At 34.0% G+C, this 72,089-nt stretch overlaps 1 pseudogene; it reads left to right on the top strand.

Annotated features, from left to right (window-relative positions):
- The first annotated feature begins 27,845 nt into the window (after window positions 1-27,845).
- LOC139868343 (UDP-glycosyltransferase 85C2-like) lies at window positions 27,846-57,156 on the top strand (annotated as a pseudogene).
- Window positions 57,157-72,089: the final 14,933 nt, after the last annotated feature.

Here is a 72,089-nt window from a genome sequence, read left to right as displayed (position 1 = left end):
TTAAAAGATTTGATACATTCATCTGAAAAGATGAATGGAGCATCCTTTTCTAGGAGTTTATTCATAGGAGTGGCAATTTTAGAAAAATCTTTTATAAAACGTCGGTAAAAACCGGCATGCCCTAGAAAACTCCTAACTCCTCTAACATTGGTGGGATGTGGAAGTTTAGCAATTACATCTACTTTAGCTCTATCCACTTCAATTCCTTCCTTTGAGATTTTATGACCAAGAACGATGCCTTCTTTAACCATGAAATGGCATTTCTCCCAATTAAGAACTAGATTTGATTGTTCGCATCTAATAAGCATTCGTTCAAGACTAACTAAACATGTTTCAAATGTATCACCGAAGACTGAAAAGTCATCCATGAAAACTTCCATGCATTCTTCTATCATGTAGTGAAAAATCGCCATCATGCACCTTTGAAAGGTTGCAGGGGCGTTGCAAAGTCCAAATGGCATGCGTTTGTAAGCAAAAGTACCATAAGGGCACGTGAATGTGGTTTTCTCTTGGTCTTCGGGTGCTATTGGAATTTGAAAATATCCGAAAAAACCATCAAGAAAACAATAGTAACTGTTTCCGGCTAATCTTTCCAACATTTGATCAATAAAAGGTAAGGGAAAGTGATCTTTTCTGGTGGCGTCATTTAATTTTCTATAATCAATACATACACGCCATCCTGTTACGGTCCTAGTAGGAATAAGCTCATTTTTCTCATTTGTGATGACAGTCATGCCACCCTTCTTAGGTACGCATTGAACTGGGCTTACCCATGGACTATCAGAAATTGAATAAATTAAACCTGCATCTAGCAGTTTAATAATTTCTTTCTTAACAACATATTGCATATTAGGATTTAGTCTTCGTTGGCGTTGCACATACGTTTTATGACCTTCTTCCATAAGGATTTTATGTGTGCAATAGGAAGGACTTATTCCTTTAATATCATGAATTTTCCATGCAATAGCTGGTTTATGAGCTTTTAGCACAGAAATGAGTTGTGATTTCTCATTTTCAGTAAGAGAAGACGATATTATTACAGGTAATTCAGATTCACCATGTAAATAAGCATATTCCAAATGGTTTGAAAGTGGCTTTAACTCTAATGTTGGTGGTTCTTCTATCGATGATTTATATCGATATCTGTCTTCTTCTTTTAGCATTTGAATTTCTTCTGTTGTTGGTTCATATCCATTAGCCATTAGTGTAGCTAACATTTCAGTTTCATCAATTGGTTCAGTTCCTTCTCCTAAAGAACATTCTCCTATTCCTTGTAATTCTGGAAATTCTCCTAACAATTCTGCATGTGATTCTATAGTTTGAATATAATAGCATGTATCATCTGCAGATTGCGGTTGTTGCATTGCTCTATCAATTGAAAAAGTAACACTCTCGCCCTCTATACTTAGGGTCAATTTCTTACCAAACACGTCTATCATTGCTTTAGCCGTGTTTAAGAATGGTCTTCCTAATATGAGAGGAACTTGAGAATCTTCTTCCATGTCCAGAACAAAAAAATCTACTGGAAATACTAAAGTACCAACTTTAACTAGCATGTTCTCCATTATCCCTCTAGGATATTTTATTGATCGATCGGCTAGTTGTATACTTATTCTTGTTGGTTTTAATTCTCCAAGGTCTAGTTTAGTGTATAGTGAATATGGCATTAAATTTATACTAGCACCTAAGTCTGTCAATGCTTCTATTAAACTAAGACTACCCAGAAAATATGGAATTGTGAAACTTCCTGGATCAGATAATTTTTCTGGTATCTTATTCAACAGCACTGCTGAACAATTAGCATTCATAGTAACGACCGAGAGTTCTTCTATTTTCTTTCTATTCGAGATTAGATCTTTCAGAAATTTAGCATATCTAGGCATTCCTGAAATCACATCAATGAAAGGAAGATTTACATTTATCTGTTTAAACATATCCAAGAATTTGGATTGCTCGGCTTCAAGTTTCTCTTTTTTTCATTTTACTCGGGTAAGGAAGTGGTGGTTGGTATGGTTTAACATAAGGTTTAGCCTTAACTGTGTTATCTTCATTAACCTTTTCAACTACCGGTTCTTTTTCCTTATCTTGTTCAGGTTGTGGTTCTTGTGGAGTAGGAATAGCTTCATCAGAAATTTCAGGTGTTTCAGGTGGTTTAAGTGTAATACCACTTCTTGTGGTAATGGCTTTAGCTGTTTCATTCCGGGGGTTAGCATTTGTATCACTAGGTAAACTTCCCGATTTTCTTTCACCTATTAACCTTGCTAGGTTACTTATTTCTTGTTCCAAATTTTGAATAGAAGCTTGTTGATTTCTAAATGCTTGAGCATTTTGTTCATTGGTTTGTTTCTGAGATGTGAAAAACTGCGTTTGAGTTTCAACTAGCTTCGTCATCATATCTTCTAAATTCGGCTTTTTATCATCGGTTTGTGGTGGTTTGTTTTGAAAATTAGGTCTTTGCTGATTGTAAGTATTATTAGATACTTGTTGATTACTAGGACTGTCACACCCCCAAATTAGGGCCTAGGGTATTTGTGACTAATTATATCAAATCACAGTTGTATAAACGAGAACGACTCTATATGAGACGTTTTGAATAAAACATTTATTAATAAAACAGCGGAAGCATTAAAAGTTTTACATCAAATTTAAACTGAAATAATAATAATAGTCTTAATGCAAAGTAAATGTAATGAAATGAAGACTCCATGTAGCAGCATTCAATTCATCAGGTAGCAATCATGGCAATCATCTTATTCGTCACCTGAGACAAAACATGCTTAAAGTGTCAACCAAAAAGGTTGGTGAGTTCATTAGTTTATCAAAATCAATCATTTCCGTTATAATAATAGGCCACAAGATTTCAGTTTCATAAATATCCGTACACTAGCAAGTGTATAAAAGCATTCTATAAGTTGTAGGCACCCAGTAACAAGCCTTAACATTCATGTTTTACCCTCTGAAGTACACCAGATCAGGTGTGTTTAAAATAACCTCGAAGTACTAAAGCATCCCATAGTCAGGATGGGGTTTGCCAGACCCAATAGATCTATCTTTAGGATTCGCGCCTACCGTACATAGACAAGTAGTTTAATGTTACCAAGCTAAGGGTATATTTCTGGTTTAAACCCACATAGAATTAGTTTTAGTACTTGTGCCTATTTCGTAAAACATTTATAAATCAGCGCATGTATTCTCAGCCCAAAAATATATATATAAAAAGGGAGCAAATGAAACTCACCTTAAATAGCAGTTGAAGTATTCCACGCAAGAAAGGAAAGTAAAGCAAGTAAGTGACCGAGATATCAACTAGAAGTAGTTCTTTAAGAGAGAAATGAGAGATTAAGGTGTAAGTTTGAAATGAGAAATGTATGTGGTATTTATAGTTGAAAATGTTAGGTAAAAAAAATTAAAATAAAATAAGTAAATCTTAAAAGTTAAAATAAGAAAAATTATTTTGTATTTTTATTAAAAGTAAATCTTAAAAGTTAAAATAAGAAAAATTAGTTTGTATTTTTATTAAAAGTAAATCTTAAAATAAAAGTAGTTTGTATTTTTATTAAAAGTAAATCTTAAAAGAAAAAGTAGTTTGTATTTTTGTATTTATTTATTAAAAGTAGATATAGTTTTGATTTTTTTTTTATAAAATTCTAAAAAAAAAATTTGTTTAATATATTTCTAAGAACATTTAACATTTTATTTCTATATTTGTTTAATTATTAAATATGAATTTTATATAAAAATTATTATTATATTTAGTTTTTATAAAAATTAAAATTTATGATTATTAATTTATAGTTTTTATTAGTTTTATAAATGTTATAATATTATGTATTATTTAGTTAATTATATATTCTATTAACTAAATAACAAAAGTAATATAAATATTATATATATATTCATTGATGTAATTATGTTATATTATATATCATAATCTTATTTATAATATTTATAATTATATTATTTATTTTAAGCGTACGTTTATTCGGTCAACGTTAAATTTATTCGTATATAACAACTGTAGGTATTTTAGTAAAATCGGAAGTCGAAAAGTGAGGGTTGTTATAGTACCTACCCGTTAAAAGAAATTTCGTCCCGAAATTTAGTTTTTGCCATCAATCAGCGTTGTTCGTACCTAAACGAGGATATTTACGTTTTATCTGGTCTTCACGTTCCCAGGTAGGTTCGGGGCCTTTCGTGAATTCCAACGGATAGAATATTGTTCTGTTTCATGCATTTAAATAATACGAACCCTAATTTCTTACAGGTTCTTCTATAAAGTGCATTTTATCATTAATGCGGAGGTTATCTAAAGGATTAATAAGAGTGTCATTTGACTAGGTTATCCTCAAAAGGGATGATGGTGTTATACGAGCATTTTAGTAAACTGAACACATGAAATGTGTTATGAATAGTATTGAGCTTATTTAAAACTTTGAATGTTTATGTCACAATATTAGGGTAGACAAAACAGAGAGTAGTTCATGAAAATTATAGTCATGAAGTTTGATAGAGATCATCATTGTTTACAACAAGAATATTGTAATGATGAATATAAGTTGAAAAAATAAAGTTTTATCACTACTGAATAATATGGATAAAACGATTTGATTATAGGAAGCGTATAAACGAAGCTATTGTAAAAGAGTGAATGAGAAATTAAATGTTCGCCTTAACTTTTGACGTAGTCACGATTGATTTTTGGAATTCAAGGGATTAAAGGAAATCTTCGTAATCCATAAGATTTGATTCTCCGATAATTAAGGAATTTGAAATTTTCTTTGATTAAATGAGGTGAATTGCTTCAATTGCTGTGTTTGGAATTTTGCTATAAATTAGCTTCTTCCGTTTCATTATCTTCACCACTTCTATACTTTCTTCCTCAATTCATACTTCCAAAGATTGTGAGAAAGCTCCATCCAGTTCTTATCCTGGATATTTTTCTGACTATCATTTTAGTCATTCTTCTTTTTTCATTTACCACTAGAGGAATTTGTTTTCTTCTACTATTACCTTGGGGTTATAGTGTTTTAAATTCTCCCATGTCTTTACGTTGCAATACGTATTGATATACACGGTTTGTAATTTCGGTATCGTTATCGGGCTACATATTTTCCCTTATATGTCGGAGCTCTTTGCCTTTTTATTCTCCTCTCGACTCTAAGTAAAGTGAGTAATGGTCCAGAATTTGTAGGTATGAAGTTTCGAATGGACCTACTGTTCTAAGCGTAATATCACGATTTGATTTGGTAAATTACCAGAATTACTGAGGATAGAACTATCAAGAATATATTTGCTTGATATGTTCAGAGATTAAGTAGAATGTAAGAGTCGTGTAACATGGCAAATGATGATTATAAAGTCTATGAATCATCATCTTCCATTAAAAATTTAGCATGACTTACTGTAATATAATCATGTTGGCCTGACGTCATTATATTATACTAACTCATGCTTCAATTCTCAACACTACTTCAAATCATTCAAAATTTGAATTTAAATTTTACAGAATATAGAAACTTAAACAGTTTTCCTTTATGATGTAATAAATATATTGCAAAGAGATAATTAATTGCGGACAAGAATCGTTATGAAGATATCTTTAGAAATATCGAGGATATTTATAACGAAAGATATGATGATATTTTAGAATTTCTAAAATCGATGGATAATGAAGAAATTCTTCTGTAAGGATTTAGAATGCGTAAAAAGATCTTCTGTGATTTTCTTCAGAAATCGAATTATCTAGATTATTTGGTTATAGGTTTAGTCCTTGGGATTTGTCCTTGGTCTTCTTCATGTTTTGCTCAATCCGTCTTTCAATACCAGATATTCTTTTGAGCTTTTCCAACACACAATTCTTTATTATCAAGCTTCTGGTCATTAAGGCCATCTACAGCTTTTGCTGCTTCATCAGCATTCTCAAGGTTAACTGATCTGAATCATTGATTATCAATCTGATATGTTTTCAAGGATTTTGAAGAATGTACAATGTAATATATTAATGTGAATGTTAGATATTTCTCGGGTATTACCTACCCGTTAAAATATTTTCACAATTAACAGTTTGTACAAAAGAATTTTTAAATACAATCTTTATGAAAATATACATACATATATATTTTCTTCAGATGTAATTATGGATTTAATAAGTTAATATAATATTAAACTCATTTGATTTACGGTTGAAACGAGAATAAATAATCTCCAAAACTTTAGAGATTAAATAATCGTTGCGGAATATTTCTTTAATGAAGTTATGAATCAATACTTCATCGTTCATTGTTATTAATATACCTCAGTAAATGATGTTGATGCTCGTGGATTTCTTGTGAAATTCATAAGGCACAAATGATGTTTTCGAGAAATTTTCGAGTACATCGAAAAATAGGAGTGTAAAATCACACATGCATTTGAATAATACACTTAGTTTATTATGAAATGGAGTTTATTGTACTGAAGCAGTGATTAATGATTGTTAAGTCATTAACGAAGGATGTACATCATAGCGTATTAGTGATATGAATTAACCAAGTAGTACATACTAGTTAAGATTCACACGTAATAGTTTAGTACGAAAAGATTTATTATTGTTCCAAACCATATATATATAAAGTATACATATATAATTCTTCAGGAAGAATGAGTCAATACATCTTAACTCATTATTACTAATATTCCTTAGTATCTATGGGCGTATGATGTCGATGTTTGAGGTACCGATTATGATGTTGAGACGTGGGACGCTGATGTTGTTGTTGGTGAAGCTGATGCTGTTGGTGGTGATGCTGATAGTACTGGTGGTGCTGGTGTTGCTGTTGGTGCTGCTTGTAGTACTTGGATAGTAAGTGTGAGCCTAGCTACCAAATCGCGCACTATTTCCTCCAGGGTTTCTACTTTACGCTCGAGTCTATGGATTTGTTCTACCCATTCCTCTGTAAGGTTTGTCAATTCTTAATATTTAGTTCGAAGTCTTCTAACTTCTTCTAATAACCCTTTCTGGTTAGAATTCGAGAGTAGAGGACGAATATTGTCGTTGGTTACATCGAGTCGACCTTCGAGGCGGAAAATCCTTGCGAAAAGAGTGAAAACGGTATTGCGAACAGGTTCGCCAGTAAGAGGATCGAGTACTCCGACGTTTGGTGGTAAGTTTGGCTCGTGATAAGGAGTACCTTCTTCATTTCTCCATAGGGTGAGTATTTCGCGAACCCATCCCCATTTTCTAAAGAAATCACGGTAATTGATCGGTGGGTGTGCTCCTGTCACGCTATCTTTGGAGCTAGAAGAACTTGAGGAATTAGGTGAGAAATCCATATTATGTGTTTGGAATAGGGTTTGATATGAAATGGGTGTTGAATATTGAATGATATATTCATCTCCTTGAATACGTATATATAGCAGAAAGATTTCCGTAATTTACGGAGGAAATTTAGGAAAAGTGTTAGACAAGGTCTATTGGGAATAGATATGCTAAGATATGATTTGTCTATACTCTAATAATGGCAGTATGACGTGTCGAGATTATAAAATGATAAGTATGTAATCTAATAATCTTTCGATTAAAGACTTTCAATTCGTATACTGTGATAACCCAATGACATTTTTCGGTTCGCAAACCGATGCATAAAGGCATAAGGCATATAGGTTCGTGATATAACAGGGAGTTATATACGTTTGAGTATGAATTATAGGAGTTTCAAAAATCTTGGATAATATTTCATGTAATACATATGTAATACACAAAACCAGGATAGATGACTAGGTGAGTTGTTCTTAATAAGTTCACCACTTATTAAGTGCGTAAGTGACTAAGTGTTGTATGATCACTATAGTCAGGTTTGATATTGTGCACCATACCCAAACATCTATGCCACCGCCGAGTCACTTGAATGATCAATTGTTACCGGTTGGCCCAGGAATTCTCGACCAAAATCTAAGTTTGGCATTCGAAATCCACAAGCGTCCCATAGTGGTACCAAGGATCACCCTAGGCCTTAAGTAGCGTTGACGTTCGAGTAAATTCACATTATCGTGTATGTTATAATCTTAAGATTTAAGTATAGTTTCTAAGGTATAGTGTAGCATTTATCAATTAAAGGCAACAATTAAAGGCACTATGGTCAAGGAAAGTTGTAGTCCTACATTGCTAAGGTACCTAATTGTATAAGGCACACATAAAATGCAATCCTGGTTCTCTACAACAACCTGCTCTGATACCAATCTGTCACACCCCCAAATTAGGGCCTAGGGTATTTGTGACTAATTATATCAAATCACAGTTGTATAAACGAGAACGACTCTATATGAGACGTTTTGAATAAAACATTTATTAATAAAACAGCGGAAGCATTAAAAGTTTTACATCAAATTTAAACTGAAATAATAATAATAGTCTTAATGCAAAGTAAATGTAATGAAATGAAGACTCCATGTAGCAGCATTCAATTCATCAGGTAGCAATCATGGCAATCATCTTATTCGTCACCTGAGACAAAACATGCTTAAAGTGTCAACCAAAAAGGTTGGTGAGTTCATTAGTTTATCAAAATCAATCATTTTCGTTATAATAATAGGCCACAAGATTTCAGTTTCATAAATATCCGTACACTAGCAAGTGTATAAAAGCATTCTATAAGTTGTAGGCACCCGGTAACAAGCCTTAACATTCATGTTTTACCCTCTGAAGTACACCAGATCAGGTGTGTTTAAAATAACCTCGAAGTACTAAAGCATCCCATAGTCAGGATGGGGTTTGCCAGACCCAATAGATCTATCTTTAGGATTCGCGCCTACCGTACATAGACAAGTAGTTTAATGTTACCAAGCTAAGGGTATATTTCTGGTTTAAACCCACATAGAATTAGTTTTAGTACTTGTGCCTATTTCGTAAAACATTTATAAATCAGCGCATGTATTCTCAGCCCAAAAATATATATATAAAAAGGGAGCAAATGAAACTCACCTTAAATAGCAGTTGAAGTATTCCACGCAAGAAAGGAAAGTAAAGCAAGTAAGTGACCGAGATATCAACTAGAAGTAGTTCTTTAAGAGAGAAATGAGAGATTAAGGTGTAAGTTTGAAATGAGAAATGTATGTGGTATTTATAGTTGAAAATGTTAGGTAAAAAAAAAATTAAAATAAAATAAGTAAATCTTAAAAGTTAAAATAAGAAAAATTATTTTGTATTTTTATTAAAAGTAAATCTTAAAAGTTAAAATAAGAAAAATTAGTTTGTATTTTTATTAAAAGTAAATCTTAAAATAAAAGTAGTTTGTATTTTTATTAAAAGTAAATCTTAAAAGAAAAAGTAGTTTGTATTTTTGTATTTATTTATTAAAAGTAGATATAGTTTTGATTTTTTTTTTTATAAAATTCTAAAAAAAAAATTTGTTTAATATATTTCTAAGAACATTTAACATTTTATTTCTATATTTGTTTAATTATTAAATATGAATTTTATATAAAAATTATTATTATATTTAGTTTTTATAAAAATTAAAATTTATGATTATTAATTTATAGTTTTTATTAGTTTTATAAATGTTATAATATTATGTATTATTTAGTTAATTATATATTCTATTAACTAAATAACAAAAGTAATATAAATATTATATATATATTCATTGATGTAATTATGTTATATTATATATCATAATCTTATTTATAATATTTATAATTATATTATTTATTTTAAGCGTACGTTTATTCGGTCACGATTGACGTAGTCACGATTGATTTTTGGAATTCAAGGGATTAAAGGAAATCTTCGTAATCCATAAGATTTGATTCTCCGATAATTAAGGAATTTGAAATTTTCTTTGATTAAATGAGGTGAATTGCTTCAATTGCTGTGTTTGGAATTTTGCTATAAATTAGCTTCTTCCGTTTCATTATCTTCACCACTTCTATACTTTCTTCCTCAATTCATACTTCCAAAGATTGTGAGAAAGCTCCATCCAGTTCTTATCCTGGATATTTTTCTGACTATCATTTTAGTCATTCTTCTTTTTCATTTACCACTAGAGGAATTTGTTTTCTTCTACTATTACCTTGGGGTTATAGTGTTTTTAATTCTCCCATGTCTTTACGTTGCAATACGTATTGATATACACGGTTTGTAATTTCGGTATCGTTATCGGGCTACATATTTTCCCTTATATGTCGGAGCTCTTTGCCTTTTTATTCTCCTCTCGACTCTAAGTAAAGTGAGTAATGGTCCAGAATTTGTAGGTATGAAGTTTCGAATGGACCTACTGTTCTAAGCGTAATATCACGATTTGATTTGGTAAATTACCATAATTACTGAGGATAGAACTATCAAGAATATATTTGCTTGATATGTTCAGAGATTAAGTAGAATGTAAGAGTCGTGTAACATGGCAAATGATGATTATAAAGTCTATGAATCATCATCTTCCATTAAAAATTTAGCATGACTTACTGTAATATAATCATGTTGGCCTGACGTCATTATATTATACTAACTCATGCTTCAATTCTCAACACTACTTCAAATCATTCAAAATTTGAATTTAAATTTTACGGAATATAGAAACTTAAACAGTTTTCCTTTATGATGTAATAAAGATATTGCAAAGAGATAATTAATTGCGGACAAGAATCGTTATGAAGATATCTTTAGAAATATCGAGGATATTTATAACGAAAGATATGATGATATTTTAGAATTTCTAAAATCGATGGATAATGAAGAAATTCTTCTGTAAGGATTTAGAATGCGTAAAAAGATCTTCTGTGATTTTCTTCAGAAATCGAATTATCTAGATTCTTTGGTTATAGGTTTAGTCCTTGGGATTTGTCCTTGGTCTTCTTCATGTTTTGCTCAATCCGTCTTTCAATACCAGATATTCTTTTGAGCTTTTCCAACACACAATTCTTTATTATCAAGCTTCTGGTCATTAAGGCCATCTACAGCTTTTGCTGCTTCATCAGCATTCTCAAGGTTAACTGATCTGAATCATTGATTATCAATCTGATATGTTTTCAAGGATTTTGAAGAATGTACAATGTAATATATTAATGTGAATGTTAGATATTTCTCGGGTATTACCTACCCGTTAAAATATTTTCACAATTAACAGTTTGTACAAAAGAATTTTTAAATACAATCTTTATGAAAATGAAATCTAAGTCATGGCTAGAATTTTCACAATTAACAGCATCTATCTTTGGGAAATGAAATCTTTATGAAAGAATGTTCACAATTAACAGCATCTATCTTTGCGGAAATGAAATCTAAGTCATGGCTAGAATCGGCTCTAGCTGCTTTAGATGATCTAACTATATCTTTTTCTTGGTGCCACTCATGTGAGTGGGAAGCAGTGTTATCAATAATTTTGTAAGCATCAGTTTCGGTTTTCTTCATAATAGAACCACCAGCTGCTATGTCTATGTCTTTTCTTGTAGTGATGTCGCATCCTTGGTAGAATATTTGTACTATTTAACAAGTGTCTAAACCATGTTGCGGACATCCTCTCAATAACTTTCCAAATCTTGTCCACGCCTCATATAGAGTTTCATTCAGCTTCTGTGTGAACGTAACAATTTCTCCTTGAAGTCTCACGGCTTTAGATGCCGGAAAGAATTGTTTAAGAAAATTTTCAACTAAAACGTCCCATGTATCAATCGCCCCTTCAGGTAACGATTCCAACCAATCTTTGGCTTCTCCCTTTAAAGTCCAGGGAAATAACATGAGATATATCTGTTCATCCTCTACTTCTCGGATTTTAAATAGAGTGCAGATCCTATTAAAGGTACGAAGATGTTCATTTGGATCTTCCTTCGGCGCACCACTAAATTGGCATTGATTAGTCACCATATGTAGAATTTGTCCTTTGATTTCATAATCTGGCGCATTAATGTCTGGATGAATAATTGCGTGACCTTGGCCAGTGCGTTTAGCTCTCATTCGGTCTTCCATACTTAAAGGTTCCAGATTTTCCATGATTGAATTTGTTGAATCTGAATCACTAGAGGATTCTGATTTAATGGTTCGTTCCTCAACAATCTCTGTTTGAATGATTGGTGGTTCCGGAGAAAAAATTAATGGTTCAGGATCTATAAATCGTCCCTGAATATTCTCCGGATTCTCAATTGTGAGGTTGGGTTCAAAAAATGGATTATCGGAAATTTGAATTGGAGTACTTGGTCGACTGGATGACGATTCTAAAGAAAAATTAACGGCAACAATATTTGCTAGATGTCTTGATCTGGTTACAGGTGGTGAACGTACAAAAGGTGGTGAACATCTTGCTCAGTGCATTCACTGAATATCCTATTAGTTTTTAAAAGGAAAGAAAAATTATATAAGTTATTCAATTAATAGACTTTTCTGATTTTGCCCACGTTTCGAATAGCCAAAAGATGCAGCAGAGGGGCAGGATTCATTTGGTCTCAATATAATTGAGTACTGTTTGGCTCCAATAACCCGGTCCACGTACAAATCCAACTATTACTACGAACCAGAAAATTTTGATGTCTATCAAATTAACCACTTAAAATAAATTTTCGTAATTTTAAGAAATTTAGATAAGAAGTAGAATAAAAATCTATGTCCTAAAACTAGAATTGCGAGAAATAAGAAAGAAAAAGAGCGCGTCGGTATTAAAATTGGAGAAATAAGAAAGAAAAAGAGCGACTTATAAAACTTTAAAACACTCGACTAACCCAACCTTATTATTATCACTAACTTAAAATGAAAATTGCAAATTGAGATTACTAATTGGAGTGATAATTGATACATAGGTAAAAGGCGTCGAAAAATAAAAATAAGAAAGTAGCGCGTCGAAACTTAAAAAGGAACTAAAAACTAAGATTTAAAAGTTGCGTCTAAAAATATTAAAGCTTACAAGTAAAACTATATCCCAAATGGCAATAACTTAAAAAAAAAATACTAAAACTTAGATAGGCGTCGCAAAATTCTAAAGCACCTAAATCTTAGTCTAAAGAGAAAGCACTTAAGGGATTTTACGGCAAAGCCTAAAAATCTAGAAATAAAAATAACTATGGCAAAAACTATATCTTAAAACTAAGTACGAATGAAAAATTACAAAAATTACGCTAAAAACAAATAAAAAGGGACAAAATATAAAAATATACTAAAAGTTGTAAAAAGTACAATTTTTTATAAAAATATTATTTTTATATTATTTATTTAAAAGTATTAAGTTTATAATTTATATAAACTAAATAAACTAAATATATAAATTAATTAAAACTAAACTAAACTATTTAAAAATTAAAAACCTAATTAGGGTTTCTAATTAAATAATAATAATAATAAATACTCCGTAATTAATGCTTACTAGGGTTTCTGTGTAACCTGTCTGGGCGGCTCCGCGAGTCGCGGTGAACCCAGTTCAAAACCCCCGCGAGTCGCGGAGATTGCAGGTTCAACGTGTACCAGGTTCAAATTTGACAGGTTCAGTTTTTATTATATTTTATTTTTTTATATTTTTCTGTTTTATATTTTCTGTTTTAATAATTAAATAAAATATTTATATAAATTAAATAAAAACTTATGTTTTAAAAACTAAAATAAAAATAGAAATACTTTATAATTTTATAAAAATCTTAAAAATAGATTTATATATATATATTTTTTTTCGGTTTTTTTTATATTTTATAACTTTTTATATTTAAAACGTATATACTTTTATAAAAGTAGACTACAACTTAACAAAAAAATTTTATTTTTTTTATATATAGCGTTCGCTTCGGCGATACCCGGCAGCGGCGTCAAAAATACTTGATGTTATGCGAGGTGTATATGAAATAGCTTATATTTTACTAGGAAAAACTATTAAATACGATACAATTTTACACATGATATTTATTTATTTATAGAATGGATATACTTAAACCTTGCTACAACACTTATAGGCAGTGTACCTAATCGTACAGTAGTGTAGTTTTTAGTAAGTCCGGTTCGTTCCACAGAGAATCTTTTAAACAAAGCTTAACGCTATATTAGTTTTAATTTATAAAAAATACAAATATATATAAGTAATATTATTATTAAAAAGGGGGTTTTTACCGTTTAATGACCGGTTTGTCGATTTTAAAACTTAGTCGCAGTTAAAACCTAATGTAAAATATTAAAAATAAATATAACTTAATTTAAAACGTAAAGTAAATAACGATAATGAAATTGCGATAAATAAAAGTGCGATAAAATGAAATTGCGATAATTAAAAAGTACGATAATTAAAAGTGCAATTAAATATAAAATAAAGGAAATTAAATATGAAATAAAAGAATTATGCTTATTTAAACATCCGTAATCATGATGTTTGACGTGTTGATTTTTAGTTTATTCCCATGGGTTAATTGTCCTTTGTCCTGGATTATTTAATATGTCCGTCTGGTTTTTGTCCATTACAGTCCATCAGTCATAAATATAAAGTGCGAGTGTCCTCGTCAAATTATCCTTATACCCGAAGTCAAATATTCCAACTAATTGGGGACTTAAACTGTAACAAGGTTTTAATACTTTGTTTATTAATTACACCAGGATATCGACTGTGTGTAACCCAAGGTTTTAATACTTTGTTATCAATTATGCCAAGTGTCCTTGTACATAATTTCACCCCTGTTTTAATAATTTCATAGACTATTAATCCATTCCCGTGTCCGATTAAATGAACGATTATTCGTACATATAAATACCCCGCCCATCGTGTCCGATCGAGTGTATATGGTTATTTATAGGGATGTCCAATTGTAAATCTTCATATTAAAATTAATAAACTATCATTTAGTTAACCAACTATAAAGCCCATTAATAGCCCATAGTCTAATTTCCACAAGTGTCGTTCTTTTGTCCAAACCCCAATTATGGTACAAAGCCCAATTACCCAATTTTAGTATTTTTTTTAGCCCAACATCATGATTACTTCGGCTTAAATAAGCATAATAATAATTTAGCTACGAGACATTAATATAAAAAGGTTGAACATAACTTATAATGATTAAAAATAGCGTAGCATTACACGGACAGAATTTCGACTTACACCCTTACAACATTCGCTAACATACCCTTATTATTAGAAATTAAAATTAAAATTAAAATTATAATATAAATATATATATATATATATATATATATATATATATATATATATATATATATATATATATATATATATATATATATATATATATATATATATATATATATATATATATATATATATCGTATGTGAGATAGAGAGATGGATGGATATTTAAAACGATCAAAATGCGTTGCCTTTTATAGGCAGATTTGGATTTGAGTGCTCCGCGAGTCGCGGTCAATTTCCCCTTCAAACTCCGCGAGTCGCGGAGTTTGAATTTCCAGCTCACTCCAATTTGGATCTTAGCTTTGCCGAAATAATATATATATAAATATAAAATATAAATAATTAATATAATTATTTATATATTATATTATATTCTTGTGCATAGTAGACTTATAATTTTTGGTCCGTTACGTCGCGCGTTGAGAGTTGTCTCATGTCCTGGTTCCAGATTTTCGAACTTCCTTGCGTACTATTTTATATCGTGTACTTTGCGTTTTGCGTCTTATACTCTTGTCATTTTTAGACGTTTCTCATCATTAATTTGAACCTTTTTGATTGTATCTTGTACTTTTTAGCTTTTTGGACCTTTGTGTCTTCAATTTGTCGAATCTATCTTTTGTCTTCACCTTTTATTATTTAAACGAATATCACTTGTAAATAGAACAATTGCAACTAAAAGCTTGTCTTTCTTGAGGAATAATGCTATTAAATATATGTTCGTTTTTAGCATTATCATAGTCCTAAAATGTGCGAAACATGATCGAGTAGGCTCGTCTATTATTTATTTTATTACACTCACAAGCTCGCAACTTACTTAATATCACTCGAAATAATGGACGTGTTATTATTGTTTACTAAATAAATTCGAAACAATATGTGTATATTCGATATACCTTATATATATATATATATATATATATATATATATATATATATATATATATATATATATATATATATATATATATATATATATATAGATTTATTTTATTAATAAATTTTATTATATCTTGTATTATTTTACTTTACAAAATTAAGTCTAATAACTAAATAAAATAATATTTCAAATTTTATTTCGAATTATATATATATATATATATATATATATATATATATGTATCTTTTTACAAATAGTTGTTCGTGAATCATCGAGAACAATCGAAGGTTAATTGAGTATATGAAACAGTTCAAAATTTTTGAGACTCAACCTATCAGACTTTGCTTATCGTGTCGAAATCATATAAAGATTAGATTTAAATTTGATCGGAAATTTCTGGGTCGTCACATCCTGCTTCAGATCATTCATTCGGGAAGCCATTAGAAAAGCATTGTTGACCGGTATTGACTGCTTTAGACACCACATAAGTCCTAGTTCAGTCACGGATAGATGGTCGTCATCATCTTTGCAAAAGAAGATGTTGTGACGAATGATTGCCTTCCATGTCATAAATTCAATGCGAACATCACTGTCAAGAAGACCCTCTTACAAAGTGTACTCAGCTTGAGATCTGAATTGAGAAAGAGAGACGTGAGTGTCCTTCGTGGAATGAAATGAGGTAGGAGTTGTATATGATTGTGGGTGGTATAGAATTCAAATCCTCTAGATGGCACTTTGAGGATTTTCCCGAATTGTTTGAGTGTCAAGAGATATTCTTAATCAAACATTTTGAATTTCACTATGCGATTAGATGAGAATTCAAAGTTTGAGGAGAATTCTTTGACGAGAGTGGGAAAGACATGAGTCTAAAGCATGAGAAATGACTCCCATCATACTTTAACAAACTCCTTTGAGTAGTAGAATAGTCATAGAAGAATACTTCACATTCTTCTTGTATGAGTCTTGAATCATTACAGGATGTTTTCTTCATGTCATTTGAGATTTTATTGGTGACCCTAGAGACTTTCAGATTTGAGTGATGCTTAGAGTTAGAGAATAGGAAAGGTTTAGAGGAACTCATTGCTTTAGGTGCATGAAGATCTTTGATGACCTTTCTTTAAAAAGAGGTGGAGAAGTAAATGACATTTCACAATTTTGGGAGATTGATTCATCTAAGAGTTTCCAATTACAATTAATTATAATTATATTTGGTCATTGTATGCAGAGAAATAGCATTAATTGAAAGTTGTTCAACATTTATTGAGAATACCAAAGAAATGTCAGAGAGTCTGCGGTTGGTATCACGGTCGACCGTGGTTCAACCGTGTAGGGTCTGTGGGCAGATTTTAAACACAAAATATCATACATTCATGACAATGTTCAAAATAAAAGAAGTACGAATTACAAAACCAAATTAAACATGTTTTGAACACAAATCAAGTTTCTCAATCACTTTCATCATCAGTATTTCCACATGATCCACAAGTAAGTGACCTCAACATCCCCTTCAATAGCTTCTTCACCTTGGATTGTTTCTTTGTGCACTTGATTTGACATTTGTAAATGTGATCAAGTTTACCACGAACATCCAAGTTGCTTACGGGATCAACTGTTGCTTCCTCATCACTGTCTGAGATTTCAATTGCCCTTCTGCTTGATTCACATAGACCTGCTTCATCATCATTTTTCCTCTTTTTCGAAGATGAAGTTTTTGAGAGTCCTTACCTTTTTAATGTAATCGTAAGCGGGTCGACGAGAATTAGGATGAGTGATTTTAAGGTGCTCGAACATTCTGTTAAGGTGCATTCCAATAGGAAGTCCTCGAGTGGTTTCTGTGAGGAGATTGATCATTATTGAAGCCATAAGAAATGCTATGTTAACAGGTTTCTTCTTTTCTAGGCACCATAACAAGGCAAGCTGAGTGACATGAATGTTGGAATGATTTCCAGCTTTACAATACACATTGTAACTGATCACACTACTCCATAGTTCATACATGGAATTTAGATGTCTTCCCAACACACCTTTTATGGCAATCTTCTCTTGTGGAGCATCTTCCTTACACAACATATGAAGAACTTCTTCTTTATTTGAAAGAAAGTATGGAAGATTATTTAGGTCATGATAACGGATGTAGAATTCTTCACCCACTGATGGTACTCCCATTATGTCACCAAAGTCCTTGAGGGAGTATGTGTGATTTTTGTTGAGAAGATAGAAGGAGACCATCTCATTCTCGAAGGTAAAACTTGTGTAGAATTCTCGGATGAGAGTTGAATAGATTGGTCCATCAATAGTAAGAAAAGACTCCCACATGAGTGCGGAGAAAGCGGTCATAAGCTCAGGTAGTTGACCGTAGGCAACTCTTCTTCCTTCAGCAATCTTCCTATCACTAAAGAATTGTACGTTGTATTTTAGTTTTGCATTTAACGTTTTTGGAGGATCGTATGCTTTCTTTCCTCTTGATTCCGTGTCTTTAGTTCTTTCCATTTCCTGTACAACAACGCTCTAATTTAGATCAAAGTGAACGTACAAATGACTCAATTGTGTAATCAATTTTTTTCAATCTTAGCTAACATAAGTGCACTTGTGTTCTAGTGTTAACATTTCTTCACATTCTTACCCTCTTTTGGTAAGAGTGTGTTTGAAAATATATGAACATGTGTTCTCAAAATATTTATATAACACAATGATTTGCAAACTTAGTTATCATCAATACCTAGTGTTTTGATGTTAACATTCTTCACATTCTCACCCTCTTTTGGTGACAATGCGTTTGCACTTTAGATTATTAGTGGTTTTCATAATGTTCACATGAATTTGTGTTTTGCAATTCGAGTTTCATCAATACACAATTGTAAACTTGATTTTCATCAACACAAATGTTTTGATGTTACTAATTTCTACATTATTACTCTTCATTAGTGACAATGTGTTTGAATCATGTGAACAATAAACTTATGAAAACCTAATCTAGTTGATGATGAACCCTAGACTTCAAAGTCTTAAATTGATGCAATGTTAATCATGATTTCGAAGGTTTTAGAGGATTTTATGAACACAATTGATTATTAACATCAATTTGAGTGGGAATTTTGAATTAGGGTTTCTTCAAGCAATGTCTAAAGAATTCATCATACTAATACAATTGAATGAAGGGAATTCATAGATTTATCTTACCGAGATTGAAAATTAAGGATGAGAAGGAGCAGATTCGTTGGTGTGCGGTCGGAGATCTTGAGCCCTGGAGGAGAGGGAAATAAAAACAATTTTGAACGAAATAGGGAATGAGGCAAGAACAAGGTTAAAAAGACCGTCAATACCCGTGCGGTCGAACTGCGGTCGACCGTAGTGGTGAATTTTTGCGCTTGATCCTGCGATCCGCCGTGGGTTGACCGTACAACATGGAATAGTAGATTTCTTGTCCGTTTCGTCGAGTGCGTTTTGGTGATTTTGTCGTTTCTATAGAATACTTGAGGAAAAGTTTTCTTTGCTTAACATTGTACGATCACGTCCAACCGATGTTTCATCATCAATGACACGTATGTAGGCATGTATATATATTTATATATATAGTTACACATATATTATACAAATAAGGCACATTGTCCTACAACTAGCATGCAATCCATTCAAGTAAGCATTTATTCCTAAGGTAAGCATAATCTTATTGAGAAATCCTTTTAACTAATAAGATGATGTGTAATTTTTGAAATAATGACACATTAACTTAAAGAACATTAAGTTTTAATACACAATCCTCTTTTCTTAAAGTTTGATCATTGATTCTAATTTATTCTAAGATTACCCAACATTTGACTCATCCCTCCTATAGATTTGCTAGATTTGTTTACCCTTCATAGGTTTTCAACTTTCTTGATAATTAACCTTGGACTTAGAGTACTTTGTTTGTGTTTACTAGAATTGTGACTAGTTTCCAAAACAATTTTATCTTTAAAACAATTTTTGTCATTTAAAGATCTTTTCAAATAATTGTTTTCATCACTTAAAATTTTGTTGAGTTGATTTACCTTTTGTGATTCTTTTTCCAACAATTTAACTTTGTCACAACTTCTAGTATACACAAATTTTACCGCTTTGTACTCATCTAGCAAATCTTCAGGATTAGAAGGATAGAATACATGTACCTCACCACTTTGAACGCTTGAGATTTCGCCTTCTTCTTCTTCTTCTTCTTCTTCTTCTTCTTCTTCTTCTTCTTCTTCTTGATAGCACGATTCAACCTCATCTTTACTACGAGTATCTTGACTTGGAGAGTATCTTGGACCCATAAAGCAAAAGTCTTCATCTCCATCTTGATCAACCAACCACTTCCCACCAAGACATTCAAGTCTTGTTACCTTTTCTTCAAACTCATTCTTCATTGAGCAACTAGGGGCTTCTTCAACTTGAGAACATAGTGAATCACAACATTCCTTTGCACTTTCACATAAAAGCATTTTAATTCTTTCTTCACTTGGAAGAACTCTATGAAGTAGTGATATAACATCAAATTGCTTTAGCATTTTGTTTGCTACTTCATCATTTTGGAATGTTGGTTTCACTATTGTTGAAGATTCTTGAGAAACAAGGTTTCCTCCCTTGATGATTCTCCACATGTCATAGTCCTTTTATTTGACATAGATCTTGAATCTTATCTTCCACACATAGACATCCACTTTATCAAAGATCGGTGCTTCGTTAGCCAATCTTTCAAGGTATGCCATCGTTTGAGTTGATCCCAAGAACGTTTGACTCGGGTTTTTACCCAAAATGATTTTTGACTCAATCAAAAATGTTTCTAGAGCAAATATACGAGCAACCGCTCTGATACCAATTATAAGTAACTCCTGTCAGTTCGGTAGCTGCAAACAAAGTTTCTCCTATAAATACATCAACCTCTAGTATGCTAAGTGATGCTATTTTCTTTTGTTCAGGTTTGATCATATATATTACCGTATATATATCTCTTGATTTGCTAACTTTCTTTTATTATTATTGGAGGTTCACAAAAGGTATATGCATACAAGAAGGTACAGACGGATTTACAATATCCTTCTGGGAGGTTGCATGCCTATATGCAAGCAAAACCTTCTAAGAACCTTGAAAGCAATCATGGCTTAAAATTATTTGTGTAAATATAGAAGAAAACCATAAACATAAACTTAAACTTATTTGTCTAAAAACATGAACATAATCGTTCATTCATTTAAAAACTCTAAAATTTTAGTTTACATTTATATTAAAATGTTGACTGACACTCATCATTTTGTAGCAAAGAGCTCATGTATCAATTGGTTCTGCAATGATTTGGTTACTTCAATGCAATACAATTAAGTGATCCAACTCCAATACAAGAATTAATCACTCTCGCATTAAGGGAGGAGGATCCAGATACAGAAGAAAATGAAAATGATGACTTTAAAGATTGCTGAAGTAAAATTATCTATTAATAAGTTTATATAGTTTGAGCATCATTATATAATTCTATTTCTAAAGTTGCTTCTTCTTCATGTTACACACAGATGAACACGAAACTACTTATACAGAAGGCTGAAATGCTTGATGAATATTTCGGTATTCATGTCGACCCACAAGGAAATTTGTCAAGGCTTCCCGTTATACTTGACCAGCACACACCAGACATGGATCGTGTTCCAGAATTTGTTCTATGTCTGGGAAATGATGTAAGTTACGTACGTGTACACGAATAAGTATATTCCTATACATATACCACATATACCTTTTTTTATATAAGCTTAAGTCTTTGGTCCCATGAGATTCAAAAAGGAATGAGTGCATTTTTCAGAATAAGTATAGAGATTGGTTAATGGCCTAAATTATTCAGAATACTAAACAAATATATTTCAGAGCTAATAACCAAACCAAACAATCTTTATATAGCAATTTACTGTAAAATGTATATATTTACATACATGGCATGCTTTTTTAGGTCATTTGGGATGATGAAAAAATCTGCTTTCAAACGATAGCTGCTGCTCTCGGGAACTTTTACGCTTTGAATCCACCTCTATTACCAAATCCATCAGGTGATGGTTTAAAGTTTTACAAGAGAAGCCATCAGAAAGGAGATATTTTAGGAGGTATATTTGGAAATATAATTTGTTAAACATAATTAAAGAGTGATTTTGGAGTGTTTTAGTTTGTTTATAATTTTTTTCCCCTAGAGATGGTAATTTGAAAGATGTTATGTTTCAGGAAATGATATGGTGGACGATGGAATTGATAACGAGTTACTTTCAGAAGCTGAGAATGCGTGGGCCCAACGAAAATGGTCAATACAACACGTTCTATTTCCTTCCATGCGACTTTTTTTTTAAGCCCCCAACTTCAATGGCAACTAATGGAACGTTTGTGCAGGTATCAATCTTCCTTCCAGACTCTAATTATTGGCTCTTTCGTATTCCCACCAGGAACCAAGACTTGTTTGTATCTCCTATTTGATGCAAATTATTAAACTATGTACCCGATCACATGTTTTTGTTTAAATGAAATTTACACTTAAACCTTTAATTAAAGTTGCTAATCATCATTAATTGCTGTACTCTACAGTAACATATAGATATTAACTTATTGAGTTAACAACTGCGACTTCTGTACTAGTGGTAACTTCAGATTCAGTTATATTTGTAGGTAGCCTCTCTGGAGAAGCTATACATGGTTTTCGAAAGATGCTAGAGATACCCATGTTTGTTTGTTGGCCGATGATGGTGTGTAGATAGCTATAGTTGTTATATCAGCATTCTATATTCCTAGGGGTCCCACTATACATGTTCAAATCGTTGATTTCGAAAAGCATTCATCAGGTTATCTTGAAAGAATGGTGGAGATAGTTTTTACTAATGTTTTGACCCTCACTTTGCTTTATTAAGGGCTGTATGTGAAAAAGAAACATCTCACTAAGATAACATCTATTGTTAATAGCTTCAGCCCAAAATTGCTATGATAGTCACGTGTGTAAACATGGTTCATCACATATTTTCAGCCATTCACAAAGAATTACTCAGTATATACTATTATCTATCCTTATCAACTATTGTTTTTTCTTCACTACTTAAACTCCCCACACATCTCATACTTCTATCGCTACATTCAAAGTTTCAAACCTTCTCTGCAGGCATGTGATATCGCTCCATTTATACACATTATTATTCGCGATATCTTGTTCTTTTCGGGTATAAAATGATGAAGATTGAAGACTTTAGTTCGTGGATATGGTAAAAATGATGGTTTCAGTTTAATGAGTCTTCGTGTGGGTGTTTTGGATGTATTCGGCGAGTTTTTGTATTAAAAAGAATAAGTTTAAGTGAAAAAGGCAAAGTAAAAGTCGAGCTGCTATTTCTGAACATCTCGCGGTCGCAATTCATCTCAATGTGGTCGCAATTCATTCAATGCGGCCGCAATTATAATCTCGCGCTCGCAATATGTTAACAGAAGTTCAGGTATAAAGTTCAGCAAAATCTCGCGGTCACATTAACTGGAGATGCGGTCGCCGAATTTTTTCCCTATAAATAGACTTTTATCCTCATAACTTTAATCAGTTTTATGTTAGGGTTACGAATTTTTGAGCTTTCTAAGGTATTTTGGAGCATCTAAACACTAGGATTTCAATTGTTAATCATTGGTAAACTCTTGTCTTTTATTTTAATCTTTACAATGATTGATTATTGTTTATCTCTTTGCTTGTGTGCTTTGATTATCATTATGAGTAGCTAAATTCTTAGTATTTGCTTAGATGATTGAACCTAGGTGATGGATTGCTTGATTTTTTATATGTATTGATAATTACTTTTGATTGTGATTCTTAATTACTCCCATTAATTGATCCCATTTATTACTAGTTTGTTGGTTGCTGAAACGAGAGTTAATAGATCAATTAATTCATCTAGGTTATTGAGAAATAAATAGATAAGTTGAATTACATACGGGAGACCGGTGTAATTAGATTAGTAATTAATCCCATCAATAGAGTAGGTAATTGTGAAGCCTAAATAGGGACGCCAATTTGCCCTTCAACTGAATCATAATCTTGAGTAATTAATATTGGTTGATTGTGTTCTTCAGAAGCGTATGGGAGACCAACGTGAAAAACCGACACTTTCATGATAGAATTAGTATCTAAGTGAGGGACACCGGCTTATCTTACTAATTGATTAATGAACTTAGTTAACGAGAGTTATACTTAGGGATTTAATTACATTGTTCTTAATAAAAGCAATCCGGAACCTAGGTAATTGAATCCAAGTAAATACCCTTTTATCTATTGAATTCGTATTTTCTTTCTTTATTTTAATTAGTTTTAAATCAAAACCTCATTTTACAACTAAAATCTTTAGAATAATTAATAGTTTTTAAATCCAAAACTTTGCTCCCTCTGAAAGAATTCGTAAGTATTTACGCATATCAGCATGGTTGTAAAAGTTGCTAGTTGAGATATAGGGACTAGTCGGGGGACTATTTAATTGAATTGATCAAATTTGACTGGTTTTACCAAAAATGGCCGATTTTGACCAGCTGAATGGCTCTTACTAGTGCTCGGGTGACCGTTTGTCAGCATTTATTAGTGTTGATCAGTGACTTCTGACCGACTAGACCTAATAGGGTTGGACTACTTCAAATCCTGATTAGTCGGGGACTACTTATTTGACTGTCTGCCTTGTGCCTTTTACAACCATGTCTGCATGAGCTCGATACACTCTGAAATCCAGATATGTCTACTGGATGAATAAAATTTTAAAATCACCCAATTCTTTTACAAGGTAATCACTTTAATTGATGAAATATTCAAGTAAAAAAATTTAAGGTAACACATAATTAGGTAAAAAGCACAGAAAACAGTATTCTGGTATTGGTTTCTTATTGTGGAATGTTTCTTGCTACATCATGTACCACTGAGTATTGTAGCTACTGGAATGGCATAAACTTTAGCCAATGTTCTTACCTTGTCTTTATTATTATCCCTATATATTAACATGCATGGCAAAAGATGTAACTTTAGTTTTTTTTATTATCGTTCTGAGTTTGCGCTCACACTACAAATGGCCCCTCAAATTCGATTCAACTTACACAACGGCCCCTCAACTTTACACTATTTCAGGGGTAGAAAGTGTAAATATATAATTTTATTAAAATAAAATAAACTAACTCCACCCGAATTATTAACGGGCCCTATCTTCTCGCTCTATATACTAACATTAGGGGTGTTCAAAATATCCGAATCCGAATTATCCGAATTCCGAATCTGAAAATATCCGAAAAATCGGATATCCGAAAATTCGGATATCCGAAAATCGGATATCCGATTTTTCAGATTCGGATATCGGATGGAGTTTTTAAAATTTTCGGATATTCGGATATCCGAATATCCGAAAATTTCTAAAAAATCCGAAAAAATCCGAAAAATCCGAAAAATATCCGAAATATACGAAAATTATCCGAATATCCGGAAAATTATCCGAAAATATTCGAAGTTTTTCAAAAATATCGGATATTCGGATAATCCGATATCCGAATCCGAAATTTCGGATATCCGAAAATCGGATATCCGAAATTTCGGATTCGGATTTCGGATGGGGTTTTTCACTATCCGAAATTTCGGATATCCGAAAATGAACACCCCTAACTAACATGCATGGCAAAAGATGTAACTTTAGTTTTTTTTGGATTGTGGTTCTGTGTTTGCGCTCACACTACAAACGATTCAACTTACACAACGGCCCCTCAACTTTACACTATTTCAGGGGTAGAAAGTGTAAATATATAATTTTATTAAAATAAAATAAACTAACTCCACCCGAATTATTAACGGGCCCTATCTTCTCGCTCGGTGCGAGTTAAATTTTTTTCTAAATCACCGTTCAACTCGAAAAAATCTAACGAGCACAACGAGACTAACTACGCGCGAAACGGACATCGTTAAAAATCACTAAATATTTCGGGCTATATTTCATACATATACATACACGTACAACAAACAACTCAACATATTAGATATATTAGATACCAAACAACATATATCCAAATTCGACCGCGTGTTAAATATAACCGCAGCAACGCGCGGTCGAATTTTTTTTCTAGTTGATACTATCATAACAAGTGAAGTTAATTAGCTCTGTGTAGTGTGTACTCACTTGATCCAACCACTTTCTCAGAAGTCTTATCACAAGTATACATGCATGTTTTGTTTTATCTAGTAACCGACGAGTGCATGTGATAGTAACCATCCAACTTGATATTTCTGAGGTCAATCATACAACTGTCCCTAAAAAGTTTGAAAGGCCCAAAATTTATATATATATATATATATATATATATATATATATATATATATATATATATATATATATATATATATATATATATATATATATATATATATATCAAAATATTCTATTTAGTTAAATAAAAAATTGTCAATTAAAGTTGTAATATTGTAATTTTAAATAGTTAAATGCATTGTAAGTATATACAAATTGATAAATTTAAGTATTATCTTTTTATATGTATTAAAAATAAACGTGTGTGAGGGCCCATTTTTATTTTCGTCTAGGGCCTTCGAATTGTTGAGACGGCCCTGCATACCTTGTAACATCACACAGTTATGTTGCATATATTGTATCATTAAGCTAAAGAGTAATATCTTAGTTTCCTCTTACGGAAACCATCCACTTGTGCACGGGTGGACCTAGTATAGGTTGAGTGGTAGTACGGAGCATTAGTGAAATATATACGTGATGCATGCAGTGGAAAATATTTTGAGTTTTTAACTAGTGACACCGGTAGATATATAAATTTTTTTAAGTGACACCATTGAAAAGTCATCAAGTAGAATTTTTTTTAGTCTTTAACCAGTGACACCAGTGATTATCATTCCTAAATCCGCCATTTGTGTTTGAAACAGTGAATTAAGTTCAATCTTTAGTCACTATCACATCTCTATCTTATGAGTTGCATGAGAATTCTACATATACAGTGATGCTCCTCATTTGTGGTTAAAATACTCTTGTTTTCTTCTGAATGTATTATATATATATCTAATAGACAAAACCCTGTAGCACTATTTATCAATAGTAACCAGAGGTATTTTTGTCATTTCACTTTTTTTTTCGTCTCCAACGATAAAAGAAGCAACTCTCATAAAAAAACCAACCCTTCAATATTACTAAAAGATGTCGAAAAAAATTATTTTTTACCAAAAAAATCAACTAACCTTTTTTTTTTCTTTTTCTTCCTCAACGATAAAGGATGCAACTTTCATAAAAGGAAATACTCTTCAATGCTACCAAAAGAAGTCGAAAAACATTCTTTTTTACAAAATAGATCAACTAACTTTAAAAAAAAAACGAACGCTAAAAGAAGCAACTTTCACAAAAGGAATAACCCTTCAATGTTAGATGTCGAAAAAAAAAAATTTTTTACAAAATAGATCAAGATTTTTTATTTTTTTTTTGTTAACTCGCATTCAAGACGGAGCCTCCGGCGCAAAGCGAGGGCTCCACAACTAGTTGTAGCTAATAAAACATTTAGATGATGTTCTTTTAGCAGGCTTATCACCAAATACTTAAAAATATTTCCGAGGTGGTATATATGTATCCTTTCTATGCCCAGATCAAAATTTGAATTCTTTAATAATTATCCTATATGTCATACTTGTTCTAATGTTTATTGTTGTTTCGGTTTCAAACCAAAACCTAGTAATACAAAGACAATAACTTACATCTAAATTACAAAGACAGATCACTAGTGTCTAAAACTGATCAATCACTACGGTATCTTTTAAAATCTAATTTTTTATATTCTCTAATTAGCCGCCTACTAAGACCATATATATTATATATACAACAAGCTCTTAGGTAACAAACACACAAATGGATACAGTCACCACAATTGAAAAGAAGCCTCATGTCATCTGTGCCCCAGCACAAAGCCACATAAAGGCCATGCTCAAACTTGCAGAGTATCTACACCACAAGGGACTCCAAATTACCTTTGTTAACACAGAGTATATGCACGAGCGTTTGCTCAAATCTGGTGGTCCCCACTGCCTTGATGGTTCATCAAGTTTTCGATTCGAAACATTTCCTGATGGCATTCCTCACACTTCTGAAGATGATGATGGGTCGGCACTACTAATGAATTATGTTGAAACCACCTTTTTGAAACCTTTTCTTGATCTCACAACCAATCTTCCAAACCCTCCTACTTGTATCATCTCTGATGGATTCATGTCGGTTTTCACCATTGAAGCTGCACAAAAGCTAGGTATCCCCATCATGCTCTATTGGACACTTTCGGCTTGTGGCTTCATGGGTTTTTACCAGATCCAATTCCTCATTGAAAAAGGAATTGTACCGCTTAAAGGTATGATATTTATGTGTATTTTAGATCGATAAAATAGCATGAAATGATCATGTACAAACGGATAAGATTCAAAATTTTGCATAAACTTATTGTACATAAGCGTAGTTACATGTAGCGTGTAGGTAGTTATCATCAAACCATTTTTAGTTAATGGTGATGATCTGATGGTGTGTGATGAGGAGTTTTTGTGAAGTATAGTGGTGACGTGATAAATGTGATGGAAGAAAGGTTAGTAGTGAGGATGAAGTGATGAGAGTGTGATGAGTAGTGTCATATTATATTATGATTGAAAGTTCGGAGTAAAAGTAAATGAAAACGGTTGAAATTTGTAAAAAAAAATATATTTTTTATTCCTCAAGTCCGTGATCACTCCAGTGAAGGGATCAATCACGCCAGCCAAAGTTGAGCCCATCACGGCGCATTAATGGTGTGATGGGTGGCGTTATGTGACCACAAAGCCCCATCACGTTACCATTAAATAAGGTCTTAATGAACAATCAATTTTTGTATGTCCTAATTTCTTAAACAATAGCTCTAATGGCTATGTTTAAATAAATACTTCACTTTTTAAACTTATGTTACTACTGCCTTTTTAGAAGTAATAATATATATAGTGTATGTCATCCTTTTTAAGTGAAATAGAAGTCCACAAAAAATTGAACATTTCCCTATATTATATTACCTTCATTATTCACCTTATAAATATGTAATCTGTTTTTATATGTAAGAAATGAGGGTGTGCTTAATAGTTAATAGGGAGTATTAGGAGGTGCGGAATGGAAATATTATTAATTGATGATGCTTGATTATAACAAGCAATTGGGCCGGCCTGCTACACTGGACCCAATTGATTTTAAAACTGGGTGGATGTGAGTGTTTAAAAAAAAAAAAAACAAGCCGCAAGAATTGAACCTACGACCTCTTGATAGTGATAGAGACTGCAAAGCCACCCAGCCGCCTACACATTTCTGTTGTTATGTTACAACTAATAATATTTATTAAGTTAAAAAAGTCGGTAAGAAAACCCAAAAAAGTTACTGTAGATACTGTTCATATGCGTTTCTTTGTCTTTTTCTGTTTTTTAAATGAATCTATATATGAACCTACAACCTCTTGATAGTGATAGAGACTGCAAAGCCACCCAGCCGCCTACACATTTATGTTGTTATGTTACAACTAATAATATTTATTAAGTTAAAAAAGTTGGTAAGAAAACCAAAAAAAGTTACTGTAGATACTGTTCATATGCGTTTCTTTGTCTTTTTCTGTTTTCTGTTTTCTAAATGAATCTATATAATAAGGTAATAGAACTATCATTACCCACTAGTTTATGATCCACAATTACCCACTAATTTAGGAGTAATCAACCAAGGAATAAAAAAATGGCGTTAATTATTTATTTATCATCCCCATTTTTTCTCCCCACTACTCACATATAAAATAACTAACCAATTAGGAGCAAATAGGTAATACCCTATATTTTTAAAAATCGGCATTGCCCAATGAAGCACACCACTCGGGTTAAATTCCTGGCTATGCCAAATTATTCAAAAAGGGAGTGTGACTAGAGGGTGCGCATAATGCGCAATTCACCCGGTACCAGGTCTCGCACTCGGGGGGCTTGATTACCCGAGGTTTTACCTTCTATGGGGGAGCCAATGTGCTCGTTCATAGGAGGGTTTCCTCACTTACCCAAAAAAATAAAAATAAAATAATAATAATAATAATAATAATAATAATAATAATAATAATAATAATAATAATAATAATAATAATAATAATAATAATCAGCGTTATTTTTATTATCTGTTTTCCATATATGATATTTCAATCCTTTCCGTAGTTCTAATATTTCACACATAAAATTAAAAATTTCATGTTCAATTATACATGGACATGTAAATCTAAATTATTGTATTATACGTTGGTGTTGATAAAAATGTTATAGTATACCACTTTATATTTAGATATATAGCATATATCATGACTAATTAGTCAGATTACATATATGCAATATATAATTTTAGTGCTTTAGTTTTAGTAATATATAATGTATTATTGATTTCACTTTCCAAGCAAAATCAAAGAAAGATAATGTTATACTATACTATGTTAATAATTTCATTCCTTTAGTATTTCCTTTCCCATTTTCATTGTCATTGCTTTATTCGAACCAAGCACCCCCTGAATAACTAGCGTTTATTCATGTAAACAGATGAAAATTACTTGAAAGACGAGTTTTTGGACACTATCATCGACTGGATTCCCTATATGGAAGGAATACGAATAAAGGATTTGAACACCATCCTCCAGACTACCAACCCAGACGATGATTTATTGAGAATTTGTATTGAAGCTATAAAAAAGTCCCACGTTGTTTCATAAAATATCTTCCACACATTTGACGCTTTGGAACCTAGTATTGCCAATGCACTCTCGTCTATGTTTTTGTCGGTCCCTTAATAACAACAGGAGTATTGTAGAGGGGGGTGAATACAATTACTTTTCAATTAACTAAACAGTTAAACTCGATTATGTATTCAAGCATGCAAATTAGATAGAGTCACAGGTAATTTTCAACGGTTATTCTTTATTGATTGAATCACAAAGAATTACAACTATCCTTGGCGGAATGATAGTTGGTTGATACAGAATGCCTAGATTATAGCTAAGAGGTAAACTAAAAGCTATTACACGTTTAGGACTCTAAATAATGAAACCCACACCACTGGTTGATACAACAGTGAATACAACAATATATAGTAGTCCTATTGTCCGTGTAATTAATCTATTGTCCACTAGTACATTGGATGCCTTGTACTTGTGAGGAAAATTGTGTCAGAAGGCGTGCTCTCCTTCTTTCCTCTTAGGTAGCTATTTGCAGGAACACACCAATTCGGTTTGGCACTACCATTTGATTTAAACAAATGGAATGTTGTGTTCCCTAGGTATGAATAAAGTATAACACATGTCTGCACATGCGTTCCACTTCTGCATTCCCACGTGGTCTTGTAAGGTCACTTGTCAGACGCCGACTCCTGTCCTTTTCTGTTCAACTTTGTCTTCGACTTCTGTTGAATAGTGCGTTGATGTAGACCACTCTGGGAAACTACCATGCTTGTAATGGAGCATGGCTGTCTTGTGTTGTATGCTGCTATCCAGATCTACTGGTTCTTCATATGCTGAGTCACTTGATATTCTTAATTAGCTGAGTACTCATCCTGTGCTGATTCGAAGAATACATTCTACCTTGTGCTGGTAGATCAGCCAGCATACTACACACTCGACACAGCTATATTAGCTGACTGTACATAAACAACATAAACAAACTTGTGCTGGCTGCACATAACATTTTAGTGTAAATAAATTACAGTTTTGTCATAATTAAATCCTTAATTATTTTGGGGACTCAACAATCTCCCCCTATTTGATGATGACAAAACCTATGACGTATAGAGAAAACACTAAAGCCAGCAACAAGGGAACAAATAAGAATATGCAGTGAGATTGTCCCTTTTTAAGTTTGTTTTGGGATCTTTTGCTAAGTTATCTATATCTTATAATTCGATATGATTTTGAAGATAAACTCATTTCACTTTCATTACACCAGGATATATACATTAAATACAGTGATAAAAGAATGAAAAGTGAGTTAGACAAAAGATTCAATTTAAGCATATAGGAGACTATCTATCTTTATCTTTGTCCCGTTCTTCTTCAGATAGCTCCTCTTGTTTGATTCTCCAGGATTCATAGAACAGAATAGGTATCTCAGCTGGGTCAAAAACAGGGATAGAAGGAGGTAGAATGATGGGGCCTCTTCCGGTTGGTCCTTCACCAGTAGATTGATGTCTTTTAAATTTTTGAGAAAGAACCTGTTCTACATCTACTGCTGGTGCATTCCCAAACTTCGTGGCTTTGTTGAAGAGCTGTTGGAGTTCAGATTTAATTGTCTTTTTGATGGCACTATCACCTTTGCCAATAAAATACTCCAGTATCTCCATCCATTCACTAAATCTAAGGGATCTTAACTCATCATAGTTAATCATTTCTTGAACATTATTCTCCCTCATCACGTTGAAGGCTCTTTTTGACCCTCTGTTCACTTTGATGATCCGGCTGGGATTTGATCTTCTATTCATTACATCACCATATCTGCTCCTGTAATAATGATCAGGGACTTCAATAGTACTGACAGGTTTTATAGGAGCAGTAGCAGGTGCTTTCTCAGCAGCTTCCTTCTCATCAAGTGCCTTATCCTGTTCTTTGACAATGGCTTGAATTAGTTTGAGGGACTCAGCCTCTTCCTTTTCATCGGCAGCCAACTTGTCTTCTATTTCCTGAAGCCTTAATCTCTCAGTAAGTTCAGCATTAGCAGCCTCTCTTCTTTGCTGTTCTGCCACTAAGCCTAGCAGATAATCAGTGTGGCTAATTTTTAGAGATCTGACTGCTTCAATCATTTTTCTTCCATCTTCAGTTCTTAGAGCAACCTGATACTCTTTCAGATCCATACCCAGCTGATGAGCTTCATGAAATTGAGCTTTCTCCTTATCAGTGGAGAGCCTTCGACCACTGTTATTCAAATATACACCAATATCAACGCCAAAGGTCAAGGCAGCGATGTAGAGTGGCTGATCAAGAGGATGATGCAGCAATCTGACTTGCCGTATTCTTTCATTAAGCTCTGCTTGTCTTTGCTCAAGCAATTCTGGAACAGTGATCTCCAGCCTGTAAGCTTCTCTTTCATCTGGATTCATTCTGAAAAGATTCGGCTCACTATGGTCAACTGAATCATCTTCCCAGGTTCTGTGTTTACCATGATGTTTAGGGGAAGATGGAGGATACATGTTTGATTCATCTATGCCAGATGAACTTACTGAGAATTGATTGACATGGTTATCCTTTGTTCTATTAAAATAAGTGAGAGTCCGAGGAGAGATAGGAGATTGAACGAATAAGTGATCTTCTCTACCCCAGACAGTAAAGTCAGCAGGATCAACCGTATCATCATCTGATTTTGCACCCAGCTCAACCACCTTGGCTGGGTCTTCAACACTTGTGTCACCCAGCAGCACACTTCTGGCTCGGTCTTCTTTCTCAGCACTCCTTGCTGAGTCTTCAGTACAAGCTGATTGATTAGTATCAGCTGGCACAACTGTCACAGTATCTTCATCAGCTGCCTCAAATAGGGGTCCTTTCCTGAGGGGCTGGTTATCCCTTGGAGTGGATTTCACCCTTTGTTTGTCAATAGGCTTGGGTTCAGCTGATGGTTCTTGTGTTGATACTGGTTCTTGTGGAGACAGATAGGGAACAATTGCAAGATGCTCCCCCTGAGTATCATCATCATTAAGATTGATTGTTTCTGCTGGTTGTTGCAGTGTAGCTGGCTGAGCAGTGGATGTTGGTCGAGAAGATGAGCTGGTTTCTAACAAAGCATCTAACCATTTCATAAAAATATCAGCTCTAACTCCTCCCCCTGATCCAGTAGATGCAAGAAAATCTTTAATTTCTTCTGGAGTCATTCGTTTAATTCTATCTGCACGCTCAGCATACATCTTTGCCCTCTTTTTGTCGTATTTGATCATGAACTTGGCATTTCTTTTTCGTGCTTCTTTTTTGTAGAGATCAATGCCAGTCAGGTCATCATTAATGTCCTTCTTTTGTTGGGTCAGCCATCTCCTATGATCAATTCTGTGGCGTTTAAGAGCAACATAGGCATCCCATTTGACATTGAAGGCATCATTTAAGTCTTGCTGTCTCTTCTGATATCTCTCAAGTTTTCTTTTCATTTTCCTTTCAATAGACTGAGAGACAAGAAGAGCTTTAGCAACAGCCATATCAGAAACATCACTGGGCTTACTGCCAGAACCAATATCATCCACTGATGTAATAGACTCACTGGGTTGAGAACCACCAGCTGCCTGTACACCAGTTTCAGTATGAGCGTTGCTGGGCTTAGTGCCAGAGTCTTGACCATCACCATCACCATCACCATCCCTCCTTGGTTGTTTAGGAGCCTTTTCATGCTCATGCTCCCCCTCTGATTGTTTTTTCTTTTTAGATTTACTCTTAGATTTCTTCTTCTCCCCCTTTTTGTCATCAGCAGGGGCAGGAGAAAGAACAGGGGAGACTTGTGCATCAAGATCACTATCTGAGTTGGGAACAGAGAAAGCAAAATTGTTCCAATCAGCAACTTCAGGAGTGAGATGGGCACCAGGATCCACACCAAATTGTCTAAGGAGAAGGTTGGAGGATCTAACTTCATTCCTTGCAACACCCATGACCATCTGTTCAACCATAGCCCTAACATCACCCTGTAGAGCAGCCAGGCGTTGCATATTCTCCACCATTTGAACATAGGCAGAGACAGGAATCATGTTAGCCATTTGTTGTTCCTGCGATTCCAATCTCTCATGCAGAACAGCATTTTCTTCATTAAGAAACAGGACTCTGCGATTGGCAGCCTCCAAATCAGCTTTAAGGCTAGCAATGTCCTCCATGTACTCATTGTGGGAAAGGATTCGCTTCTTTAATTCCTCCTCCCCTTCCAGTTGCTTGATAATGGCTGATACTGCAAGATCAACAAAAGCACGTATTTGTCCTAGCTGGGCCTCAATATTTGAAGAGGTGACTTGCCCAGCATTCCGGATGGCTTGAGTTACACTATCATCAATAGCAGTGCGAATGGTGTTTTGGAGATCTGGTGTAACTTCTCTGAGTGTCCTAAGTACAGCGAAGGTTGAAATATCAGCCACCTCATCAGCATTAAATTAAAGATAGCTGGTTGAGGGCTGGTCAGAAGCAGCTGACACGAGAGTACTTATGTGGGGTGGTGGAGGTGGAAGGTCAGGAGCTGACTCGTCACCATGATCACCATCATTTTTACCTTCACCCGAAGGCTTAGAACCACTAGTATCCTTGTCAGCATGAAGATCAGTATCATCTGTGAGATCCACTGGTTTTTCTTTGGAACCAGTCACATTGTCATGAGTGACTGGTTCATCCTTACCAGTACCTTTATCAGCATCACCATCAGAAGAAGAAGATGATGAGGAAGAAGTTGATGAATCAGAAGGTACTGGCGAATCAGGAATATTTTGCATAACATATTTACCAGTAGAGGGATCCCTGATGAACTTGAGAGGCCTCCATGTACCAGGCCATGTAGAAGCAGCTGGAGCCATGCCAAAATAGTGATAAAATGGCTGCTCGTTTATCTGTTCTAAAGTAGCCAGCCTCTCATAAACTTCTTCTCTAGCTGGTTGGTCAAGCTGAGACAATAGTTCAGTCAGCTCCTCGCGAGGCAATTTGCTGGCTGATACTATGGCAGTTTGAGGATCAAAAGTTAGCTGATCCACCAGCAGAGCAACTCTGGGAGTGATAGATGCTCCCCGATAGATGAATTTAGGGACAACTTCATCAGGATCTGGCACCTGGCACACATAGGGTTTCTTCTCAGCAGAAACAGTAGCCCGAGAAGATTCAGTAGTGGCAATAGCAGAGGTACCAGCATCCATAACGGGTTCCGTAGAACCAGTAGCATCAGTATCCACCGTTGGTTCTGTGGGAACATAGCCAACATAGCCAGCATTAACAAAATCAGGACCCTCCAGAACAATATCATCCTCTGAACCAGAATCTGATGGAAAAGTAGCACTTTTACCAGCATCCAGGATAACATCAGATGGAAAAGTAGCACTTGTATCAGCTTCCATGATAACATATTGTGCTACGGGAGCAGCAGCAGACGTAATGTCACCCTTTGGTTCAGTGACAGGTTCATCAAGTAGAACATCCTTGACAATATTGTCAATTACCTTTTTAAGAATAGGAGGATCCACTATGATTTCATCTTCTACTTCAGGTGTAGTAGTGGAAGTAACAATACTAGGAGCAGTATTACTAGCAGCTGTAGAAGCAACATTACTAGCATCAGCACCACCAGTAGGAGAAACAGTAGCACCAATACCAGTAGCAGAGGCAGCAATCGGCTCAGTAGGAATAATAACATCTTTAACTTGCTCCCCCTCTGCCTGTTCATCTACCCTGCTAAGAACTGAAATAATAGAACATTTTAGGTTAACAACTGTAGAACCAAATAAATTTGACTCAACAATTGCATCTGGTGTTGGTCTTTGGGGACAGACTGGTGATTTGGTCAGCCCTTCGAATGAGACAGAATAAGGTGTCTGTAAGTACAGCTGTGACTCTGCTGACTCATTGGCGACACATGTTGACCCAGATAGTGTAAGAGTTCTGGCTGGTAATGATGTAGGAGTGAGACTCTTAGCATGATCCGAGTAACATAATGGCTGTGCAGTATCCTGAGCTGATTCAACACGATGAGGAGCCAGTTCAAGTTTGCTTTTGGGGGTCAGGTATGTGCTTTGCTGATTGTACTGGCAGCAGAGGATATAACATGAAGTTCAAATTTGAAAAATGTGGAAGTGTCTGGCTAGAGGAGTATGGGTTGCTACTCTTCTTAACACTAGTTTTAAAACCAGTCAGCTTGGGAGCCAGGGTTATACCTTGAACTCCACATTCATTTTTCAAGTCAGCAGATAAAAGATTTTTAATTATGTTAGAATTTTCTGCTGTATGGTCTAGAAACGCACCAGGTTCCATAGCCACATCCCTTGCAGGAGCAGCAGTTGAGACTGGTGCAATTCCCTCTATGGTTTGCTTGGAGCCAGCTCTTGCACGTTTGGATTTGCCTGTTACCAAGAAATAGTTAAGCAACGGATTCCAATACTAGAAGTGGGTAGTCAGTATATAAGACTAGGGCTGTTCTTTGTGATCAGAGAGCACTAGATTCTAATACAACTACTGCGTTACCAGTATGTGAGACGGTGGCTGTACTAGTTGAGGTAGCTGGCTTCTTCCTCTTGACAGCTGGCTTTCGCTGAAGACCCTCCCCGTCAGCTGGTGCAACACCAGAGGCGGTCAATGGGGCAGCTCCACCCTGAGCAGCTAGATACTCAAGCATTGCTGGTGTCAACGCAGCATATGGAGCAGTAGACTTATCCTTTGGCATCCCCCCTTGTTTAAGAGGCAGGTTATATGATTTGTCAGTAATCTGCTGGTAAGCTTCACCCAGCTCATTTTCAAAAACAAGGCTCAAAAACCTTGGAAAGGGGATTAGATTTGTTCGTTTGGGTGCAAGCACCATTTCCCTTAACCTTAAGTAGATTTCACTGGCATAATCTATGTTGCGATTGAACAGCAGCCCGTGACCCATCTTCAATTCATAATCTGAGCATTGATCAAAACTGCCAGATTTGTGACTGATACACTGAGTCAGCAACCCAAAGAAATAATACCATAGTGGTGGCATGTGTTTCCTGAGTGGAGTATGAGATACTGGTTGAGAGTAGCCAATGATTTCCAGTACCTCCCTTCGAAACTCATCACTTGTAGGTGAATCTACAAATGAACCATTGGGTAATTGAAGAGCTCGTCGGATGGCGTCAACAGTAATGGAACAGGGTAAGCTGTTAGTCACCATGCCATGAATACATGGAACGTTCTGTTCGGTGGTGGACATGGTGGCAGTATACCAGAATCTGGCCAAACAGGCTGGATATAATCGTGAAGGTACACCGGTAATGGCTCTTGCCAGAGGGGATTGACGGATATAAGAAATCAGCTCTTCATAGCCGGTATTGACTTTCGATTTGGGAATAGAAAGGGCATGAGCAGCATTGCCTCTTAAAAGGCGAATCGTAGAGTGTTCAGGTGCGTTTGCAGCCCTAACAAGATTGGGGTGAAATGTCCCGTTCTTATTGATTAAAAACGTTCCATATTAATTGATTTCGTTGCGAGGTTTTGACCTCTATATGAGACGTTTTTCAAAGACTGCATTCATTTTAAAACAAACCATAACCTTTATTTCATCAATAAAGGTTTTAAAAAGCTTTACGTAGATTATCAAATAATGATAATCTAAAATATCCTGTTTACACACGACCATTACATAATGGTTTACAATACAAATATGTTACAACAAAATAAATTTCTTGAATGCAGTTTTTACACAATATCATACAAGCATGGACTCCAAATCTCGTCCTTATTTAAGTATGCGACATCGGAAGCTCTTAATAATCACCTGAGAATAAACATGCTTAAAACGTCAACAAAAATGTTGGTGAGTTATAGGTTTAACCTATATATATCAAATCGTAATAATAGACCACAAGATTTCATATTTCAATACACATCCCATACATAGAGATAAAAATCATTCATATGGTGAACACCTGGTAACCGACATTAATAAGATGCATATATAAGAATATCCCCATCATTCCGGGACACCCTTCGGATATGATATAAATTTCGAAGTACTAAAGCATCCGGTACTTTGGATGGGGTTTGTTAGGCCCAATAGATCTATCTTTAGGATTCGCGTCAATTAAAGGTTTAAAAAGCTTTACGTAGATTATCAAATAATGATAATCTAAAATATCCTGTTTACACACGACCATTACATAATGGTTTACAATACAAATATGTTACATCTAACTGTGGACAACTAGTTGTAGGTTACTAACGAGGACAGCTGACTTAATAAACTTAAAACATCAAAATATATTAAAAGTGTTGTAAATATATTTTAAACATACTTTGATATATATGTATATATTGTTATAGGTTCGTGAATCAACCAGTGGCCAAGTCTTACTTCCCGACGAAGTAAAAATCTGTGAAAGTGAGTTATAGTCCCACTTTTAAAATCTAATATTTTTGGGATGAGAATACATGCATGTTTTATAAATGATTTACAAAATAGACACAAGTACGTGAAACTACATTCTATGGTTGAATTATCGAAATCAAATATGCCCCTTTTTATTAAGTCTGGTAATCTAAGAATTAGGGAACAGACACCCTAATTGACGCGAATCTTAAAGATAGATCTATTGGGCCTAACAAACCCCATCCAAAGTACCGGATGCTTTAGTACTTCGAAATTTATATCATATCCGAAGCTGCATTCATTTTAAAACAAACCATAACCTTTATTTCATCAATAAAGGTTTTAAAAAGCTTTACGTAGATTATCAAATAATGATAATCTAAAATATCCTGTTTACACACGACCATTACATAATGGTTTACAATACGAATATGTTACAACAAAATAAGTTTCTTGAATGCAGTTTTTACACAATATCATACAAGCATGGACTCCAAATCTCGTCCTTATTTAAGTATGCGACAGCGGAAGCTCTTAATAATCACCTGAGAATAAACATGCTTAAAATGTCAACAAAAATGTTGGTGAGTTATAGGTTTAACCTATATATATCAAATCATAATAATAGACCACAAGATTTCATATTTCAATACACATCCCATACATAGAGATAAAAATCATTCATATGGTGAACACCTGGTAACCGACATTAACAAGATGCATATATATAAGAATATCCCCATCATTCCGGGACACCCTTCGGATATGATATAAATTTTGAAGTACTAAAGCATCCGGTACTTTGGATGGGGTTTGTTAGGCCCAATAGATCTATCTTTAGGATTCGCGTCAATTAGGGTGTCTGTTCCCTAATTCTTAGATTACCAGACTTAATAAAAAGGGGCATATTCGATTTCAATAATTCAACCATAGAATGTAGTTTCACGTACTTGTGTCTATTTTGTAAATCATTTATAAAACCTGCATGTATTCTCATCCCAAAAATATTAGATTTTAAAATTGGGACTATAACTCTCTCTCAACACACACACACACACACACACACACACACTATTATGAACGTATTTTTCCAGTAGTTAATCATCATCTTCATCAAAAATTACTTCAAGAATCAAGCTATAATCATCATAGGAAGAACACTTCAAAAATTCCTTCAAGTTTACTAATTTACTTCCAAGCTTTCTAATCCATTCCAAGTAATCATCTAAGATCAAGAAACCTTTGTTATATACAGTAGGTTATCTTTCTTATTCAAGGTAATATTCATATTCAAACTTTGATTCAATTTCTATAACTATAAACTATCTTAATTCGAGTAAAAATCTTACTTGAACTTGTTTTTGTGTCATGATCCTACTTCAAGAACTTTCAAGCCATCCAAGATCCTTTGAAGCTAGATCATTTCTTGTCACTTCCAGTAGGTTTACCTACTAAACTTGAGGTATTAATGATGTTCATAACATCATTCGATTCATATATATAAAACTATCTTATTCGAAGGTTTAAACTCGTAATCACTAGAACATAGTTTAGTTAATTCTAAACTTGTTCGCAAACAAAAGTTAATCCTTCTAACTTGACTTTTAAAATTAACTACACACATGTTCTATATCTATATGATATGCTAACTTAATGATTTAAAACCTGGAAACACGAAAAACACCATAAAACCGGATTTACGCCGTCATAGTAACACCGCGGGCTGTTTTGGGTTAGTTAATTAAAAACTATGATAAACTTTGATTTAAAAGTTGTTATTCTGAGAAAATGATTTGTATTATGAACATGAAACTATATCCAAAAATTATGGTTAAACTCAAAGTGGAAGTATGTTTTCTAAAATGGTCATCTAGACGTCGTTCTTTCGACTGAAATGACTACCTTTACAAAAACGACTTGTAACTTATTTTTCCGACCATAAACCTATACTTTTTCTGTTTAGATTCATAAAATAGAGTTCAATGTGAAACCATAGCAATTTGATTCACTCAAAACGGATTTAAAATGAAGAAGTTATGGGTAAAACAAGATTGGATAATTTTTCTCATTTTAGCTACGTGAAAATTGGTAACAAATCTATTCCAACCATAACTTAATCAACTTGTATTGTATATTAGGTAATCTTGAGATACCATAGACACGTATACAATGTTTCGACCTATCATGTCGACACATCTATATATATTTCGGAACAACCATAGACACTCTATATGTGAATGTTGGAGTTAGCTATACAGGGTTGAGGTTGATTCCAAAATATATATAGTTTGAGTTGTGATCAATACTGAGATACGTATACACTGGGTCGTGGATTGATTCAAGATAATATTTATCGATTTATTTCTGTACAGCTAACTGTGGACAACTAGTTGTAGGTTACTAACGAGGACAGCTGACTTAATAAACTTAAAACATCAAAATATATTAAAAGTGTTGTAAATATATTTTGAACATACTTTGATATATATGTATATATTGTTATAGGTTCGTGAATCAACCAGTGGCCAAGTCTTACTTCCCGACGAAGTAAAAATCTGTGAAAGTGAGTTATAGTCCCACTTTTAAAATCTAATATTTTGGGATGAGAATACATGCAGGTTTTATAAATGATTTACAAAATAGACACAAGTACGTGAAACTACATTCTATGGTTGAATTATCGAAATCGAATATGCCCCTTTTTATTAAGTCTGGTAATCTAAGAATTAGGGAACAGACACCCTAATTGACGCGAATCCTAAAGATAGATCTATTGGGCCTAACAAACCCCATCCAAAGTACCGGATGCTTTAGTACTTCGAAATTTATATCATATCCGAAGGGTGTCCCGGAATGATGGGGATATTCTTATATATATGCATCTTGTTAATGTCGGTTACCAGGTGTTCACCATATGAATGATTTTTATCTCTATGTATGGGATGTGTATTGAAATATGAAATCTTGTGGTCTATTATTATGATTTGATATATATAGGTTAAACCTATAACTCACCAACATTTTTGTTGACGTTTTAAGCATGTTTATTCTCAGGTGATTATTAAGAGCTTCCGCTTTCGCATACTTAAATAAGGACGAGATTTGGAGTCCATGCTTGTATGATATTGTGTAAAAACTTCATTCAAGAAACTTATTTTGTTGTAACATATTTGTATTGTAAACCATTATGTAATGGTCGTGTGTAAACATGATATTTTAGATTATCATTATTTGATAATCTACGTAAAGCTTTTTAAAACCTTTATTGATGAAATAAAGGTTATGGTTTGTTTTAAAATGAATGCAGTCTTTGAAAAACGTCTCATATAGAGGTCAAAACCTCGCAACGAAATCAATTAATATGGAACGTTTTTAATCAATAAGAACGTTAAAACTTGTAAAAACGACATGACGATATATATATGGATATACATATGGTTAACATGAGATTATAATAAGTAAGTATCTCCATAAGTATATTAAAAATGAGTTATATACATATAAACAAGACTACTAACTTAAGGATTTCGAAACGAGACATATATGTAACGATTATCGTTGTAACGACATTTAAATGTATATATATCATATTAAGATATATTAATATATCATAATATCATGATAATATAATAATTTAACATCTTATTAGATATAATAAACAATGGGTTAACAACATTAATTGAGATCGTTAACTTAAAGGTTTCAAAACAACACTTACATGTAACGACTAATGATGACTTAACGACTCAGTTAAAATGTATATACATGTAGTGTAATTAGATGTATTAAAATAATTTTGGAAGACTTTAAGACATATATCAAAACACTCATACTTAACGAAAATGGTTACAGTTACTTTCCCATTCTTTTCTTTCATCAAGAATTCTAGTCGTATTCTTACCCGTATTATACACAGCTTCAAAACGTACTTACTATGGGTATATACCAATAGGAACTAGCATGGGATTCCACTCTTGATTATGTCATGTATGACTAATCAATTTTAACTTCTACCATGAGCTAGTCAACTAACTAGAACTCCTTTTAACCCCACTCACCACTCACCACTCACCAATTACCACTCATCATTCACTCCATTTCACTTCCAATTCTCTTTCTAATTCTCTCTCAACACACACACACACACACACACACACACTATTATGAACATATTTTTCCAGTAGTTAATCATCATCTTCATCAAAAATCACTTCAAGAATCAAGCTATAATCATCATAGGAAGAACACTTCAAGAACACTTCAAAAATCCCTTCAAGTTTACTAATTTACTTCCAAGCTTTCTAATCCATTCCAAGTAATCATCTAAGATCAAGAAACCTTTGTTATATACAGTAGATTATCTTTCTTATTCAAGGTAATATTCATATTCAAACTTTGATTCAATTTCTATAACTATAAACTATCTTAATTCGAGTAAAAATCTTACTTGAACTTGTTTTTGTGTCATGATCCTACTTCAAGAACTTTCAAGCCATCCAAGATCCTTTGAAGTTAGATCATTTCTTGTCACTTCCAGTAGGTTTACCTACTAAACTTGAGGTAGTAATGATGTTCATAACATCATTCGATTCATATATATAAAACTATCTTATTCGAAGGTTTAAACTCGTAATCACTAGAACATAGTTTAGTTAATTCTAAACTTGTTCGCAAACAAAAGTTAATCCTTCTAACTTGACTTTTAAAATTAACTAAACGCATGTTCTATATCTATATGATATGCTAACTTAATGATTTAAAACCTGGAAACACGAAAAACACCGTAAAACCGGATTTACGCCGTCGTAGTAACACCGCGGGCTGTTTTGGGTTAGTTAATTAAAAACTATGATAAACTTTGATTTAAAAGTTGTTATTATGAGAAAATGATTTTTATTATGAACATGAAACTATATCCAAAAATTATGGTTAAACTCAAGGTGGAAGTATGTTTTCTAAAATGGTCATCTAGACGTCGTTCTTTCGACTGAAATGACTATCTTTACAAAAACGACTTGTAACTTATTTTCCGACTATAAACCTATACATTTTCTGTTTAAATTCATAAAATAGAGTTCAATATGAAACCATAGCAATTTGATTCACTCAAAACGGATTTAAAATGAAGAAGTCATGGGTAAAACAAGATTGGATAATTTTTCTCATTTTAGCTACGTGAAAATTGGTAACAAATCTATTCCAACCATAACTTAATCAACTTGTATTGTATATTATGTAATCTTGAGATACCATAGACACGTATACAATGTTTCGACCTATCATGTCGACACATCTATATATATTTCGGAACAACCATAGACACTCTATATGTGAATGTTGGAGTTAGCTATACAGGGTTGAGGTTGATTCCAAAATATATATAGTTTGAGTTGTGATCAATACTGAGATACGTATACACTGGGTCGTGGATTGATTCAAGATAATATTTATCGATTTATTTCTGTACATCTAACTGTGGACAACTAGTTGTAGGTTACTAACGAGGACAGCTGACTTAATAAACTTAAAACATCAAAATATATTAAAAGTGTTGTAAATATATTTTGAACATACTTTGATATATATGTATATATTGTTATAGGTTCGTGAATCAACCAGTGGCCAAGTTTTACTTCCCGACGAAGTAAAAATCTGTGAAAGTGAGTTATAGTCCCACTTTTAAAATCTAATATTTTTGGGATGAGAATACATGCAGGTTTTATAAATGATTTACAAAATAGACACAAGTACGTGAAACTACATTCTATGGTTGAATTATCGAAATCGAATATGCCCCTTTTTATTAAGTCTGGTAATCTAAGAATTAGGGAACAGACACCCTAATTGACGCGAATCCTAAAGATAGATCTATTGGGCCTAACAAACCCCATCCAAAGTAGCGGATGCTTTAGTACTTCGAAATTTATATCATATCCGAAGGGTGTCCCGGAATGATGGGGATATTCTTATATATGCATCTTGTTAATGTCGGTTACCAGGTGTTCACCATATGAATGATTTTTATCTCTATGTATGGGATGTGTATTGAAATATGAAATCTTGTGGTCTATTGTTACTATTTGATATATATAGGTTAAACCTATAACTCACCAACATTTTTGTTGACGTTTAAAGCATGTTTATTCTCAGGTGAATACTAAGAGCTTCCGCTGTTGCATACTAAAATAAGGACAAGATTTGGAGTCCATGTTTGTATGATATTGTGTAAAAACTGCATTCAAGAAACTGATTTCGATGTAACATATTTGTATTGTAAACCATTATGTAATGGTCGTGTGTAAACAGGATATTTTAGATTATCATTATTTGATAATCTACATAAAGCTTTTTAAACCTTTATTTATGAAATAAAGGTTATGGTTTGTTTTAAAATGAATGCGTTCTTATTGATTAAAAACGTTCCACATTAATTGATTTCGTTGCGAGGTTTTGACCTCTATATGAGACGTTTTTCAAAGACTGCATTCATTTTAAAACAAACCATAACCTTTATTTCATCAATAAAGGATTAAAAAGCTTTACGTAGATTATCAAATAATGATAATCTAAAATATCCTGTTTACACACGACCATTACATAATGGTTTACAATACAAATATGTTACAACAAAATAAGTTTCTTGAATGCAGTTTTTACACAATATCATACAAGCATGGACTCCAAATCTCGTCCTTATTTAAGTATGCGACAGCGAAAGCTCTTAATAATCACCTGAGAATAAACATGCTTAAAACGTCAATAAAAATGTTGGTGAGTTATAGGTTTAACCTATATATATCAAATCATAATAATAGACCACAAGATTTCATATTTCAATACACATCCCATACATAGAGATAAAAATCATTCATATGGTGAACACCTGGTAACCGACATTAACAAGATGCATATATATAAGAATATCCCCATCATTCCGGGACACCCTTCGGATATGATATAAATTTCGAAGTACTAAAGCATCCGGTACTTTGGATGGGGTTTGTTAGGCCCAATAGATCTATCTTTAGGATTCGCGTCAATTAGGGTGTCTGTTCCCTAATTCTTAGATTACCAGACTTAATAAAAAGGGGCATATTCGATTTCGATAATTCAACCATAGAATGTAGTTTCACGTACTTGTGTCTATTTTGTAAATCATTTATAAAACCTGCATGTATTCTCATGCCAAAAATATTAGATTTTAAAAGTGGGACTATAACTCACCTTCACAGATTTTTACTTCGTCGGGAAGTAAGACTTGGCCACTGGTTGATTCACGAACCTATAACAATATATACATATATATATCAAAGTATGTTTAAAATATATTTACAACACTTTTAATATATTTTGATGTTTTAAGTTTATTAAGTCAGCTGTCCTCGTTAGTAACCTACAACTAGTTGTCCACAGTTAGATGTACAGAAATAAATCGATAAATATTATCTTGAATCAATCCACGACCCAGTGTATTACGTATCTCAGTATTGATCACAACTCAAACTATATATATTTTGGAATCAATCTCAACCCTATATAGCTAACTCCAACATTCACATATAGAGTGTCTATGGTTGTTCCGAAATATATATAGATGTGTCGACATGATAGGTCGAAACATTGTATACGTGTCTATGGTATCTCAAGATTACATAATATACAATACAAGTTGATTAAGTTATGGTTGGAATAGATTTGTTACCAATTTTCACGTAGCTAAAATGAGAAAAATTATCCAATCTTGTTTTACCCATAACTTCTTCATTTTAAATCCATTTTGAGTGAATCAAATTGCTATGGTTTCATATTGAACTCTATTTTATGAATCTAAACAGAAAAAGTACAGGTTTAAAGTCGGAAAAATAAGTTACAAGTCGTTTTTGTAAAGGTAGTCATTTCAGTCGAAAGAACGACGTCTAGATGACCATTTTAGAAAACATACTTCCACTTTGAGTTTAACCATAATTTTTGGATATAGTTTCATGTTCATAATAAAAATTATTTTCTCAGAATAACAACTTTTAAATCAAAGTTTATCATAGTTTTTAATTAACTAACCCAAAACAGCCCGCGGTGTTACTACGACGGCGTAAATCCGATTTTACGGTGTTTTTCGTGTTTCCAGGTTTTAAATCATTAAGTTAGCATATCATATAGATATAGAACATGTGTTTAGTTAATTTTAAAAGTCAAGTTAGAAGGATTAACTTTTGTTTGCGAACAAGTTTAGAATTAACTAAACTATGTTCTAGTGATTACGAGTTTAAACCTTCGAATAGGATAGTTTTATATATATGAATCGAATGATGTTATGAACATCATTACTACCTCAAGTTTAGTAATTAAACCTACTAGAAGTGACAAGAAATGATCTAGCTTCAAAGGATCTTGGATGGCTTGAAAGTTCTTGAAGTAGGATCATGACACAAAAACAAGTTCAAGTAAGATTTTTTACTCGAATTAAGATAGTTTATAGTTATAGAAATTGAATCAAAGTTTGAATATGAATATTACCTTGAATAAGAAAGATAACCTACTGTATATAACAAAGGTTTCTTGATCTTAGATGATTACTTGGAATGGATTAGAAAGCTTGGAAGTAAATTAGTAAACTTGAAGGGATTTTTGAAGTGTTCTTGAAGTGTTCTTCCTATGATGATTATAGCTTGATTCTTGAAGTGATTTTTGATGAAGATGATGATTAACTACTGGAAAAATACGTTCATAATAGTGTGTGTGTGTTGAGAGAGAATTAGAAAGAGAATTGGAAGTGAAATAGAGTGAATGATGAGTGGTAATTGGTGAGTGGTGAGTGGGGTTAAAAGGAGTTCTAGTTAGTTGACTAGCTCATGGTAGAAGTTAAAATTGATTAGTCATACATGACATAATCAAGAGTGGAATCCCATGCTAGTTCCTATTGATATATACTCATAGTAAGTACGTTTTGAAGCTGTGTATAATACGGGTAAGAATACGACTAGAATTCTTGATGAAAGAAAAGAATGGAAAAGTAACTGTAACCATTTTCGTTAAGTATGAGTGTTTTGATATATGTCTTGAAGTCTTCCAAAAGTATTTTAATACATCTAAATACACTACATGTATATACATTTTAACTGAGTCGTTAAGTCATCGTTAGTCGTTACATGTAAGTGTTGTTTTGAAACCTTTAAGTTAACGATCTCAATTAATGTTGTTAACCCATTGTTTATTATATCTAATGAGATGTTAAATTATTGTATTATCATGATATTATGATATATTAATATATCTTAATATGATATATATACATTTAAATGTCGTTACAACGATAATCGTTACATATATGTCTCGTTTCGAAATCCTTAAGTTAGTAGTCTTGTTTATATGTATATAACTCATTGTTAATATACTTATGGAGATACTTACTTATCATAATCTCATGTTAACCATATGTATATCCATATATATATCGTCATGTCATTTTTACAAGTTTTAACGTTCGTGAATCGCCGGTCAACTTGGGTGGTCAATTGTCTATATGAAACATATTTCAATTAATCAAGTCTTAACAAGTTTGATTGCTTAACATGTTGGAAACAGTTAATCATGTAAATATCAATCTCAATTAATATATATAAACATGGGAAAGTTCGGGTCACTACATGGGGTGCAGGTTGAATAGTGGCCCTTGTTCAATTTGTTCCTCTGTAGCCGGCGGTGGTTGCTGCTCCGGTTGTGGTTCCACCGATGCTTGTGGTTGCTCTGATTGTTGTTCCGGTTGCTGGGTCTCAGCAGGTGGTGATTGATGTTGTTGTTGTTCTGCCATTGATGATTGTAAAAAGTGAAGATATGAAGATTTGGGGATTTTTAGAGAGAGAGGAGTGTGAATTTGAAAACTGAATAACCAAAGGTTATTATGGAAGATAAAACACACTTTTAACCATTGTGATTGGGTGAAAAAGGCAGGAGAGAGAAAGTGACAACTGCTATTAGCAGGTGCGTGGGTAGATGTGACAGACTGGCACACTCGAGGGGACACAGACTGATGATTTGACGTATATACGGCTTGAATACTCATTCCATCCATTCAATATTAAATGCAGCAGATTTTAATTATTTTTTTTTATTAAAAAAAATTGAAAACCACAAAATAAGTGTTGTATTAAATACAAGATACTTTGTTACATTTAATATGTTATGAATTTAATTTAAATCATTGGAAGTAAATGAGTTTCAGTTTTAAGGAATCATTTAATTTTGTGAGCTATTTATTATTTCAATTAAAAAAAACTTTGAGTAACCAAAATATAAAAGACCTTGTTGTGCTGAGTGTTTTACATGTAGGCAGTAAGATAACAAAAATTGCTTACTGGTTTGCCCTTCGTGTTGTAGAGCCAGCACACCAACAAAAATTGTCTTTTATTTAAAGTTCAAGCATACCCAGCTCAGAGATGAGATAGTTAAAAAGTTTCTCATCTAAGGGCTTTGTGAATAGATCTGCTAACTGCTGGTCTGTTAAAATAAAATGTAGCTCCACGTCTCCTTTCTGAACATGATCCCTTATGAAATGATATCGAACGTCAATGTGCTTTGTTCTTGAATGCATTACAGGATTGTTGGTGATAGCTATTGCACTTGTGTTGTCACAGAAGATTGGAGTCTTTGTAACATGAACACCATAGTCTTTTAGCTGGCTTTACATCCATAGTACTTGAGCAGTACAACTACCAGCAGAAACGTATTCTGCTTCAGCAGTAGATGTGGACACAGTATTCTACTTTTTGCTCGTCCAGCTGACTAGCCTACCACCCAGTAACTGGCAACCACCAGTAGTACTTTTTCTCTCTATTTTACACCCTGCAAAATCAGCATCTGAATACCCAATTAGCTTAAAATCCTGGTCTTTGGGATACCAAAGACCACATTTAGCAGTAGCTTTCAGATACCTAAATATCCTTTTGACTGCTAGCAAGTGTGACTCTTTAGGATCAGCTTGATATCTGACACACAGGCATGTGGAAAACATAATATCTGGTCTGCTGGCTGTGAGATAAAGTAGGGATCCAATCATACCTCTATACTCAGTGATATTGACTGGTTCACCATTGGGATCAGCATCTATTTTAATAGATGCTGCCATTGGAGTCCCTATATCTTTTAAATAGGTCAGACCAAATTTCTTTAGCATATCTTTGATATATTTATCCTGACTTATAAAAATTCCATCATCAAGTTGTTTAATTTGCAATCCCAAAAAGTATTGCAAGTCTCTTTGTAAGCTCATTTCATATGTCTTTGACATAAGTTTTGAAAAGTCTTGACAATGTTTCTCATTTTTAGATCCATAAATAATATCATCCACATATATCTGTACCAGCAAGAGATCACCATCTGTCTCTTTTGAGAACAGAGTGGTGTCAATTGTTCCAACTTTACAGCCTATACCAGTGAGATACACATGAAGTGTCTCATACCATGCTCTTGGGGCCTGTTTGAGGCCATAAAGAGCTTTGTCTAACTTGTAGACATGGTCTGGATATTTACTGCTTACAAAATCAGGAGGCTGTTTGACATAAACTTCTTCTTGCAGCTTCCCATTTAGGAATGCAGATTTAACATCCATCTGGAATACCTTAAAGTTCATCTAAGCAGCATACGCCAAGAATAGTCTGATAGCTTCCATCCTAGCCACTGGAGCATAAGTCTCTCCATAATCCAATCCTTCTTCCTGTTTGAAACCTTGAGCTACCAATCTAGCTTTGTTTCTGATCACAATCCCATCTTCATCCATCTTGTTTTTGAAAACCCACTTGGTACCAATGATTTTCTTAGTTTCATCATCAGGTTTAGGTACCAATGTCCAAACCTTATTCCTATCAAACTGGGAGATCTCTTCTTGCATAGCTCCTGCCCAGCTTGGATCTTTAATAGCTTCATCAGGACATGTAGGTTCAATGGTAGACACAAAGTTTACATGCATACAAAAATTGCTGGTTGCATGTCGTCTGGTTTTAACACCACTAGACAGATTACCAATAACTTGCTCGATAGGATGCTCTTTTGTCCATCTAGTGTTATGAACAGGTGAGCTTGTCATGGAACACACAGCATCTTGATCATCAGCTGGTTCGGAAGTATGAACAGCAGTTGGAGACAGCTGTTCATTATTAGTGTAACCAGTATCAGCTTGTGATCCTTCAGAACCAGTAGACCTATGCTCAAGTTGTAAGACTTCAGTAGAGCCAGTAGGTCCACCTGGTTTAGACACAGATGGAACAGAGTGTTCTATCTCATCATCAGAGAACCCAGCAGCATGAATAGGCGAGGATTGTGTTGCTGGTTCTTCATCATCTAGAGCTGGATGAGTAGGCTCTTCAAATAGTAGCACTTCATCTTCATGATCAGAAGAAGAAGAAGGAGCAGTTTCATCAAATGTAACATTAATGGATTCTTCAAAACAACCCCTTCTCTTGTTGAAAACCCTGTATGCCTTTGACATGTTGGAATATCCTAAGAATATACCTTCATCAGCCTTGGCATCAAATTTGACCAGCTGATCCCTATTATTGAGAATGTAACAGGGACTGCCAAATACATGAAAAAATGAAATTGAGGGTCCTCTACCTTTGAGAACTTCATAAGCAGTTTTCTGATGTCTTTTCACTATAAGAGATCTATTCTGGGTAAAACAAGCAGTATTCACAGCTTCTGCCCAATATGAATTTTTCAACCCAGACTCAGCTAACATAGATCTTGCTGCTTCAATGAGAGTTCTGTTTCTTCTTTCTGCAACACCATTTTGCTGAGGTGTTCTTACAGCAGAAAAGTTTTGTGAAATACCTTTGTCAGCACAAAATTTTCTAAAGTTGCATTTCTGAATTCTGTACCATGATCACTTCTTAGCTGTTTCACCAGCTGCCCATTCAAAAGCTCCATTCGTTTGATAAAATTGATAATTTCATCAGCAGCTTCACTCTTTTGCTTCAAAAAGAATACCCAGGTATATCTGGAATATTCATCAACAATAACCAGTGTATACTTCTTCCCACTACAGCTGGCCACATTAACAGGACCAAAAAGATCCATATGAAGTAAATGAAATGGTTTCTCAACAGAAAAGATTTGCTTTGATTTGAATGAGGCATGGTGATGTTTTCCTTTTTCACAACCAGGACACAGTCTGTCCTTTACATAAGACATGGTGGGTAGCCCGGACACCAAACTTCTACTGGATAATTTGTGAATATCTTTGAAGTTGAGATGTGAGAGTCTCTTGTGCCATAACCATTTCAGGTTGTCTGCTGCCTTCGAATAGAAACAAGTATCAGTTGTTGTGACAGCTGTGTTCATGTCAATTTGATACATGTTTTCATGACGTTTTGCAGTCAGCAGTGGCTTCCCTGTCTTATCAAAAATAGTGCCAATTTTCTTTCTGAATTGGACTATCTTGTTCTTGCTTGTCAGTTGGCTTATGCTGAGTAAATTATGTTTAAGCCCAACCACATATGCAACATTTGAGAATGTGACATTCCCATTAGTCAAAGTACCAAAACCCTTTGTGTAACCCAACGAATTATCTCCATACGAAACAACTGGACCATCTTTTTCTTGATAGTCCATTAGCAGGGACATACATCCGGTCATATGTCTCGAACATCCACTATCGAGATACCAGATTTGCTTGTTTTGAATGCCCTGCACAGTAGCTAAGAGATTAGTTATTTTTGGGAACCCATCCAAGGATGGGTTCTGGAAGGGTCATCTTTGATGATCTCTTCCTGTCTGCTGGTTTGCTTGAAGAAGAATCAGCAGACGGGGTAGGGGTAAAAGGACACCTGTTGGCTAAGTGAAACTTGCTGCCACATTTGTAGCATTTTCTCACAATTGGTATAGGTGATGGGTCATACACATTGTAAAGGGGATCGGGGCGATGTTTGGTAACTGCCTCAATAAGCTGGTCAAGATTGACTGTCATAATCTCAGTGATAGACAGCTCTTCATTCGAGTCCACTTTTGCTTTTCCCTTAAGGGCAGCTTTCTTCTTGGAACCAGTACCATAGTCATGACGAATTGCTTTGCCTTTATCATTTGACGAGCCAGTGTGGGAAGTTACTGGCTTGTCAACTGAAGCTGATGAACTAGAAGATGTTTTTCCTGCTGCCTTGGACTTGCCAGTATTACGTTTGACTGGCTTGTCTGCAGCTACTGGTTGACCAGTATGTTTGCCATCAGCTGGCACAGCACAATTGGAACTCGAACACGAAGGGAATCAGTAGATTTAACTTTTCTAAGATTATTTTCAGTGATTTCCATTTTTATACGTCTTTCTTTTGGAGTCATGTAGTAGATGCTTGAGGGGTCAGTAGTCTCATCAATTGAGGTACTGGCTTCTCTTGCTCTAACCTCATCCTCCAAAATCTCTTTCATGGCAGGTGGTGGGGACACAGTAGTAGGTCTAACAAATTTATTCGTCAAGACCTTTTTACCTTTAACTATCTTGGCAAAAGTATTTGGCAAGACAGCTTCAGGATCTGTTTCAAGAATTGGGTCCATGAAAGTAACCTCTGCAATAGCAGCAGCAGCATAGTCACCAGCAAAGAAAGCTTCAACTTGGGTAGGCACCTGCTCGTTAACACACTTTGCGTTGCGTTGAGCTGATGTACACCATGAAGCGACAACCTTTTTAAGATTATCCAGCTGGTTCTTGACTTCTGCTGCCTCAACGTGAAGAGACTTTAAAGCAAAATTTTGTTTTTCGAGTTTTGAAATATCATCTTTCAAGATTTTAATTTCATCATTTTTGCATTTAAGTTTCTCATTTAAAGATTTGTTGTCTGATTTCAAAACTTCTTCACGTTTGCTGCCTCTACATAAGTCTACTCTTAGGTAGTCAAACATTTCGGCCTTTTCATCATCAGTATAAGTTCAAAAATTATCAACCTTATACATCAATTCAGTTTTCCATTGAGGAGAATCTCTTTTCTGATCAGCTTCCCTCATATCAGCCAAAAACTTGCTACCACTATCATCCTCATCAGACTCCTTGACCTCCTTGGCCATTAAACACAGCTTCTTTTCTTGAGCATAACCAGCACCATCATCATCAGTATCACTATCAGAGGAAGACGATGAGCTGGTTTCATCCCAATCATGATGCTCAGCAACTAGAACCTTTTCTGGCTTCTTACCCTTCTTATCAGTCTTAGCACTTTCCTTCATCTGAGCTTTCATAGCTTTGTACTTGTTTTTATACTTATCAGCTTTAGAGAAAGAGTTAGCATGTGAAGTTGGAGGTTTCCTGGACATGCACTCAGCTGCAAAGTGTCCAACCTTCCCACAATTATAACACTCAGATTTAGGACCTTTGACTGATTTGCTGCTAAACCTAGCACTTGGTTTCTTACTCCCTTTGTATGACTTGCTGGTTCTATTATGATTGAACCTTTTGAACTGCCTAGCCAGCAAGGCCATACCTTCAGCAAACCCTTCTACATCACTTTCATCATCACTGCTTTCTTCAGACCCAGTACCACTATCCACATCACTCTCAGCTGTCTCTTCTTCTGCCAGCAGCTTTTGGACCAGTAAAGCCTTTTGAGCTTTCTTTTTAGCATTAGCAATAAGAGCAGTATCATCAGTTTTAGACGATTTTGAAGTGGTGGGGGCAGACCTAAAGTTTTCTTTCAAGTTAAGTTCAAATTTAGCTTCTGACTTCTCATGGTTCCATAAGGAGCTATAGAGAGAAGACAAGTTAAAGTTTTTTAAGGTCTGAGTGGTTCTTAATGGGTCATTTACAGGTTTCCATTTAGCAGACAGTGAGTCAATGAATTTGTTTACTTGTTCAAATTCTGTATACGTGACATTCAAGGTATTCAGGTCAGCAATTAGGGAGTTAAACCTAATGAAGGTTTGCTTAAGGGTTTCATTCTTGTAGGCAAAGAACATTTCATATTCTCTTTTCAAAGCTATCATTCTGTTCTGTCTTACCTCACCCATACCCTCATAGGTAACATCTAAATAGTCCAACATAAGCTTAGCATTTTCTTTTCCCTTAATCAGTTTGAACAATGTGTTAGGTAAAGTTATAGCTAACAAGGTTCTGATCTTAGGGTCAAGTCCAACACGACGTTTATCCTCAGCATCCCATCTAGAAGGAGTGAGAATAACCTCTCTGCCAGGAACAGCAGGAGTGTCAGCAGTCGCTGGTACACTGCCAATAGTCTCAGTAGGAACGAATGGACCATTTGTGGCAATATCAGGCATGAGTGGGTCAATAGACTCAAGGTGAAGCATGAATCTTGCTTTCCAAGTTTCATACTCTTCTTCATCAAATTTGGGTGGTCTATTGGATGAGCCATTTTCAAGGTAAGCTGAATTGGAATAAGCAGCCATGGGAGAATTCAGATCCAAGATATTAATTATCAAGACTGAAGCTCTGATACCAGTTGTTGGTCCCTTAATAACAACAGGAGTATTGTAGAGGGGGGGGGGGGGTGAATACAATTACTTTTCAATTAACTAAACAGTTAAACTCGATTATGTATTCAAGCATGCAAATTAGATAGAGTCACAGGTAATTTTCAACGGTTATTCTTTATTGATTGAATCACAATGAATTACAACTATCCTTGGCGGAATGATAGTTGGTTGATACAGAATACCTAGATTATAGCTAAGAGGTAAACTAAAAGCTATTACGCGTTTAGGACTCTAAATAATGAAACCCACACCACTGGTTGATACAACAGTGAATACAACAATATATAGTAGTCCTATTGTCCATGTAATTAATCTATTGTCCACTAGTACATTGGATGCCTTGTACTTGTGGGGACAATTGTGTCAGAAGGCGTGCACTCCTTCTTTCCTCTTAGGTAGCTATTTGCAGGAACACACCAATTCAGTTTGGCACTACCATTTGATTTAAACAAATGGAATGTTGTGTTCCCTAGGTATGAATAAAGTATAACACATATCTGCACATGCGTTCCACTTCTGCATTCCCACGTGGTCTTGTAAGTTCACTTGTCAGCCGCCGACTCCTGTCCTTTTCTGTTCAATTTTGTCTTCGACTTCTGTTGAATAGTGCGTTGATGTAGACCACTCTGGAAAACTACCATGCTTGTAATGGAGCATGGCTGTCTTGTGTTGTATGCTGCTATCCAGATCTACTGGTTCTTCATATGCTGAGTCACTTGATATTCTTAATTAGCTGAGTACTCATCCTGTGCTGATTCGAAGAATACATTCTACCTTGTGCTGGTAGATCAGCCATCATACTACACACTCGACACAGCTATATTAGCTGACTGTACATAAACAACATAAACAAACTTGTGCTGGCTGCACATAATATTTTAGTGTAAATAAATTACAGTTTTGTCATAATTAAATCCTTAATTATTTTGGGGACTCAACAGTTTTCTCAAATTTACACCGTTGGCCCGATGCAGTTACTGCTTAATCAAATACCAGAATGTGAAAAACAAACGGAAATGTCTAATTTCAGTTCATATAGCTTATGGAAAGAAGAACCAGAATGTTTTGAGTGGCTCCAATCAAAGGAACCGAAGTCTGTCATTTATGTAAACTATGGAAGTTTTACCGTTATGTCTTTGGAAGATCTCTTAGAATTTGGTTGGGGACTCGCTAATAGCAACCACTATTTCCTTTGGATAATACGGTCTAATTTACTCGTTGGTGAATCTGCAATTTTGCCCCCTAAATTTGAGGAACATATAAAAAAGAGAGGCTTTATAGCAAGTTGGTGTTCACAAGAAAAGGTCCTGAATCACCCTTCAATTGGAGGGTTCTTGACTCATTGCGGTTGGGGTTCTACCATTGAGAGTTTGTCGGCTGGGGTGCCAATGATATGTTGGCCTTATTTGTGGGACCAGGCGACTAATTGTCGGTATGTATGGAAGGAGTGGGAGGTTGGATTGGAAATGGGAAAAAATGTAAAAAGAGAGGAAGTTACAAAGGTTGTTCAAGAGTTAATGGAAGAAAAAGGTGACAAATTAAGGGACAAAGCAATTGAGTGGAAGGAAAAGGCTCTTGCAGCAACCGGTCCCAATGGTTCATCGTCGTTGAGTGTTAACAACCTTATTGGAGAAATCATTAAGCTGTCAAGAAAGTAATGTAAATTCTTTCTTATAATGTGTATGTTTCAGTTTCATTGAAAGGCAACTACAAACCGGGTGAAGAAAAACCATGTACACTACACTTTTTATGTGTCCTGCAATTTATAGCACATGCAAAATGATGTTTGTGTTCATTTTACGTTTACTTGTGTATATAATATTGATGTTGCATGTGTGCTACTTAACATCTCCACCTTTGTATTTGTAGCAGGAAACTTGATTCAACTTTTTAAGTCTGAATCCGCCTTATGAGCACATATAAATAAGTATAGAGACCGGTTCATGGCCTGAATTATCCTGCAGAGACATTGTCATGAGTATACATGTTTTGTTTTAACCGTAATCGAACACAGATTGTATCTATTTTTATATTGCTTATGTCCTTCATAACTTGTAGTTCAGATAGTTATGATGCATCTATATCAAAAATGTTAGAGAGCAATATTTTAGTACCTCTTGTGGGAAAATTATCCACTATCTCCGTTGGCAATTAGCATCTCTATTTTTGTGTGTGTTTGAAACAGGGAATTTAATTAATACAGAGTAAAATCTTTCATGAGTTGCATGCGGATTTCTAGTTGCAACAACCCCACTACAAGAAAATAGCCGATCACCCACGGCCCGAATTCGTGGGTAAAGGACCTGAATTCGTGGGTAATAAGCTAATACCCACAAATTTCTCACAGATGCAACTACATGGGTAATACTTCCGAGGGTAATTGTTTCCACACGAAAGTCCATTCTGTGGATAATGTTAACCACGACAATATCGGTGGGTGATTTTGTGACGTTCGTGGGTATCTATGTTGTGGGATTGTACATATGACCACGAATTTCCCATAGAGCTAGTCATGGGAAATTTGTGGGTAACGTTACCCATTGATATTTTTATGTGTAAAAGTCGTGGGTGAATACTTCCGATATTATGAGTATAGTTCGTGGGTGAAATCAACCACAAATATAACTTGTGTGTATAAATCGAGGGTAAATATTTGTAATATACCCATGAAAAAATTTTACTGTGTAAAATTGTGAATAAATATAATGAGCTTAGTAAACATATTTTATGGGTAAACTAGTGAGTAAAACTAGTATGGCTAAATTCATGATTTCTATTTCAAAATATCATATATATTATAGAAAATAAAGATGTCATATAAAAAAATAATAGACGGCAATAACAAAAAAAAAACATAATACTAAAATGAAAAATCATTCGGATACAAGAGTCAAATCAATCAACAAACTCAAACATTCTAACTTATCAAACTAAAGTGTCTTAACAGTTGCTCATAAGCATAATATAAAACTTAGAAGCTAATTGATCCATAAAATCTAGATATCACCAAGGTTAGCATCTTCATTACCTCCGTCTTCCACAGGACACCTAGTACATACACCATTTTCCTCTTGATCACTATCTTCATTCTCGACGTCGAGATTTGGAACAGGCATACCAATGTGCTCGCACACACTCACTCACGAGAGTTTGTTTTAGTATAATATTTTCCTTTGAGAACTTTTTAACTTGTCTCTCATTTTCTAAGCACTTTCCTTTCCAATCTTCGCCAACCTTATCCATGGATGTTGTTGAAGAAGAGTTAGTGGTTGCATTCGGATAATAGTCAAACACTTTTGAGCCATTTCCATACACTTTTCTCTTTTTGCCAACGGCTGCCTCATAATAAAGTGATGCTTCGGTCTTTTGTTGGGATTCAGTAGCAACAGATGAGGGATTGGCGAGATTGCTTTCATGTGCTTCCTTCAAACGCAACATCTTATCCTACAAGTATGAGCATACATATATTATTAAACAAAAGTATGCTCGTAAAATATAAATAATCAACAAGGATAGCATAAGATCTAGACAATAAAAAACTTACATTGATTTCTCTTGATCTGTCGTTAACAAAAGTCTTTTTGTCATGTCCTGTAGTATGATTATGAAGAAACAACTCAAAGGGAGTAACTGGATGACCTAGTTTGGCTTCCTACACACACATTAAGAAAATAGGAGATTGATAAGAATTAAAAAGAAATTAAAAAACTATACAACTGAAGTACTGATCAAAGTATATACACAACACAAACAACTAGAGAAGCGAACATGTTATTTAAAAGAGAGAACCAAATCGTTGCACAAACACTAAACTTTGGTCATCTGACTTCAAATAGTAATTACTAAAATCTTGTTTCACACCAGTTTATTCACTCCTTAGCTAACTGTAGTTGTGCTCATTGCTGCTCTTCGTTCCATATCACGTAATATATCAGTGATCCATATTATTAAAAAATATTAGTGACATTTAAAAAATACAAAACTACAGGTAACTAGTCACGAAACTATGAACGTGTATTGTTTGATAGTTGTGAGAGTTTTGAACAACCTTGCCATAATGGCTCATCAGCTTGACGAAGCAAGTCATATAATTTTTGAGTTTTGGCGTCTGGTGGCTCGACTTCATTCTCATCAAATAGTGGGTTAGTATCATGATGACCAATTGCGTCCATCACCATGTCGCGATATGTATTCGAACCTTCTTCATCTCCAACATCTGAGGCATTGTGTGATTGCGTAGAGCTCGATCCCACATATGGTTCTCCATGACAAACCCATTGGTAGTAGTCCTTTCGAAACCCCTTCTTCACAAGGTGCAATTTTACTTCTTCTGGTAATTGAAACTTTCGGTTTTGACATATAAGACAAGGACACCTTATTTTACCATTATCCATGTAAGATGACTGTTGACAAGCGTGTTCCACAAATGATAAAACCCCAGCTATAAAGGCAGGGTTAGTGTGCCTATGTCCTTCTATATGCCTCTTATACATCCATTCTCGATTAGTTCTCATCTTAACACTTGATTGTTGGTAAATTCACCCAATACTATGTTAATGTTAAAATTGTTGATAAGCAACGTTTTCTTCGTGTGGGGTACCTACACCACAAGTGTGACGACCAGGAAATTTTCGACCAAATTTAAACCTAATCCTTATATAGGATCGACACGATAAGCAAGGACTGTGAAGGTGAGTCTCAAAATTTTTGAAATACTGCATATATTAAAATTACTGTGACTATTTCCGACAATTCACGAACATTTATGTGTATATAAATATTATTTATAAATATATTATAATAATAATTTTATTGGTTTAAAAATATAATTAATATTTAATATATATATATATATATATATATATATATATATATATATATATATATATATATATATATATATATATATATATATATATATATATATATATATATATATATATATATATATATATAAAGTATATTGAATGTATGTATATTTGGTTTCGAAATCATTTAGTAAACGATTGCAATACTCGATGGTTAAGTAAATAAATCAAAACATAGTTATTATACTAATATTACTTTGGTATAATTAGTATTAATCTTAATATCAGTATTATTAGTATAACTATGTATAATGTATATAGATATGAAAGGTTATACAGTTAAATTGTTACTAAAAATTATGGTTATCGTCATTAATATCATTAATATCATTATTATTATTAATTATTATTATTCATAATATTATTACTAATTTTATTATTAATATTATTAGTAATATCATTATTACTAAATTTATTATTAAAATTATTATAAAAATTGTTATTGCTATTACAATACAACTAATTATCATTATCCCTAATAAAAATTATCACTACTTAGTACTATTATTAATATATCAGTATTTTTATAATAATTAATAGTATTATTATTACTAAGATATTTATTTTAATAATAATTAATATTAAATATAAATATTATATTTAAAAGCTGAATCAAAGCATGATCCCAATCCCTATCAGATATCTATACGCGTAATTTCTTTTGTTCTTATGTAACATCTAATTTTTTTTTATTTCCCTTGTCTGCTTATGATTTTTCCTTCGTCTGAATTATTCTTTGTCGACTAATGATACACAAATCCGTGATATAACAGTGTTCCTACTGAAATCATACGACTCTTAATAGGTTATATCTATCTGCAATTCAAAAACAAAGTCTGAAAAATTATGAAAAAACCCACGACACCTCTGTTTGCCTTCAATTTCAATTTAAACGATTTCGAAATAAATTTCAAAATGTAAAAGTGCAAAGATGTTAGAAATCTTTCACTTAAGCTTTCTTTATAGTTTCAAATGATAATTTTTCATATCGTGTACGAATTTTCAAAGTCAAAGTTATTTGTTAAAAAGTCAAATTTTGTGTTCATCGCGAAATTAGAAATCGTTTCAACGTAGCCTGTCAAATTGATGATTGAGAAAGATATTAGGGATGATTTGAAACTTACTTCGTGTTATAAACTTTGTGTAAAACGTTTTAAATCTCAAGATCAAAAAAATTTTCATTTATTTATACGACGAGCAGTAGCAGCAGGTTTGCTGTAATGATTTTTTTTTTTTTTTGCTTTCATTCTAATCTAGAAACGATCCTGTTTTGTTAAAGCCTAAAACCAATCTATTGTTTTGATGTTATAACTAATTACACCATGAGTCGATTGAAATTGGGAAGAAGAAGATGAGTAATCGAATACAGGTTTAATAATTACTGAAGTGGTTTAAAAACAGAAAAAAAGTAATGGTGTGATGGTTTGGAGGTTGTGTCGGGTTTTGAGAGGTCGCGGGTTCGAGTCCCGGCTTGGGCGATTTTGATATTTTTTGAGCCTTTAAGGTAGTAACCTATTTCTATTATTATTATTATTATTATTATTATTATTATTATTATTATTATTATTATTATTATTATTATTATTATTATTATTATTATTATTATTATTATTATTATTATTATTATTATTATTATTATTATTATTATTATTATTATTATTATTATTATTATTATTATTATTATTATTATTATTATTATTATTATTATTATTATTATTATTATTATTATTATTATTATTATTATTATTATTATTATTATTATTGTGATATTATTATTGTTATTAATATGTTAATCAAAGTTATTACTACCATTAATATTATGATTAATGTTATCATTAATTAAGTAAGATATTGTTATCATTATTATTAGTATTTTATAAGTATTATTATTATTAATATTATCATTATAATTATAATTATTATTATTATTATTATTAGTGCCATCATTTAGGATATTATTAATTGTATTATTATGATTTAAAACCAACATTGTTTTTTATATAACTATTATCATTATTATAAATATCATTATTGCTAAAATTAGTATGAAAAGAATTATCTTAGTAAAAGTACTATATTTATTAAAATTATTATCATTATTATTAAAAGTGACATTTTTATAAAAGATATCCTTTTGATAAATATTAGGATTATTATTATTAGTACTATTTGTGACGCCCCGTACAAAATCATCGTGTATGGTACATCAACAACAGGATCATTACAAGGTCAAACACTATATGCTGTTTGAAAACCAGTTTTGCATTCATGAACAGATAACGTTTTACAAAAGATGAATAGGAAACATTAACATGAGTACATGATACTAAGGTCATTACAAAGCTATTATTTTGAAAATAACATAAGTTGGGAATGCAAAGTAAAAGTTTCATGCTTGAGACATCTCTAAGTAATGCAGCGGAAGTCTAACACAGCAAGTCTGTAACAGCAAGTCTATACACCGAGACTAGAACAGCAAGGCTAACAGCAGAAGCAACAACGTCTAAACACCTGAGAAATACATGCTTAAAAAGTCAACACGAATGTTGGTGAGCTATAGTTTGTTTGTATTCAGTAATGTAATGTAGGCCACGAGATTTCAGTGCTTCAAACAAGCGTTTCAAATCAGTAATTCAAATCAGTATGATAAAGTATATGTATAACCGTGGGCACCCGGTAACTAGACTTAACGTTTATAACCCACTGAAAGTACACTTGGCAAGTGCGTATGTTCACGAAGTATTAAACACTCGTTAAATGCTAGCGCGACTAGCCCGAGTGGGGATGTCAAACCCTATGGATCCATATCTAAGATTCGCATTCACCGGTTCAAAAACCAATGACTAAACGTTACCGAGTTAAAGGGAATGTTTCTGCCATTGTATAACCCACACATATATAAGTTTAAGTACTCGTGCCTAGTATGTAAACATAAAATCCGCATGTATTCTCAGTTCCCAAAATAAGTTAAAGTAAAAAGAGAATGCTATAACTCACAGTGATAAAAGCGGTAAAGTCGGTAATGAAAGTACGTAAGTAGTAAGTCGGTCCGAAAGGTCGTCAACCTAAATAAAGGGTTACTAGGTCAGTAGGTTGTTTTTATAAATTCTAATAGTGCATAAAATAAGTTTAAGTGTCATCATCATCATCATTCATCATCATAAAAGCTAAGTAAGTTCGACAAGAATAGAGATCGAAACAATAGGCTGACTTCGGTCAGCTGCTGCAACCTCTACGTAAATCAAAAAGTTGGATAGTCAGTGGCTATGGCTCCGTATGTGAGTCCCCTAACCGCTGACCAATTTTCAGAACCTAACTCGTCTTCGTTTGACCGTGGCGACGGTTTAAGTGCGAGTAGGTCAGAAATTTCAGCACAACGTTAATAGGGTGTAGTGACTCTCGGAGGGCCATAAATCCTAAACCGTAACTCGGATTAAGATGAGGCATAAACGGAAAATCATCTACTCGAACCGAAATAACTGAAAATCAACTTTCCAGTAGCCCGGTGGTCTGATCAGATACGAAAATCAGTGGACAAGTGCTCCGGTGAGGTTCTTGGTGCTTGATGCTCATCACGGTTCTCATCCTTGATGCTGTAGCTTCAAGTGTACAACTCGTTGATGGTTTAGCATCACTTTTGACCAAGATTCTACCATCAATACACAATATGTTAAGACCAAGTGGTAACACAACTCATTTAAGAGTCTTAGATGGATGATAAACCAAGGTTACATCATATCCTTAGTCTTAACACAATTACAAGTCCTATTTACAAACAAAGTTACAAACTTTACATCAATCAAACAAGTATGAACATGTTCCAAGTCAAAAGAGGTGATGGAACCCTAAGCTAGAGAGCTTGGATCCCTTTCACACAATTTATAAGGTCACAAAGCTAGAAAGCTTGAACCTTTAGTGTTCTTGAAGATCTTGAAGCATAAAGCTTGGATCTTTAAGATATATGAAGATAACAAACAAAAGTTTGAATCTTTATCACAAAATAACAAGATTAAAGTAAAAGAAAGATGAATCTACAAAGTTGGTGAAGATTCAAAGCTAGAAAGCTTGAATCTTCCATGTTCTTGAAAGATTCATGCTTGAATCAACAAGATATAAGCAAGATCAAAGCTAAAAGGAACTTTGATCTCCATAATATGATGATGATGGCCACGAAAATGAAAGGAAAAGAAGAAGAAAAAGAAGACTTACAAGCAATACTAGAAAGGAAAGAAAGAAAGAACAAGTGTGTGTGAAAACCAAATGAGCAAGTGATTTGAATGAGAGGTAAATGGCTAGTATTTATAAGCAAGGAATTTGACAAGGATTGATGACATGGACAAGGGATAGTATTTATAAGCAAGGAATTTGACAAGGATTGATGACATGGACAAGGGCTAGTATTTATAAGCAAGGAATTTGACAAGGATTGATGACATGGATAAGGGCTAGTATTTATAAGCAAGGAATTTGAAAAGGATTGATGACATGGACAAGGGCTAATTAATTGAGTCACTAGCTAGAGTAGGGTGGGCTTGAGCCCAACAAGGTAGAAAGTCTAACAAGACTAACTATTGTGCATAATTAAATTACTACGCATAATTAAGCATCCAAAAACACAGGTAATTATTATTATAAAATAATAATTAATATTTCGCAGTCATAATATTCCGATTATGACAAAAGTTAAACGTGCGCGCAAGTTCGCGGTTTATTCGAAACGTCAAATAACCCTAACGGTTATAAAGGCTTCCAATGATCAAGTTATGTATCCTACGTACTCTAAGGCACGTTTTAACATATAAATGGAAGTAAACCACGTAAATCAAGTTTCCAGAGTATAAAGTAACACAGTACGCACAAATACGCAGTTTCGTAAAAACACAAGGCACAAAAGCAAGTCGAAAAAGCCGGGTCGTTACATTACCCACCTGTTAATAGAAATTTCATCCCGAAATTTGAGGAGTGACAAAAAAAAATGGTACCGTATTTAAATAAGAAGTAGCGTATCAAAGTTCCGAAAGATTCGTGGGCTAAAAAGTGAGCTATTTACCTTGAAAGGTACTCTGGCGTATAAAAGTAAGAATAGGTATATGCTATTAATTAAGTCTCTTAGGAGATCAATAAATTGATTTCGTTTCTGGTTAACATGAGTATGTTGTCTGAATATATCCACAAAAGAAAAGATGATGTTTTTAGCCTTACAGGCATCTTTAGTAAGCTGGATGCATGAAATACATCATGAATGTTACTAAACTCATCTAAAACATTGAGCGCTTATGTCGCAATACAAAGCTGATAGGTAGGATGGAAAACATGGTGATCATAACCATGCGATTTGATGTCTGGATAGTGTTAGCCACGGATTTTACTAACCCCTTGATTTCGGAAAGAGACCATAAGCATAAAGAACTCGATATTTAAGAACGTTTCATTTGACTATATGAATTGAAACTTTTGCTGAAAGTGAATAATCGGACTTATATGCAATGCAAGCCATAATTATCTATAGTGCCTTCATCACATACACACACATGAATCTCTTAGTTTCGACAGTTGTCTGTCTTCATGATGACTTGGATACGAATAAGCAACGAAAAATTTTATATTGACAAGCAACAAAAATTTTATAGAATTCATTTAAGGTGACGATGTAAGAAAAGAAATTAAGTTCTTAGCAAACTAGGGTTATGTACAACACGTACCATTCAAGGTAAAATATCCTTTGAATAAAAGATTTGATTTGTAAAAGTGAAAGTAAAATTTCATATGTATTTGTCAAAAAGAAGTAATTATTTACTTTATTTTATATAACGTATACGATTTTAAAAATTTGCACGAATGGCAAATAAAATAAATTTATTTTTATTAAGTTTTGAGAGGATCGCACAGTAAAATAGTGTAAGTAAAATTTTGGCAAACAAAATTTTCATATTTCGGAGGTTACAAGTTGAAAAAAGATTGATGAGAATCGAGTAAAAGACTTTTGAAAATTCTCGGATGATATTTGAGCAAAAATGTTACGAGGTAATGAAAACTGTTGAATTTTAATGTGGTTGATGACTATTAGTAGGGCATAAGTCCTTCGACCAAAAATGCTTAAGTATAAAGTTATTGCTTAAAAGTGAGAAACGAAAGGGAGAGTATGAGAACGGGGATTAACTACCCATTGATTTTGGAAATTCTGAACTGGTATGACTAATATCGAAGTAAGAAGGGTGATGGTGTGATTATCATTGATTAAGAATTCTCTCGGAATAAGTTAGGATTCAGTGTCGCATAAGAATGAGTATCAAATACGATTCTTGGGTAGTATAGAATTTGAATTGCTGAAGTGACGGGATACAATTTCCTTTATGTATCTTTGTCTATTGTATCGGTTTCTTTCATGGCTAGAAAGTGAGCAGATTTGCTGAGGCAATCAACGATAACCCCGATAGTGTCATAACTTCCGACTGTTTTTGGTAGTTTCAGAATGAAATCCATCGTCATCCCTTCCCATTTCCATTATGGGATCTCGGGTTGTTGAAGTAATCCAGATGGCTTTTGGCTCACCATTCTCACGAGGTATACGAATAATCTTCTTACTATAAATAACTTTCGCTTTCGTCCTTGAAAGTCAGTCCGTTCCAACTATTTCCTCTAAGCTTTCTAACTCGATGAGTATTAGGTTAATTTTAAGGTCCATTCCAACCAAATCTTATTATACTGCCGTGAAAATTTTTATCAACTTTCTCAAATAACATCTGCTTGTGCGCAGGTAACTAATCCTTTCCAACTACTACTATAAAACTTCCAAGTTTTGTTGGCATGAGGTCATCTCCAAATGACCCACCTGTTAATTTTTAAGGTACTATCTTAAATTACTCCTCTATCTCTGCCAACTTACCATTAGCTTGTCCTATAGAATACTTAACTCTCATGATTGTTAATGGCTTATTAGTCATCACACTAGGATTCTTAGATATAAGGTTTCTATCACTCTAGTATTAAACAATTCCGAGATGATAAATCGTTGTGAAGAAACGTACCCTAACTAAAATCAGGATCCATGCGAGTCTCCATAGCTGAGATAACGATTGCTCTATCGTATGTGAGTCCAAAGTTTTTTTTTTTTTTTTTTTTTTTCCTATTTGAGAACTTTTTCCTTAAGTATCCAGGGTGTCTATATCTATAACAAATTTTCGGGTTATCAATTCTGCAGTCCAGGCCCTTCTCGTACAGTATCTAGACTAAGTGGTTATTCCTGCCTTTATCAGACCATAATGCATATACTCAAGTGGTTCCTACCAAAATTTCCTTTGAATCGCTTCATATTCCTTATGTAGTAACATTAGGACTTCTGCATGATTCACTTCAATATAATTACGCTGGCCTGGCGTCATTATATTGTACTAAATCGTACGTTCATTCCAATATCACTCCATATGGTCAATGTAACGCGATCACTTTCAGTTCTACTCAATTTCATCCAATGGTGCTTTATCTATGCTATCTCAAAACAAAATCTACATAATTAATCTCACGGTTTCTCGGTGTGGGTGCGTAAGTTCCGTAGGTCATGCACCAATGCCTAAATGTCCTGAAATTTCTTCAAAATGTTCAGGTTCAGGTAACATCGTTAGGTTCCTTTCTAGAAATTCAATCTGGGTCTCGCGTCGAGTTGTATGTGTAGCAAGTAGTAGTACGATATGTCTTGAGGTGACTCCCAAGTCTTTGGGTATGGTTGAGCATCAGTAGAAGGCACTCTGACCTTGTGAAAGGAGATGTCTTCCCGACTTCCCCAATGCCTAAGAGTGTTAGGGTACTAAATCCAGAAATGTCGTCAGATCATCGAGTAGTGGTGAAGAACGAAAGAGATAAGTGACGGTCATGAAAGCGTATGAGATACGAGCCATCTTGCAGGAACTGAACAACCTTCGAATGTTCACACGTCGTACGTGGCTATTTAGAGTGAGCTCGGGGTGCGGTTACTCCGACAAATCCACCAATATCTCCTCCTCTGAGGATCGACTTTAGTGAGCGTGTAATCCGAGGGGTACTCCTCCTAGATTGCGTGAAGAATCATTTCGATCTCTGGAACGGTGGAACAGTAGTAACAGGTGGATTACAATACTAATCCTTAGGGTTAGACGTGTGGTAAATGGGTTAAGAAGAACATCTGAACTAGGAAAGGTAAGTTTTTCCAAGTCGGTGCAGCGAATAGCAGGCATGAAGCAAGCACGTAATCAGGCACTACAACAACCTAGCTCATTTATAGCAGTATATAGCATGACAATATTAACAGTACTAAACAGAAGTAACATGCAATCGAAAGCAGATAGTAGCATGCAGTAGCTAGAATAAGCAAAAGCATGCAGCGAGTTTACATAGCAGTAAAAGGAAACGGTAGCATGCAGCAAGTTCATACGGTTGTAAAAGTAAGCAGTGGCATGCATTAGTAGTAAGCAGTAACATGTAGTAATATAACACAGTAGCATGCAGCAGGTTCCGCAGAAACAAGTAAACTAGCAAGTTGTAGATTAGTCCTATTAGTGAATCCTACTCGGGTCGGTCCTAGACTCACTAATGCAACCTAATTCCCTACAACCAATGCTCTGATACCAACTGTGACGCCCCGTACAAAATCATCGTGTACGGTACATCAACAACAGGATCATTACAAGGTCAAACACTATATGCTGTTTGAAAACCAGTTTTGCATTCATGAACAGATAACGTTTTACAAAAGATGAATAGGAAACATTAACATGAGTACATGATACTAAGGTCATTACAAAGCTATTGTTTTGAAAATAACATAAGTTGGGAATGCAAAGTAAAAGTTTCATGCTTGAGACATCTCTAAGTAATGCAGCGGAAGTCTAACACAGCAAGTCTGTAACAGCAAGTCTATACACCGAGACTAGAACATTGTCTAAACACCTGAGAAATACATGCTTAAAAAGTCAACACGAATGTTGGTGAGCTATAGTTTGTTTGTATTCAGTAATGTAATGTAGGCCACGAGATTTCAGTGCTTCAAACAAGCGTTTCAAATCAGTAATTCAAATCAGTATGATAAAGTATATGTATAACCGTGGGCACCCGGTAACTAGACTTAACGTTTATAACCCCCTGAAAGTACACTTGGCGAGTGCGTATGTTCACGAAGTATTAAACACTGGTTAAATGCTAGCGCGACTAGCCCGAGTGGGGATGTCAAACCCTATGGATCCATATCTAAGATTCGCGTTCACCGGTTCAAAAACCAATGACTAAACGTTACCGAGCTAAAGGGAATGTTTCTGCCGTTGTATAACCCACACATATATAAGTTTAAGTACTCGTGCCTAGTATGTAAAACATAAAATCCGCATGTATTCTCAGTTCCCAAAATAAGTTAAAGTAAAAAGGGAATGCTATAACTCACAGTGATAAAAGCTGTAAAGTCGGTAATGAAAGTACGCAAGTAGTAAGTCGGTTCGAAAGGTCGTCAACCTAAATCAAGGGTTACTAGGTCAGTAGGTTGTTTTTATAAATTCTAATAGTGCATAAAATAAGTTTAAGTGTCATCATCATCATCATTCATCATCATAAAAGCTAAGTAAGTTCGACAAGAATAGAGATCGAAACAATAGGCTGACTTCGGTCAGCTGCTGCGACCTCTACGTAAATCGAAAATATGGATAGTCAGTGGCTATGGCTCCGTATGTGAGTCCCCTAACCTCTGACCAATTTTCAGAACCTAACTCGTCTTCGTTTGACCGTGGCGACGGTTTAAGTGCGAGTAGGTCAGAAATTTCAGCACAACGTTAATAGGGTGTAGTGACTCTCGGAGGGCCATAAATCCTAAACCGTAACTCGGATTAAGATGAGGCATAAACGGAAAATCATCTACTCGAACCGAACTAACTGAAAATCAACTTTCCATTAGCCCAGGTGGTTTGATCAGATACGAAAATCAGTGGACAAGTGCTCCGGTGAGGTTCTTGGTGCTTGATGCTCATCACGGTTCTCATCCTTGATGCTGTAGCTTCAAGTGTACAACTCGTTGATGGTTTAGCATCACTTTTGACCAAGATTCTACCATCAATACACAATATGTTAAGACCAAGTGGTAACACAACTCATTTAAGAGTCTTAGATGGATGATGAACCAAGGTTACATCATATCCTTAGTCTTAACACAATTACAAGTCCTATTTACAAACAAAGTTACAAACTTTACATCAATCAAACAAGTATGAACATGATCCAAGTCAAAAGAGGTGATGGAACCCTAAGCTAGAGAGCTTGGATCCCTTTCACACAATTTATAAGGTCACAAAGCTAGAAAGCTTGAACCTTTAGTGTTCTTGAAGATCTTGAAGCATAAAGCTTGGATCTTTAAGATATATGAAGATAACAAACAAAAGTTTGAATCTTTATCACAAAATAACAAGATTAAAGTAAAAGAAAGATGAATCTATAAAGTTGGTGAATATTCAAAGCTAGAAAGTTTGAATCTTCCATGTTCTTGAAAGATTCATGCTTGAATCAACAAGATATAAGCAAGATCAAAGCTAAAAGGAACTTTGATCTCCATAATATGATGATGATGGCCACGAAAATGAAAGGAAAAGAAGAAGAAAAAGAAGACTTACAAGCAATACTAGAAAGGAAAGAAAGAAAGAACAAGTGTGTGTGAAAACCAAATGTGCAAGTGATTTGAATGAGAGGTAAATGGCTAGTATTTATAAGCAAGGAATTTGACAAGGATTGATGACATGGACAAGGGCTAGTATTTATAAGCAAGGAATTTGACAAGGATTGATGACATGGACAAGGGCTAGTATTTATAAGCAAGGAATTTGACAAGGATTGATGACATGGACAAGGGCTAGTATTTATAAGCAAGGAATTTGAAAAGGATTGATGACATGGACAAGGGCTAATTAATTGGGTCACTAGCTAGAGTAGGGTGGGCTTGAGCCCAACAAGGTAGAAAGTCTAACAAGCCCAACAAGGTAGAATACATGCGCTGCTTTTATAAATGTTTTACGAAATAGACACAAGTAATCGAAACTACATTCTATGGTTGGATTATCGAATCGAATATGCCCCTTTTTAGCTTGGTAGCCTAAGAATTAGGGAAATGGCCCCTAATTGACGCGAATCCGAAAGATAGATCTATGGACCTTGACACATCCCATTCGGGTTACGAATGCTTTAGTACTTCGATTATCATGTCCGATGAGAGTCCCGGAATGATGGGGATATTCTATATGCATCCTGTTAGTTCGGTTATATATCAAGCGTTTACCATATGAATGATTTTTATCTCTATGCAGTTTGCGAAATGCCTGATATGAGATGTATGTTTATGGAAAAATGAAATCTTGTGGTCTATTAAAATGATGAAAATGATTGTTTATGATAAACTAATGAACTCACCAACCTTTTGGTTGACACTTTAAAGCATGTTTATTCTCAGGTATGAAAGAAGTCTTCCGCTGTGCAATTGCTCATTTTAAAGCTATTACTTGGAGTCATTCATGACATATTTCAAAAGACATTGCATTCGAGTCGTTGAGTTCATCAAGATTATTATTAAGTCAATTATAGTTAGATATATTATAAAATGGTATGCATGCCATCAACTTTCGATGTTATGAAAGATTGTCTTTTCAAAAAACGAATGCAATGTTTGTAAAATGTATCATATAGAGGTCAAGTACCTCGCGATGTAATCAACTGTTGTGAAT

The sequence above is a fragment of the Rutidosis leptorrhynchoides genome, chromosome 9 (assembly GCF_046630445.1).
Source record: "Rutidosis leptorrhynchoides isolate AG116_Rl617_1_P2 chromosome 9, CSIRO_AGI_Rlap_v1, whole genome shotgun sequence".
Classification (NCBI taxonomy): domain Eukaryota; kingdom Viridiplantae; phylum Streptophyta; class Magnoliopsida; order Asterales; family Asteraceae; genus Rutidosis; species Rutidosis leptorrhynchoides.
This window is presented reverse-complemented; position numbering and strand designations above follow the sequence as displayed.